This window comes from Anolis sagrei, chromosome 3 (genome assembly GCF_037176765.1).
Source record: "Anolis sagrei isolate rAnoSag1 chromosome 3, rAnoSag1.mat, whole genome shotgun sequence".
NCBI lineage: Eukaryota > Metazoa > Chordata > Lepidosauria > Squamata > Dactyloidae > Anolis > Anolis sagrei.
This window is the reverse complement of record NC_090023.1, coordinates 139,950,647-140,022,735: the sequence shown is the minus strand read 5'-3', so window position 1 is coordinate 140,022,735 and position 72,089 is coordinate 139,950,647.

Genomic DNA, 72,089 nt, shown 5'->3' with positions numbered 1-72,089 from the left:
AAAGTCTTTGAAAACTACACAGTTATCAAAACGTATTTATAACCTCATATAGACTCATATAAATCGGTTCCAAGCAGATAATGTGTATTATTCACATTGATAACCTGGATTATATGGTAGTGCAGAAGATGCCTCAGGAAACAGCTGAAACAATTTGGGTGTGATGAAGAAAAAACTCTGTTACTGTACTGCCATACCTGCAGTAGAATTAGCAGGCAACAACCACCCAGAGTCCCCTTTGGGAGATAGGTGTGGGAAATAAATGTTTTATTATTATATATAACAAAAATGCAGATGTAATCAGTAGGCCTGGGTAACAACGGAAAAATTTGTTTCTAAAATCGATTTGTATTTGGGGTTTTTTTTGTTTCGATATTTAAAATAATTACAAAATTTTCCCTTAAAAAAGTTCGATATTTACGAAATTTCGTAAATGGTAAAAAATTAACGAATCGATTTCCGAAACAATAACGAATAGATTCGTTAATGGCGGACGCGACCGCGAAATACGTTAAAAAACCTCCAAAAACTTCTGAAGCTTCCCTCTCCCTCTGTTGTTGACTGTTGGTGTGATATTATAATTTTTTTTCACTAATTAAACCATAAAACTGGCCCAGACATGCAGAAATAATAACGAAACGACCTCAAAACAATAACAAAACAAACACAATAACGAAATACGAAGCATTTACAAAACACATTTAAAAATTCGTTTTTTTTAATAATTGCTCCAGAATGGTTCGTTATCGTTTTGTAAATGGAAAAATTAACGAATTATTAACGAATTACGAATTAACAAAACGAAACCACCCAGGCCTAGTAATCAGCCCTCCACATTTGATGGCAATAGGAGTGCAAGACCTCCACGAAAGCAAAATACAGCTAACAAAAGAAATATTTTGTGTTTTTTTCTCTTGGTATTATATTAATTTCAACACACACACACACTTTTAAAATGTACTCTTATTTACCTGATAGAAATTTCTAGGTCCTTCAGCTTGACTTCCATTGGAAAGTGAGCATTGAATTGCACTGGAAGACCTAGGAATTCCAAGAAGGAACATTTTAATCAAATCTGTGGATAATCAGATCTGCATAAGTCAAAACTTTAAATGTATATAGAGACAATGATTCTTGTATGAAATGATCAAGGGTGACAGAAAAACAGCAGAACTATGGGGAATATTCTGAGGGGGGGGGGGAACTAATGCCAGAGAAGCAAAGAATCATGATGCAAGTGCTGGAAAAATTGCTTCCAGATTGAGTTGAATTTGGGAAGACAAGCCACCATGCTGTAGTTCAAGAAAAAAAATGAATAAAAAAATTGAAGTAATAGTTTCCAGCTGCTAAAAAGGTGAATGTATCATCTTCCAATAATTCAGGCTTTGGGCTATGATGGTTCCTTATGGGAATCTGTATTTAAAATGTGTTTAAAATGTGTAAAAATTAAGGCTTTTGGAGTCAGGGAGAAATCATCTTCAGAGCTCTCAATTCACATGGAAATGGCTAAAGGTGGTTATTTTATGATGGGGACTGTCAGATTCCCCAATTTTAGATCATTGTTATGACATTAAAGAGTGGGTGTTCTCAAAATCTGCCTCAATGCTCATTTTCTCACTATTAATCCTCTTGCATGAAACTTTTACGGTAATTTTAAAAATATTTTATTCTTCAAAAATTGCGCATTTTGATATATAACCTGTTTTCTGTAGCTGTATTTCCTCCCCACCCCCTTTAAAACAGAGATTTCCCAATTTTGACATAGCATGTTAATTATGCTTTTGTCCTTTTATATTAAAAAAAATAGAAGTCCCAGGAAGGGTCTTCCTCAAAGTCCTTTAGGGATTAATACACATTTAATTGGACTTTAATTTTTAGATTACTCAATTAAGTTTGCATATTGAATATCTGTGAAGTTCTCTTTATTTATATAAAAACTAAAAGAATGCTGAATAGGTGGAGAATACACTTGCCTGTGTGATAGCTCAGAAAGTGGAGGATTTGTGTAGAAACGGACAAAATACATCATGTGTAATGGAGGTGAGTAAATTATCTGTTTTTCTTTAAACCATAAAGGCACAAAAGACCACAGCAAGAAGACAATTCCCTCCACGTTATGCCCTAAATGTCATGTGGTCCTGTGTTAAGACATTACTTGGGATTCTTGAACCAAAAGTTATTTGTATGAAAATTAGTTGGGAAAAGGTTGTGTGGCAGAACTCACTTTCTTACCAAAAAGATGGTTTTGAAGTACCAGTGGAGGTTAAGAGAAGAAGATCACATGCTACCTGAAATCATTTTGTACTTCCCTAATTGTCTAAAGTGGAAATAACTAGATATGTGTATGTGTGTTCATGGTTGTGTTTGTTCCTGTAGTTCTGCATTTAAAACTGTCCATATTTTATCTTTGGATTTTCACCAGGATTTACATTGGAATCCTATGCATTTGGAAGTCAGTATCTCAGTATCATAGGAGCCTCCGGTGGCGCAGTGGGTTAAAGCACTGAGCTGCTGAGCTTGTTGATCGAAAGGTCGCAGGTTCGATTCCGGGGAGCGGCGTGAGCTTCCGCTGTCAGCCCTAGCTTCTGCCAACCTAGCAGTTCGAAAAAATGCAAATGTGAGTAGATCAATAGGTACCGCTCCAGTGGGAAGGTAACGGCGCTCCATGCAGTCATGCCGGCCACATGACCTTGGAGGTGTCTATGGACAACGCTGGCTCTTTGGCTTAGAAATAGAGATGAGCACCACACCCCAGTGTCAGACATGACTGGACTTAATGTCAGAGGACTACCTTTACCTTTATCTCAGGAGAATAACATCTCCTAATACTTAAGCCACTTGAATCAGGGTGATGTCTTATTGAAGCTAAATGCAACACTTGATATAATGGTTTAACATTTTTTTTAAAAAAAATCTTGTTCCATATGGAGAGATCATGAAGACATGGATAGAATAAATTCCATTTAAATGATGCCAATAATATTTACTAATATTATTCATATCTAACGTAAAAGCATATATTGAGATACACTATCTGAACTTAGGAACCAGAATAAGATTTACACTCCACACCCCTCCCTGGTATAACAGTAGGAAGACAAATGATTGCCCTACACCAATGCCTCTGCAATTTGTGAAAAAAAATTCTCGGCAGAAAACCACTCTACCCCTTTTGGTAAACAAAGCACACATACAGTTGGGAAGAACAGCAGGATAAGCGTATTGATTTTAGAATGCAGACAATCCATCCAGTGTTTCTACTTTGTTGGGCTACTGCTGTAACAAAGTAGCAGCATAGTTGGCACACTCACACCTAAGAAAATCACTGTTTGCACTGAAATCCTTTGTGCAATGTGCACAAGCCTTGTCAATATGACTCACACTCCTTCTCACTCTGACAGGAGAAAATTCTCTCATAATGATAGAAGGTGAGATGCACATCCCTGTTCCTTACCCCCTTCAATCTATCAAACAATAAAAGTAGAGGAAAAAGAGAGGGGTGATTCCAACAAGAAATTCTCTACAGAGAGCAGACCGTATAAAAAAGCAAACAAGCAAATACAAACTACAGTAGAAATTTGAAATTGCTGTAGGCAGGTGTGCATGCTTCCACATCCTCAAAGGATTTATTGAAGTGCCTCTGGCTTGTTCACTATGAAGGCAATTCTTTAACCAATTTCCAAAATACATGGTTTCACCCTGTCCCTTTACACATGGCTTCCATAATTGCAACAAGCATGGCTATCCGGGTTAGGAATTTTTTTTCATCTTAGTTTACTTGTTATGTTTTTTATATATATATATATATATATATATATATATATATATGAAAATCTGGCGAGGAAAACAATTTTCTTTAAACTCATCAGAATCAGGCAGATCTAAGTCAAGACATGACAAGAGCATCCGCTATTGAAACTAAACAGCTGCCAGGCCTCTTTATATGCAAGTCATTTAACATGATATGAAAAACGGAGAAACTATAATAGTGATACCAATATTTCTTGCAGAGCTAAAGCCCAGGTGGAATCTTTTGCAATACCAACGTTGTATCTTAGCAAAAACAAGAAGCAGTAAAGCATCATACTCATTAGGACCCAATTTGCCATAGCAGCAGCCAAGTGCTTCTGTTTTCTCCCAGTGGCAATGGGGAGGGCAGACTAGGGAATAAAGGAACTTAAATTAAATCCAGAGTACCATACAGATTTGGAATTCAATCCTGACAGCTTTAATTACACACCTCTTTTCATTGCACATTCATTAAGTAAAAGCAAGAGAGGCCAGCAACAGCAGGAGCAAAGCAAAAGCAAATGCAATATCACACAGCGGCTGACCTTTATTTGCCGTGTGTTGCATTCCATATCCCCTTATATATTTGTAATGAAATAAAAGAAATGCTGTGGATTTTTAATACTTTATAATCTGCACATTACTAGAGGTTAATATTAAAAAGAAAAAGGAAAAGGCATAGAATTGGTAGAAAATTGTCCTCCAAGAGATTGCCCATTAAAATCTGCATATAGTTCAATAATCACCGATTTAAGTCCTCAGTAGGAATGTGCAGCTAAATACCTTTTCTTTTTTCCCCATTTGTTTTTCTTATTCAAACATTAATACATTCAGGTTTTTATACAGTAGAAGGGCATTTAATGTTATTTTGAGATTTTGTCCTTTCGTCCATCTAGTTGAAGACTGGAGGGCTTCATTATCAATAATTTCCAACTCATTCTTTCTCCTCTCTGCTCTTTGTAACCCAGTCATTGTACCTAAAGAAAGTACTGTGGTGAAGTGGATGAAAAAGGTCAAATATATGATTTCTCATTTCAGAAATGTTTGCATTTTTGGTGTTTTGCATAATGGAACAAAACAGACTTATTTGTCTGTTTTCATGTGTTCACCCTGAAATTAATGCATATTGTAGGTTTTCAGAGTTCTTGTGTGAGAGCAAACCAACATTTGCATGTATCTTTAGTGAGTCTAACCTTTGCAAGGAAGTTATCTGACCATGACAAATACAGATTTCCTAAATGATACAGAAGACTAACTCCAAAGTGTGGCCTGATATATGAGTTTGATCAGGTACCGGTTGGGAGAGACACATCATTGTCATGAAAAACAGCAACTCTTGAGCCAATATGAATGGGGTTTCCTCAGCAACAAGAAAACACCACCTGCAAGAACAATTTGGCTAGCTAAGGAAGGGAGACTGTTGTGCAATTACGTGGATGATACACAAATACAGCTCTTAATTCGTTTCATACTCTAATCAGCAAATATATACAGCCATCAGATTGAGGGATGGAAATGTGTTAAGGATGACGAATACACTACAGACTACTATAAGGTCAACTCCCTCTCTCTCTTCATGTATGGAGATCTCTATAATGCAGTACATGTTGGAATTCATCCAGGATGGAGTATTATTGTTTTAACAGTCATTAACTCCACCAGCTCACAGAAAAAGTGTGGGTGACTGAGAAAACCCCAGCAGATTTCAAGGATGCCACCATCATTACCCTCTTCAAAAAAGGGGAAAGAACAAACTGCTGAAACTATCAAGGTATCTCCTTTCTAACTTCAGCTGGAAAAATCCTCGCAAGAATCTTAGCAAACTGCCTTCTACCCCTCTCAGAAGACATCCTCCCAGAATCCTAGAATGGCTTCCGCCCCTCCAAAGGAACAGTGGACATGATCTTCACTGCATGACAGCTCCAAGAAAAATGCAGGGAACAAAATCAACCTGTGTACATGGCATTTATTGACCTTGCAAAGGCATTCAACACAGTCAATTGCAGTGCCCTCTGGACCATCCTCCAAAAAATCAGGTGCCCTAACAAATTTGTGAACATCCTGCAGCTCCTCCATGATGACATGATCGCAACAGTCTTGGACAGCAATAGCTCCCAAAGTGACCCATTTAAGGTAGAATCAGGCGTCAAACAGGGATGTGTTATTGCCCCAAATTTATTCTCCATCTTCATCGCTATGATACTTCACCTTGTTGATGGGAAGCTTCCCACCGGAGTGGAAGTCATCTATCAGACAGATGGCAAGCTGTTTAACCTCAGCAGACTCAAAGCCAAAACCAAAGTTACAACAACATCTGTTATAGAACTCCAGTATGCTGATGACAATGTTGTCTGTGCGCATTCAGAAGAAGATCTACAAGCCACTCTAAACACCTTCGCAAAAGCATACGAGAAGCTCAGCCTGTCATTGAACATCGAGAAAATCAAAGTGCTGTTCCAACAGTCACCAGCCAACCCCTCTCCAATGCCAGAGATATAGCTTAATGGTATAACATTAGAAAATGTTGACCATTTCCGCTACCTTGGCAGCCACCTCTCCACCAAAGTCAACATCGACACCGAAATACAACACTGCCTGAGCTCTGCGAGTGCAGCATTTTTCCGAATGAAGCAGAGAGTGTTTGAGGACCGGGACATCCGTAGGGATGCCAAGGTGCTTATCTATAAAGCTATTGTCCTCCCGACCCTGCTACACGCCTGCAAGACGTAGACTGTCTACAGACATCACATGCAACTCCTGGAACGATTCCATCAGTGCTGGCTCTGAAAAATCCTGCAAATCTCTTGGGAAGACAAGTGGACAAACGTCAGCATGCTGGAAGAAGCAAAGACCACCAGCATTGAAGCGATGGTCTCCGCCATCAACTCCGCTGGACCGGTCACGTTGTCCGGATGCCCGACCACTGTCTCCCAAAGCAGTTGCTCTACTCCAAACTCAAGAATGGAAAACAGAATGTTGGTGGACAGGAAAAGAGATTTAAAAATGGGCTCAAAGCCAACCTTAAAATCTCTGGCATAGACACTGAGAACTGGGAAGCCCTGGCCTTTGAGCTCTCCAGCTGGAGGTCAGCTGAGACCAGCAGTGCTGCAGAATTTGAAGAGGCACAAATGGAGGGTGAAAGAGAGAAACATGCCAGGAGGAAGGCGCATCAAGCCAACCCCGACCGAGACCGCCTTCCACCTGGAAACCAATGCGCTCACTGTGGGAGAAGATGCAGGTCAAGAATATGGCTCCACAGCCACCTATGGATCCACAAGAATACAGATCATGGAAGACTATCCTACTCGTCCAGTGAGGGATCGCCTAAGTGAGTAAGTAAAGTAATGCAGGACATGTTGGAATTCATCCAGGACGGAGTATTATTGTTTTAACAGTCATTAATATTGCCTTCTCCAACATGACTCCACATTTCCATTTTCTCTCTATGGATGATCAGCCTAACTATGTTGGAAATATATCAGTCTACCTATAGACATGAAAACCATCAATAGTGCCTCTGCTGTTAAATATTAAACCAGCCCAAAGGTGAACAACAGAAATGGTTTCCCTCATTTTTCTATTATTTTCTTGTGAATGAAGGTTTTTCTTCAGAGGTCTGGAGATCAAGCTTTTTTATTATAGGGAGCCAGTGGTTTGAGTGTCTGATTAGGACACCATGAGACCAGCATTTGAACTGGGCATAGAAACCCAGTTTGTGACATTTGGTAAGTCATGCTCCCTAAGCCACAAGTAAGTCAAAATCAAATTAGCTCTAAACAAATTCTGCCAAGAAAATCTCATGATAGTTTTGCCTAAGGGTCAACATAAATCAGAAAACTCAGAAAAATCTTTTCTAGGGTGGGGATAACATTTAACACTGTCATCCACCATAACTGCATGGTGACCAGCACTACTGAAGATTTTATACCCGGTCTTTATTGAGTAAATGCATTAACATAGAGATGTGTGTTGTAAAAATGAATTAAAAAGTGAAAGGCCACTCTAGCCAATGCAGTTTCACGTGGAACATGATGGTTACTGTCCCTTGTTTAGTTGGTTGCTATGTGTCCAGCCAAAAAACAGGAAGGGTTAAAAATAATATAACTAAAATAACTAAAAAAAGAGATAGTGACTTTTTTGAAATATTTGAAACACTACAAAAAACGGCTGGCAGCCCAAATAGGAGATTGACTAATTTAAATTATCATTTTGAGAAGGGGTGTGTGTGTAAAATTTATTTTGGATTGATTGGAAAATTTGTTTTGTATTTTAATGACTTTATGCATTGAGTTATTTTTACATGTGCACAGCTTTAAAATAATTATATATACACTATCTTGGGATCAACTTTGGTGATAGAGAAACAGTACAAAATACATACATATATGTATGTTTGTATGTATGTATGTAGAAAACAAATATAAACTGGACAAAGAATTAAACATGGTTTTCTTTAGGAAAAGACAGTAATTTTTCATTTTCTTTCTATATAATGTATGTAAATGTATAATGTATATAATAGATAATGTAGCTAATGTAGATAATTTAGGGCTTTTAAGGACTGTGTAGTAGGAGTGGTAAATTCAACGCTTTATGAATGTCAAGAATAATTATATATCCCTTTCATTGTATACATGGAATTTGCTTTAGTGGACACCCCAATTGTCCCCCCCCCCCCCCCAATGTGAGAATATGTTTGCCAGCCAACCAGGAGAGACATGTTTTCTAAAGTACAGTCTCTGTCTGAGTCTATGTGAAACATGTGGAAAATGTGGGTTTCCAAATGGATGAGCATCCATTTTCCTGACCAGTTGATATTGATCTATGATTAACAATGAGTAATGATTTTCCCAGCAACGTTGGGAACTAAAGCTAGTGTCAAATGTATTAAAAATAAGTACAAGACAATTACTTCAATACTTCCCCATTGTATTGAAAATGAAATAAAACAAGTGTTCTTGAACAGAATAAAATGAAATATTTACACATACATTATAGCTTGGAAACTCTGAAGAACTTTTGACTACCTTGGGTGCACATAGCTCCCAGCTGTATAACCCAGAATATCAAGGCAGATGATCCACAATATCTGCTTTGAACTAGGTTCTCTGAGTGCATGCTGCCATATAATCCAGTTCAATGTGGATTTTATATCTAAGGCCCCTTCCACACAGCTGCATACAATCTGCATTGAACTGGATTGTATGGCAGTGTGCACTCAGATAACACAGTTCAAATCTCCAGTGAAAGTTCATAGTAAAATGCACACATTCAACAACTGATATTGGAGAAATCAGGTGCCACTGCTGGTTGAATTCATACAGATCACACTTCCAAAGATTTTTGTGTTTTAACCTCTCATCCCCACTTCTACCCCATTCCATGCATCCCATGCCTTTTTGTGTTGTTTAAAAATTGAGCATTTAGTTTCCATCATTCATGATAGATTCCTATGTCTCAACAGCAGTCAACTGCTTCAGTTCCTTTCCTTTCTTTTTTTTTTTAAAGGTAAACTATTCAAAAGTGGAAGTGGAAAATATTGCAATCCCAGAAAAACAAGACCTAGCAAGTTCACGTGGCTTCCCCCCCCCCCCCCCAGGATTGTATGGTTTATGATTTTCGCCATTGCTTTGACTTACCACTGTGAACTTTTAATAATAGGAATGGTTTTATTTGTATTGGTGGCCACCAAGGGTCCATCTTCATGGAGTAAAGGTGAGAAGAGTAGAATGGATGAACACATAAGATCACCCACTTGAATGCCCACAAGTTAACATCATAAAACAAGACTACATAGAGAAATCCAACCATTGCCATCACACTTTAAAGTATGGATCTATTCCTGCTTCTAAGCACATAGAGACATCTGGAGTCAATAGCTACCCAGTTCCAAAAATGCCCAGTTTCTAAACATTTAGAAAAGGAGTCCCACAGGCAACCCCCAGAAATAGTCTTGTGTTATTTGATGGCCTCGGTGAGACTCTGATTTTAAAATGCTTAGAAATGGGGAAAGTCTGTGTATGATGTAGTCCTAGGATACTGTATTAGGTCAGGTGTTACTGCACGCAAACACATCCATGTGTATTGAGTACAATGGAGTCTCCAACTACAGAACTCAGCAAGACAATGGCCACCAGACTGGCTCTCTCTGTTTAGTAGATTTTATTGTATTAACTTAATGTTTTTAACTATTTGTAATTATTGATTTTGATGAGTATTTTATTGTGTTTACTTGTAGGTATCGAATATGTGCCAGCTGGAAGCCACACTGAGTCTCCCCCCCCCCCCCGGGGGGGTTGAGAAGGGTGGGGTATAAATACCCGAAAGAAGGAGGAGGAGGAGGAGGAGGAGGAGGAGGAGGAGGAGGAGAAGAAAATGAAGAAGGAGAAGAAGAAGAAGAAAGTTATCAATACCTATTCCAGTGCAAAGCCTTGCAGATGTTGTTGTTGTTCATTCGTTCAGTCGTCTCCGACTCTTCGAGACCTCATGGACCAGCCCATGCCAGAGCTCCCTGTTGGCCGTCACCACCCCCCAGCTCCTTCAAGGTCAGTCCAGTCACTTCAAGGATGCCATCCATCCATCTTGCCCTTGGTCGGCCCCTCTTCCTTTTGCCTTCCACTTTCCCCAGCATAATTGTCTTCTCTAGGCTTTGCTGTCTCCTCATGATGTATTCTGATCCAAAGTTAGCTTCTCACACATCTTCAGAGTGCCTCCTCCCCACTCCCACACGCACACACACACACAACCACACACACACACACACACACACATCATTACTACATTACATTGTAGTAATGCCACAAGGTTCTTTCTAGGATATGAAAAACTTAAGGCTGAGCGATCTTTACCTAGAAATGAAAGGTGTCATATGAAACAAAGGTGGTGGAAGGTATTTTGTGCTACAGAAGCCATTTCACCTGCAATAGCATCCAGTGAGTCCAGGAATATCCCTAAACCGAGAACCTCTCTCTTCAGTTGGAATGCAGTCCTAACTGGGAAATTTTGAATTTTTCAGGCTACACAAATGAACCATTTTAAAAACACCTTCATCTTTTCAGGACTAAGTTTCAAGTCACTGTTTCCCATTAATTCCATTAACATACTCAAGCACTGGGTTAGCACTTCCACTGCTTCCCTTGAATCATTAATAATGACCTTACCCATTCAAAGGCACACTTTGAAACACTAGACTATGTTGCAGCAAGACATCAAGTAGTCCCTTTATTTTCCTGTCCCATTTGGAATCATTCTGTGTTTTTATTGCATACCTCTTGCAGTTAATGTCATGTGCTGAAATGTCTTTTTTTCTAGCAAAGGCTTGACCTTCTCTTAACCCAAGTCTCTTTTTTCCATTGCATGAATTTATCTTGGGATTGTGGCAGGTCATATGGCTCTTTCTAAAGATATAGTTCTTATTGATCCATAGATCATCTGTCAAGGCAATGCAATACGAATAGAACAAATCAAGCTCTTTGTTCCTGTTCCCAGTAGACCAAGGTCAACACCTCTGGAAGGAAGTCCCTGCATTTCCCCATCAGTCTTCCTCATGATGCGGCCTTCAAATCATTTATGCTTGCAGAAAATTCTAATATGTTTTCTGGGTACACTTTTCTCTGCTCTCTTTTATCAATGTGCTTAACACAGAAGGACCCCATATTTTTTATATTTAACTGAACACATTTCGTCCCAAATTTGCAATGTAAGATTTTTCAATCTCTCTCTTTCTCTCTCCTCTCGCTAAAGGCAAACCCAACTCAATTTAAAGAAATAAAGCAACATTGATTACAGATTGTAGTCATGGTTCAAGGAAAAGGAGGTGACATCCATTTATGTCATTGTACTTCCTCCCCCCTCCTCATTTTAAGTGCATACTTTCAGAAGCTAAATTGGGCATGATGTGCCCCTTTTCACAATAATATTCCCAGGTGCAAATTAAGATAAAGGTAACTAATTAGGTATGTGTCTATTTTCATGAAAGTAATTAGCCATCATTATGTGTTTTCCTAATAACAGCCAAGTGAGTGCTTTCATGTGGCATTTGTATAGAACTTAATCATTGTAAAAATATTTTTGATGTAAAATGTAAAAGAAAAAAAGCAACTTTGAATTAGAAAGTGAGTTTCAGACAATGGACACCTGGGGGGTGGATTGGAGGATTTTTCAGTGCATTAGACTATTTGCCCATTCAACCCAAGCTGGGCAAATAATCTAATGACCACAGCAATCTGATGTCTGAGTCACAGGCCTTCTACATAATTTTTTGCATTATATTTTCACTGGAGATTGGGCTTCTCATATCACAGGGCCTAATGGCCCTCGCTTGTATTCTCCCTCTTTCCTTTCTTTCTTTATTTTAACATTCCCTCTGCAGCACCCAATGTGACTTACAGAATAGATTAAGAGAAAATACACCTAATATCCATCATAAATATTAAAGCAGATTTCAAAAGCAATTAAATTATCATTATAATAGCACAACATTGAAAAGGTTTTAAAGCACTTAACAAATGAAGATAAAAATATACCCCTCCTGCCCCTATTACAAGATTCTTTCACAGCAACCAGTTAATGGCCAAACACTTCTTGACATAATAATAAAACATTTAAAAGGGTCACTGCCTGCCATCAAATGGAGAGCTGGGAGTGGGACAACTTAGCTGAATGTAGGAGAGAGTTTCATAGTTTTGGAGCAGGCAGGCATTGAAAACTCCCTCTCTCATGTTATCATCAAATGTGAAAGTGATAAATATATAGGCTTATATAGGGATGTACAAGGAGCTAGTCTGGATCCAAACTTTAGAGGGCTTGATACATCATCACCAGAAGTTTGCAAATTTCTCAGAAACAAACTGATAGCAAAACTGGGTTGTTGTGAGTTTTACGGGATGTATGTATGTTTTCCGGGCTGTGTGTGAGTTTTCTGTGCTGTATGCATGATAGCAAAACATTTGTAATAATTGTTAATTTCCCTTTCTCCAATATTTATGCTCCCTTCCTTCTAGTTCAGTTCTGTTTGACTTATAATACATTTAGCATACAATTTAAACAGATAGGGTGATAAAAATGTAGCATTGCCTTAGTCCCTTGTCAATTCAAAATTGTTTTCCAAATTCTGTTCTGATGATAATCTCTTGTCCAGAGTACAAGATTTGCAACAGGTTAATCGGTTCTGTAGCATACCTATTTATTAGTATGCAATTCATACATAATTATATACATTATATGATTTACATAATTAAAGGCTTTACTTTGTTTTATATAGCAGAGGCCGATTTTCTTCTGCATTTGTTTTTGTTGTACACCATTACTTAATGTATGTTTGCCATATGATAGCCAGTGCCAATTTCTTGCTCCATTATATGGTAAAATTTTGGTGGTAAAAATTTGAGCATTACTTTGGTTTCATGGGAAACTAATGGTGTGCACATTTTAGGAGACTACAGTATAAATCAAGTATTTCCAATCTGTGTGCCATAATTTTGTTTTCCATATTTTTTGACAGATGTTAGTGAGAACTAGAGTACATTTTGTTTATGTAACTTGAAGTAGCTGCATTGGCAACCTTTTCTCAGAGATTTATTTTTCCCAAATACTCTTAGTGTAGCTTCTGTTTAACTCCTTAAAATTTTAGGTTTATCCAAATGGTTTATCCTTATCTGTCATCCTTTTTATTCCTTTTAAATAGCTATTCAGTGTATTGTTTCCATCCTGTTTTTATTTTGAATGGTCATGTAATGCATTCCCCTACTAGCGCAGAGCATCCCCATTCTTTGTTTAAATTTTCCTTTGAATTCTTGGATCTTGCAGAAAAGCTATGTTGTTCTTCCTTTATTGTTGTCATTTTCAATTTCAGTGCATTTGTTATTATTGTAGTTTTTTTTCCTGCACACAAGTGTTTGAACAGTTACATCCAGGATTCTGACTTTTTCTGTTATCTTTTACTTTTACTTCTCATCTGTACTTAACTGCTTGAAGAGTTTCATCTGTCATCAATGAGGAGGTTATCTGTCTTTTTGAATACAGATAATATCTTTTTGCATATCCCCCTAATAATATCCCTGGCTTCAGACAAGAGTTCTTCTCACTGTCAGTATAACTGTATTTTCTGTTGGGATTTCCTTTAGGTTATATTTTGGTATGATGATTGGTTCATCTTTGGCTTAACTCTAATTTGAAATGGATATTTTGATATTAACAGCACATGGATTGTGCCCAAATTCATTTTTAGTCTTGATTTTGAAAAGAGAATGAAGTTCCTCTGCCTTTGTCTTCCAGTTACATAATCTATTTGATTTCTGATTTGTCAGACTTTGTATTATATCATTTGACTGTTTTTGCTACACCTCTCCTTGCTATGATTGCCATGAAGCCCCCAGTGGTGTAATGGGTTAAACCCTTGTGCCAGCAGGACTGCTGACTGAAAGGTTGGGGGTTCAAATCCAGGGAGTGGGGTGAGCTCCTGTCTGTCAGCTCCAGCTTCTCATGTGGGAACATGAGAGAAGCCTCCCACAGGATGGTAAAACATCTAGGCATCCCCTAGGCAATGTCTTTGCAGACAGCAAATTTTCTCACACCAGAAGCAACTTCGCTTTTGAGATGAAAACGAATTATTGCAATTCAATTTCTTCTTAGATTTTCATTTTCTTAATTAACCTCTGTCTAAAAATTACCCAATTTTTCCTGGATGGCTACAGTTCTCTGATGTCTCTATAATTTCTATCCTTTTCATTTTAGCTCATTTACCCCTATGATTGCAATACTTATATGTTCCATTTCTCTTTCTTTTCTAACAATGTTGTGCTTTTCCTTTTTTCCACTCCTCACCTTCCATTTTCCTATATATTGTGCAGTTTTCACTTTTTCACTCCTGACCATATCAACAGCTTAATGCCCTTTCAGCTTGAGTCCAGTTGTGTTATTAGCCATGGAGCTACTCATGACTGCCTTCTGCTATGTTGAGGGCCATCTGACCATAGGAGTTTCCTCTTCTGGGGTTGACTGTTGTTTATTTTGAATGCTCTCATTTGGGGATTTTCATAATAACATATATTCAAAAGGGTTTTATCACACTGCCTTCTGCACAGTAGTAACAAGTGTTCACTATGATGCTACTGACATAATTTCTGAGAGTTTTGTCACTACTGTCATCATACACTGCCCAGTAGCTGTTTGGCATAATGAGTCCTGTGCCTCATCAAAAGCTTGTCTGATCTTGGATAGCACTGCATGCTCTCTTACCTCCCAGCACAATGTAATCCCACCACTGTAGAAATGCAGTACCATTGGTGTTTTGGGATTTAGTCTGTGCAAAACATATGCATGGGGCTTTATCTTTGTTTCTTGTTTTCACAGAGAAAATATGCACAGGTAACAACATTCTGCACTTAGAATAATTTAACTGCTATATATTATCCTTTGTGATCATGGCAGTATTGTCAGAATTCGACATAATATGGCTATTACTACATTAAAACCCAGTCAGCCATCTAGAGCTGATGGTAGGCAGAGTGTCTCAAGATAATATGGCTATTTCTTGTCATCAAACACAGTTATAAGAAGAAGTGGGAACCTTAGAACACAGCCAATGAAAAATGCAGTGTCAACAAGAGAACTGGCACAGGAAAATACTATGCTTGATGGTGTCAATGGTGTCAAAAGCTACCAAAGTCTTCACTGAAAACAATAAATATTCCAGGAATTTAGCTTCTGGTATGGGTCATCCACTCATGCTATATTGGCCCATTAATTAGACCATAAACCTGACAAAATAATTTAATTAATCTATCTTGTCAAACAAGCAATGAAACATAAAGACTACCATATGCTCCTAAGAATAGGATGATTGAGACTGAGTGGTAGTTATTGAATACAGTGAATCTCACTTGTTTGTGTGTGAAAATAGATTCCTGGTTTACTAAAACAAGGTTTTTGCCACTCTCTGTATCCAGTCAGCTCCCTTCCTCAACATGGCTGCTTTTCTGTGATAAAGGGGCAAGAATCTCACCATATGTAATGACACTTTTTTCTTCAAAGTTCTTGTCCACATCTGCTTATTATCACAAACCGAAACATATGTGGAGTTTCCCCCCAAAAAATACCAAATCCATCTGAACAATTTTTACAGAAATCGAAAAAAAAATGTGCTAAGGATATGTATATTTTTGATATAAAATGCAATTTTCAAAGCCCTGTACCAAGGTGATTTCAGGCATTTTGATAGTTTTGATCTGTACAAAATAGTCTATTCCTAGCTAACAGTGTGCTCATATAACTCATTTTTTCTTTTTAAAAAAGATTTGCTACCTTATAGAAAAAAACTCCACATATCAAATAATGAGGGACAAACTTGAGGCAGCATTAATTCCACAGGGCACAGATTAATGACATCATGGTTGATCCAAGCAATTTTACTTGAAAAGTGCAATGCAATTTTTTTTTACATAAAGTTCATATTCTTCTCATGGACTAAATCATATTAGGCTCTTGACTACATGAAACAACTCATATGGACAATTTTGAGAAACAATAGGCCTGGGTAACAACGGAAAAATTTGTTTCTAAAATCGATTCGTTTTTTGGGGGTTTTTGCGTTTCGATATTTAAAAGAATTCCGAAATTTTTCTTTTAAAAAGTTCGATATTTACAAAATTTCGTAAATGTAAAAAAAATTACGAAACATTAACAAAACAATTACGAAACAATAATGAATCGATTCGTTAATGGCAGACGCGGCCGCGCAATACGCTAAAAAACCTCCAAATGAGACAGGGGGAACTTCTGAAGCTTCCCTCTCCCTCTGTTGTTGACTGTTGGTGTGATATTATAATTTTTTTTTCACTAATTAAACAAAAAACAACTATAAAACTTGCCCCAGACATGCGGAAATAATAACGAAACGACCTCAAACCGATAACGAAACGAATACATAACGAATCCGAAGCATTTACGAAATGAATTTAAAAATTTGTTTTGTTTTTAAGTTGCTCCAGAATGGTTCGTTATCGCTTCGTTATAAAAAATAACGAATTTTTAACGAATTACGAATTAATGAAATGAAACCGCCCAGCCCTAAGAAACAATGGTGGCAGAAGAAATGCTACCACCACAGTCACCACAATAAATATGACCTTCCACTGATCTGATTGAGTCAGACCTTCAACACCAACATCTGTTTAAATTGTTTCATTGCCATCTGCTTCTTAGGCCCCATCTACACTGTGGTATAATCCATTTTTTTATTCCAGATTATCTGTTTTGAAATGGATTATATGACAGTGTAGATCCAGACTTAGAAGCCAGAAGTAATTCCAAATCAATGTCCTGCCAATTTTTACACTCAGGAAGTCTACTATATCTAGCCAGGGTGACAAGAAACTCTCCAAGAGTAATCAAGAGCTATCAGCCTCCTAAGGTGGGTCATCTTAACTGCCAGTGTCCCATGCTGATGAGAGTCAGATTCAAGTGAATCTGAACTTCGCCATATAATAAAAACTCTTCCACATCATAATCACTGGGATTTGATCCTGTACAGAAGTATGACTTAAGAGTATGGCTTGACGCATAAGTGGGATGAGGCACTATTTTGAGATGGACACATGGTTGTCATGAAGGTCATTAGATGTTGGTGCTTCTAATGGAGTATCCTCAGTATGGATATTGACAGCTCAACAAGCTAAAAGACTTTAGTAGCAATTGACACAGGGCTGAGCAATAGAATGAACATTAAATGAACAGAATTCCTGTACTTTCACATGTAGCTGAGTAATACAAGCTAGTAACACATATGTGTCCACAGGCAAGTTGTAGGTTGTTCTCATATTTCTATCCCACAACTTGCCATTCAGCAACAGTATATTCAACCTGGGATGTGTCACTAATGCAGATCAACACACTGGGATATATAGAACAATTTAACACATACCCATGATAATCACCTCCTATTTTATTTTTAAATAAAGGATTGCTCTGCCTTGTCACTAAGACCTTTTTAATGTTATATTTAATGCAAAATATGAACTAGTAACGTCAGTCCTTTAGTGTTTGGCTATGGAATTAGTAGAGTTTCCCATCAATGGAGATCATATGGTATTATGTGACAGCCTTTTCTTTGAAAATAGAGGTCAGTGCAAATGTTAATAGGTACATTTGAATATAAATTTGAAAAATAATGGTGTAATTTATTTATTGTTGTCACTGCTTTATGGTGTCCCTGCCATAGGGTTTTCTTGCTAAAATTTGTTAGGATGGTACCATTGCGTTCATCTGAGATTGAGAAAGAATGACATGACCAAAGTCACCCAGCTATGGCTGATTCAAAACCTGGTCTACAAAATCATAATCTAATGCTCAGACCACTATCCCAGACAGATTTCTAAATCATAAACATATATATCAGAAGATATTACATCCTGAATCATAGGCTAAGTGGGGGTGTGCTCGTACTTGTATCAACCCTCGCATAAGACCACTTCAAAAATCATTTTAAGCAATATCTCAGATAAGGCGCTGGACTGTCTCTTCAACATTATCAATTTTCCTCTTCTGCATGACTTTAAGATTGCTTCTAAGGAAGACATCACTAGCTTTGAAAGCTGGCATATTTTGCATCTTTTTATTGGCCTACTAAATAGTCACTGTGTTGTAGATTTTGAATTATGTTGCATTTTTCTGAATTATATGGACTCTCTCCCAGCCCACGATATACTCATAAACAACAAAATCTAGGAGCAAATCATCTGTATTTAAGTATATTTAATTCCTGGGTAGTCAATACAATTAAACTTGCATTGAAATATTTCAGATGAATTGAAGTCTGGATTTCACTCTGAAGTTTTGCCAAGTTTTCTATATAATGCTTTCTTTAAATGGTGAGAAAATGCAGTCCTCCAAATGAAAACCCAGGATATCAATTAAGTTCCAATAACATCTGTGATTTCTTTAGGGAGAATGTAAATCATTTTCTTCTGACATGACACTGGGAGTTCAATTCCAATTGATCAACGCTGCTTCAAAATTAGCCAGCGGGGAACTTGAGCAAATTATTTGAATAGTGACTCTGAGCCTTGTAACTTCCTACGCTCACCATGGGTCTCTTGAAGCCAGCAGGTATATCTTTTGGCAAGGGGAAGAGTTTCCAACAGTGAATGGGAAGGACTTCAAAGATTACTTAAAAGAAAACTATGAATGGTGAGATTTTTTGGACACAAACGATTCTTAAATGTTGCGAATCCAATAAAAAAGAAGAATGTACTGGGTGTACTGTATGAGAATTACTGCTAACACAATATTATTGACCGTATTCCACAACGGTTTTCAGAGGTGTTAGCAATTTTTTTCAGTGTTCTTAAGCACCCCTAAAATACACTAGTTATTTATTTGCATTGCCTTAGCCTGTCTTTACCTGTCCATTTCAACATTATCAATCAACACACAAGATTGGGTAGCATTACTGAGAAATCATCCTATCTGTGGCATATTCCTTAACTGGGAGGGATCAGCCATTTGATCAATACCCATAGATGTGAGAAGAAATAGCATTCATGTGGGGAACAATGCTGAACCAGTAGCAATCAGGTAAAACAATGACACTGCCCTGATACTTAAAAATTCAAAGTAGTGAATATATAATACAATGTCATCAACTTTGCCTTAAAAATGACTTTTTTTTTAAATGGAAATTTTAAAAATATTTTTGCTGAAATTCTACATACACCTAAAATAAAATCAAACATAATTAACTGCATTGCATCAAAATACTGAAAAACCAGCAACATAAACAATATAAACTGCAGTACTAAAATATATACTAAAAGAAAGAATGCATAAAAATGACTTCCAATTACCCTCCCTGTGATTGTTTGATCCCTAAACTTCCACTTCCACCATCTTATACATCACATAAATTAAGTGATCTATAAATGTAACTCACATAAATCATCATAACCAATAATAATCTTATTACTTTCATTCTTTCACAAAAAAAAAAACAATTAAGGGTTTCCATTCATCCAAAATGATTACCAACAATGTATATCTGATCAAAGCAGACAACTTTTTCATCTCAGTCAACACATTCTTTTTTAACCAGTGGCCTTCCTTAAAGGTAATACATTGCTTTTCCATTTCTGAGCATATAGGAATCTTGCTGTCATGGTCATATACAGGCAGTCCCTGAGTTATAAACATAAAACTTACAAATGACTTATAGTTAAGAAAGGACGGGGGGGGGGGAACAGGAAGTGAGAGAAAGCTATCCCTCAGAATGGACATTCACTCCTGAAAAAGTTGTCATGGAGAAAAAGTGTCTCCACTGAAGCTTTCTCACCAATCCTTGTTTCCCAGGCAAGCCATTTTTTTTCAAAATCCAATTATCACAGCGACAACAAGTGAAGTGAAATCTTTTGAACAGGGGCACAAACATCAAAACAAACACCATGTGGGTGTTAACCTTTCCCTATGCTGTATATATATATATATATATATATATATATATATATCTGGCTGGAATTACAAATTACACTTACAAAATGTCCCTGTTCCAACTTTCATACAAATTCAATTTAAGAACAATCTTAGAGAAACTAAGTTGTTCATAACTTGGGGACTGCCTGTTTTGAAGAATTTTCCCATGGTTTTCCACAGTAATCTAATGATTATCCATCAATTCCAGAAGAAAAAGTCCAGACTTTAATTGCATATTAAGCTTTAGATTTTTCTGCACAAAAGTGTGTATTTATACCTGCTACCTTTTAATCCTTTATTATTTTCCACACTTCCAAGAACCATTAGTAGTTCCCTTGTGTAGCTTCTCAAGTGATATATTCCATCAGTACATCATTTAATGAAAACATTCTCTAGTGGTTCTCAACCTATGGGTCCCCAGGTGTTTCCGTCTACAATGCCAAGAAATTCCAGTCAGTTTACCAGTTGTTAGGATTTCTGGGAGTTGAAGGCCAAAACATCTGAGAGCCCACAAGTTGAGAACCACTGCTCTAGGATCAAAACAAAAAATAAATATCAACTGTTTTGACCAGACCTTTCTCAATTGTTCTATTTGTATATGGGTGTAACCAAAATTCTATTGAAAAAACTTGCATTTTCCAGTGGCTGTCTAGCTGTGAATACAGTTATAGGGTTCAGTTTCAATCTGCAGTTGGGGCAATTGGTGGATATTGTGGCCACCATCTCAGCCTTGACCTAGTTCCTGGGAGTTTTGTATGGGCACTGCTCAGCAAAACCAATTTGTTTCAATCCACTTCTAAACCGATTATAGTGTTTGTATAGAAACATCCTTTAGATCCCTATGGAAATATCTACACTAACCACTTAAGTCAGCTTCAAACATGTATCGAAGAAAGTTGACTCATTATGTACCTGATTATACATGAAATTCTGGAAGCACTTTGAAATCTGGATGACAATTACACAAACCACAGGATACTGGTGCTCATGGAGGGATTTCTTTTCAACATTTTTGAGGTCATTCATTGTCTAGCTGCCATAGTTTGAATGGTCAGTGCAGATGGGAACAATGGTCTGACATATTTCAATTTGATGCAATTTAATCAAAAAATAAAGAACCACTGATGCAGTAGACCTCAGAAAATTTAGTGTGCAAAATGATTTTGCTCCAAGTGTTAATTTTAGTTGAGTATGTTGAGGAGAACATTTTAGATGGCTGTACTTTTGGGGTTTTTTCAGTATTTCCACTGCCATCCAGCTGCTGGAAGCAATATAAGAAAGTATGAATAAGCACTAACTTATTTAAATTCTTCAATAAGCATTATTTATTTTTTTCACTGGAATACTCAAACAAGATTTGACTATTTTCTGAAAGTTGCCAACATAACATTCTTAAGTACAGTTTATTGTTTCTTATAGAGTTTATTTGTTCTTTCCTGGAGGTAGTTATTCCTACCTGTTATAGTTCTTTCCATCAGTATCTCAATTGACAAAACAGCAGGTATGACTAAAAAGAAAAGCTAACTTTCTTGCCAGATGTTGTATTTTTCTCTAAGGCTGTGTCTCGGTTTGAGCAAACATGGACTTACAGCCTGAGTGGGTTTCTGCTGCTTTATCAGAGCCTTTGGTGTGTTTAATCTCTCTGTGTTTTTTTCTAAAGCAAAACTCAATATATTGTTTGGTAAATCTTAGTATTTTATTCTCACCATGAAAAAAATGAAGTCTTTAAGTAAAAGCAAAAAAGCAAACTTCATAAAATGGTCCAGAGATTTCCTTGTTTAGACTCCATCTGAATGCCTCTGGCTATGAAGCTGGTATGTCAATAGGGCTCAGATTTGCCAACCGTTGTTTCAATTTTCTTCTGTAGATAGTACAAAAAAATGTACAACCTTATCTCTGCTGACGTGTAGAGCCTTGCTCAAACTCCTCTAGCAAGAGACAGCTATGAGTTTCAGGTTTTGCTTGTGTGTCAAAATAGACTTTTGGCTGTTTTGTGCAAAGCTCTTAAGGAGTAATTGTCATACAAAGAGCTATAAAGCCATGAAAATTATGGTGTAACTAACTAAATGAAAGTGTGTCTCTGTGAACATGAATAGGATAACCTGACTCAGATTTCTGAGGACATCGAACCTATAGCTTCTTGGTAGGTGTATAGAAACTAGAAAGGAAAATAACAGATTCAGAAATCCGTAATTGTTCCTATATTTTCACTATATTGTTAGGCTTAACTTCGCTCATACATTTACATAAACTTAGATCTGCACACTTGTCTCAAGACCAAACCAAACCAGGAAAAAATAGAAATTTAGGTATCTCAAATAGGTAATAACCTTGGGAAGAGCAAGTGTGTTTGACAGATCATGTTGATGTGACACTGTGTTTAATTAAGGAATCACTTCCTCCTTAATGTAGATAGTGATTGACATACTACATCCATTACTTCATTAGGCAGATTTAACCATGTCATTCTTCCTGTTGCTTATCCTCACACCAGATGGAAACATTTTACCCACATGTTCCAGTCAATGGCAGAATGGACGTCCTTCTCCCTGTGCAGTTCATGCCTAATAATGTAGGTTGGGGGCGGGGGGAGAGATATGACTGCAGTAAGATTGTCTCATTCATGCCTAAATTGACTGTTATTAATGAATAGATCTAGATAATATTCATTTGCAATTTAGTCACCATTGAGATGCTATTTACACAATTATATCATTCTATCACAGTCTACATTACTAGGCATCAGCTGTGTGGAAGAAGGAACTCTATGTAAAATAGATCAGAGCATAGCTGAATTGCATTTACATTAGGATTGAAGTAATCTGGTCAGGAAAGGACATTAAGTTATACCTTGTGCCTTAAGTATAGTGTAAGTACAGCTGATATAAAATACTGGCGAGTACACTTTGCTCAGCAGAATTTTCTAAAGAGTAGTTATTAGGGCTACTGCCTTCTTGTTTAAACCATGCACATTGTGAGTAACATCTCCGTCGCTCTTTTCCTTCAAACTTCACCTCCCTAAGGTAATTGCAAATATATTCTTACATGCTTATATTTTTACATATATCTTTCAGTGGTTTCTAACCAACAATGTTTATTTGGTGTTTGGAAATTGTATTCCACAATAGATACTTATATTTTACAATTGGTCTTTTGTGATCTCTTAGCTACATTACCGGTTTCTGGAGCTTGGCACACAGGACAAGAGAAACAGGAGCAACAACAGGGGTGTTTGTGTGGGTGAAGTGGAAGAGACAGCAGAACATTAGTTTGAAACTCTTGGGGCAAAAAACTGCAGTTCCAGAGAGTCATTGGTTGAATTTGTTGAGATATGCCACTTCATCACATTCACTAAATTCCACTAAATTCCACTAAACTTAAAATTCAGGAAGCCACTCTTGTCATCACATTAGTTTGGCTTCAAGTGTAGGATAGAGCATTCTTTGTGTGTTTTAAGCGTAAGGGCCAGCATTCTTTTGAAACATTTCATGAGGTGGTGGGGAAGTGGATTTTTCAAAATCATCTAGATGTTTGGCCATTTCTGTAATGTGATGGCATTAGTTGCTCCCAGGTTTACAATGAAAAGTTCCTCCAATTTGTGGGAGGGAAAATTGTGGGAGAAGCCAAAAGCACCCTTATTAGGGAAAGCATTATTTTTTGCTCACCGAGTTTTTACTTTGCCAGAGCAATTTCTTTTTTAAAAATAGTCTTTCTGGGTCCTTTCCTTCCCTTCTCTTCCTTCCGTGATATTTCTGTGCCTTGTGTTGCATGAGAAAGCTGGGAGGGGAGGATTATTATTATTATTATTATTATTATTATTATTATTATTATTATTATTATGCCATGTCTCCATGCTGTGCAGTCCTGGGAGTTGTAGTTTCCCAAGGTTCATATCCTTCTCTTGGTGCAATTACACTATGGAATGAATGCTCTTGGACCCCTCTTTAAACATCATTGTTCCATATAATGAGGTCCTGGGAGTTATAGTTTCCCAAGGTCCATACCTTTCTCTGGTTGTATCTGCACTGGAGAATAAATGCAGTCGGGACCCATTTTAAATGCCATTATTATTATTATTATTATTATTATTATTATTATTATTCATGCCATATCTCCATGCTGTGCAGTCCTGAGAGTCATCATTTTCCAAGATCCATTCCCTTCTCTTGGTGCATTTACAGTATGGAATGAATGCCCTTGCAACCCACTTGAAATGCCATGGCTCCATGTGATGGAGTCCTCCTGGGAGTTCTAGTTTCCCAAGGTTCATACTCTTCACTTGATGCATTTACACTATGGAATGAATGCTCTTGGACCTCACTTCAAATGCCGTAGCTCCATGCTATGCAGTCCTGGAAGTTACAGTTTTCCAATGTCAACCCCCTTCTGTGGGGCAGCTGAGAGAGGGGGGGGAGGGAGGGAGGGAGAGACAGAGAGAGAGTGAGCATTGCTGCTTTTCCTTCCCCCCTCCCAGTTTTCAACAATGAGCAGGGAGAGGGATGGTGGGTGGGGCCACATCTGCAGCATGAAAGAATACTGAAAGAAAACTGAGAGACATTTAAGTGTGATAGAAGGTAGGGAAAACATCTATTTCATTAAAAAACTGAGTAAGACTGAGCTTTTCTCTGCTCTCCTCTGCCACACACTTTCCTGCCAAATGTGATGAAGTGGATGGTGTGATATGTTTTGAGCTGAAAGCAAATTGTTTGTGTGCATTAGGTAAAGGCTTGATTGCTTACTCATTAGAGTCATATTGGTCTGATGTGGATAGTCTCAGGTAAGCCTCAGATTATGTGCTTGAGCAACAGGTTTCAGGAGTGAGGAGTATCTGCCTTCAGAAAGTAGGTCACAGGAAGAAGACCAAAGGCTACTTGAAAGAGGAGATAACTGCCTCTTTATGTAGCTACAGCACCAGTTCCTGGAGCTCAGCATACTGGAGCTAAATGCATAGGATGAAATGAACAGGAAAGACAAACAGGGATATTTAATGGGTATTTGATTTGGAAGTTGGCGAGGGAGGCCCAGACTTTGGTTCCATTCTCTATTTAATTCTCTACTCCATTCTGCTCAAATGGAAATATCCTGCAAAATATAATCTCCTGTAACAACTGTTCAATGTTGTGTTCCTGTCACAGGATGTTGAAAGCTATACTTGCAGCAAATGTAAGTTAGTGGCCCTTTTTGGTCCAGTGCCTCAAGACCCAGCTATCCATGCTACAAGATATTGAGGTGTGGGAGAGGAGAAAAGAGGAGAGTTCCAGGATGTGACTAAGGAAAAGAGATAATAGAAGTGAATAAGTGGCTTTGCAGATGGTGCCATCAGGTATGATTGGACTTCCTGGACCATGGTCTGAAATTTAATGAAGTTGGGTTTCTGGCAACAGATGGCTTGCTCACAGAGGTTGGCAGAAACACTTTTGGTAAGAGACTCACAAACCTGAACAGGGGAGCTTTACATTGAATTATCTGGGGGCGGAAACAGTATTCAGGTAGGCAGGAGTTTATCAGGAGAGAATACCTCAACTGGGCAAGAAGTATAAGGACTCAACAAAGATAAAGGGAAAACATTTAAATAAGCAGCCAGAGGAAATGGCCCATGATCTTTGTTGACTCTATGCTAATGCACAAAGCATGGAAAATAAACAAGATGATTGAACTCTTAATACAACAAAACAAATTCAATATAATTGGCATCATTGAAACCTGGTGGGATGAGTTCCATGATTGAAGAGTACAACTTATTTTGGAAACATGGACTAAAAAGAAAAAGAGGAGGGAAAGCATGCAATATTAAGGAAGTTTACACCTGTGAGGAGGTCCATGATGCAAATCCTGGAACCGAGGGCCCTACCACACAGCCCTATATCCCAGAATATCAAGGCAGAAAAATCCCACAATATCTGCTTTGAACTGGGTTATCTGAGTCCACACTCAGATAATGTGGTATTTTTTGCCTTGATATTCTGGGATATGGAGCTGTATAGTAGGGCCCCAAGTTGACAGTGTCTGGATAAAATCAAGGAGGAAAGAAACAACAGGAATGTCATTGTGGAGGTGTACTACAAATCTCCAGGCCAGATTGAGGACCTAGATTATAGCTTCCTGGAGCAGATGACTTCATATTCAGAAAAGAAAGGTGCCAAAGCAATAGGAGATTTTAACACTCCTGTTTTTTGTTGGAAGACAAACTCTGCCAAGAATGTCAGGTCCAACAAGTTCCTGGGGTTAATGTGGTAGGAATGAGGGAGAATTGTTTCAGTTTGTATTTGGAGAGAAGTTATCAAAATTGGCAAAATCTGAATGTGGACAAAAGCCTAACTGTCAAATTGACTCACTTTGGGAGTAAATAAATTGAAAGAAGTTATACTTGTTATTAACAATGAACATAGCACAGTCCCTCCCTTTCTTCCTTGCTTCCTCCCTCTCTTCATTATATATCTTGAGTCACAGTGGCAGAAAACATAGTGACAGTCTAGTCATTATTTTGCATCTTTCATAATTTTCCAGTGATTCCACATCATTAGGGAGAGCCCCCAAAAAATATCTAGGAAAGGTGCAGGGGAGGAATCTCCAAATTCATGTTTTTTTCTCTAGATCAGGGGATGAAGTGAAACAAAAAGAGACAAACTTAGAATTCTCCTCAGAAAAAAATGACTTCTGAAGAACTTCAGTACAATCATAACATGCCTGACATATGAGAAAAGAACCCTACCAATGACCAAAGATGTGCTATACATTTCTGATACCAAAATCCAATTCTATTTGGGAGCAGAATGGGATTCTTCAGTCACACATCGGCAATGTCTCCTTGGCTTCCTTTGAAGGCATGCAGGCATTGGATGACACACATCAGTGGGTTGCATTATGACCTCTTGCAGGTAGGGTGCAGTTATCCATTAGGGACTTATCTGAATTCTTTTAGCTGATAAAGTTGTTGTGGCTCTTGTTTTATTTATTTTTTTCTTTTCTTCATTTGGGATACTGAGCAAAGAATACTTTCTGATTCAGAGAAAGACAGCTACACATAGATGTTAATTTTCAAATATACACATAAATGTTTCATTTAGCATCATCTTGCCTTTGTATACAAGAATCTACTATTAATACAGACAGTTGTTTCATTTATGAAGATCTTCAGGGGGAAAATAATAAGTATTCTGAATAGCATGTTGCTCATTAATGCACACTCCTCCTCCAATGTCTCGTATAATTTGCACTACACAAACGCTTTCTTGCAGCTTGCTTTCCCTTATTCAAGAAATGACCTTTGCTAGCACAAAGGAGGAGATGGAGGAGGAGAAAACTTACCGATTATAATTCAGGAGCTCCATCATCGTCTTCACTATCATCTTTTAATAACAGGGACAATATTTTTCTCTAGATAATTCAAATAGTCCCAGATTTTAATTTTATGTTAGTATGCATTACTTCCCATGGCTCAGAGGTAGAGCACATGCTTTGCATGTATGCATGAGATTTTAAAGATGAGCAGACCTATCAATTTTGGTTTCTATCAATTTCTTAGCTTTTCAGTTTTAAATTCATTTCATCCGTTTCATCCACTTGGAGTCTACTTCAAGTGAGCTACTGCGGAGTATAAATAAACATAATAATAAACATAATAACAACAAAGTATGTATTTTCAGTGTTGCTATCCCAGGTGACAGCAGGATTGAAGAGAAACAACAGGAAAAGCTGACATCATATTAGGATTTAAAGATTGAACTGCAAAGACTGTGGCACAAGCCAGTAAAGGTGGTCCCAGTGGTGATCGGCACACTGGGTGCAGTGCCTAAAGACCTTGGCCTGCACTTAAACACAATCGGTACTGACAAGATTACCATCTGCCAGCTGCAGAAAGCCACATTACTGGGATCTGCAGACATTATTCGCCGATACATCACACAGTCCTAGACACTTGGGAAGTGTCCAAGGTGTGATCCAATACAACAGCCAGCAGAATGGTCTTGTTTGCTGTGGACTCATCTTGTTGTGTTTCAAACAACAACAACAATTCAATTTCTGTATCAGTTTGTAATTTTTGTAAAAAAAAAAGCCACCATGAAAAATGGTGTGCACTTTAGCAGACATTTTTTCCTAAAACACACAAGTTTAGAGAAAGTTTTGTCCAGTATATGTAAGGCAAGCAATTTCTTCTAATATCCATACAAGGTATCCCTTCAATTTATGTATTCTTCATTTTACATTTTGTTTCACTATAATGTATGGAGGGGAATAATACTGCTATCAGTTGGTGCACTTTTCTATTACTACAGATGGTTTGTTAAGTGAATCCAAAATTTACCAAGTGGTAAATCTTCCTCCCTCTCCATGCCCCATATGATGTGATGATCATATCGAGTGGTGTTGGGATTGCCCCAAACTCTGGGGCCCAGTAGCCAGAATTATGGCTCACAGTTCTCTTGTTTACTCAGTTTCTGACATTCTTATCATTGTTGTATCAAAATCATAGTAGTATCTGTAGCTTTTGTTTTCAAAGTCAGACAGAGGGGTTTTTTTGGGGGGAGGAGGGTCAGGTGTTGTGGGACACTTTGAACAGTTACTATGCAATCTTTTTTTCATTTTAATAGATATTTGAGTACTAATTGTTTTTCCAAGGTCAAAAAACAGTTCAGGATTTAGCTTACTTATTTTAGAGATGGCAAAGTATGTGTGTGCCAGTGTCCTATTTTTGACTGTACACTCATATCTCTAATGATCCTTTGTTTTCCATATTTAGGCCACAAGGAAATAACAGAAACCCAGGTAGGCTGCAGTGTGATTGGGAAACATATAACATAAAGAGAATATATAAACTGGAAAACACCATAAAAATAATTCCAAATAACCTCTAAAATGTTCTGAAGAAAAAAACAAACAAAAACCAAATGCTAAACTTATTCCATACAGGGGAAAATACTGGGAATTTGTAGGAAAACACTTTTTTAAAAATTATCATGACAGTGTGTTTTCTTCCCAGTGTTTGACTGGAGGTCAAACTGGATGCAACTCACTAGAGATGTGAATTACCATCTCACAAAGAAGCTCTGAAGATCAAGCAATCAGCCTTGTGAGCTGACCATAGAGAAATGAAAAGAACTTGTTCTTCATCTCATTTTTCTCTTAAGCTATTTGCATTCTGATTGCTGGTTGTATCTTTTGATACGAGTAGACTTTAATTCCTGAAACTTGTATGCATGTCCCCCTATGCATTTTCCATAATGTGGACATTGTTTATACACTTTTCTTCATGCATTTTTGTATACATTTCCCCTATGTATGTGCACATTTCCTATGCATTCAACTTATTCACATTTTAAAAATGTATGAATGCTTCCAAGCAGGTGAAATATACAGCAAACTTTGCAAATCTATAGATTTCTAAGGCAAGGTGTCCTTTGTTTCAAAAGACTCAGGACAAATACCATGTGCATTTTTGACAAGAATATAACATCCACAGAAATCCTTACCTGCCATACATTGTGTGAAGTGTGATAGCTCAAGCAGAGATTCACTATGTCACTGAGAAATAAATGGGTTTAAAATATATCATTTCAGCTGGATCAGCTAACTCCTTTCAGTCTTTTTTTTTTTGCAATTCCCACTGTCTTTTTTAACCTCAGTTCCACTCTTCAGTTTCTTCAACTCCTGCTGATTTATTCCAAGGTATTCTAACAGCTACTCTCTTGACACAAGAAGGATTCCTTTCACCCTTTCTGAAGAGTACACAAAATCTCCAGGCCCTGCATGTATAGCTATATCTTCTTCCTTTCACTGGCTTTTGGGAATGTCGACTGAGAAAATGAAATGAATCTATGCAAACAGCAGAGTAGTTTGTTCCATAGGTTAACATCTCCTGCGGTTCATAGTAATTTCAGTGTCTCAGCTGTTTTCTACATGTTGTATAGTTTCTATCTTTTTTAAAAAAAATCCTGGGGAATTCAATGGCAAAACCACTGTGCTTATTGTGACCTATATCCGTGGTCTACTAGTCATTTCCTAACTTCTGGAACTACGTTTCTTTTCTGGAAACCCCACTATAGAAGGAAATCTATCTTTTGGAGATTTAAACAATTTCATGAATTGTTGTTTTGCATTGGCACAAGAATTTGATGAACATTTCATATCAAATGAAGCATTAGATTTTCAGGTTAAACTCTTAAAATTGAGTCAATTGATCTCTTGGAACAAATGTACATGGGTAGTTTAAATTGGGGCAGGTGAGAAGCAGTTGTATGACTTCCACATGACACATAAGCCCTTCTCGTCCCAAACATGGGACCAGACTGCTTGACATGGTTTTGCACCACATTAAGCAAAGTCAGGGAATGGTCCAGAATTATTCAGAGAAGCATGAAAGTATCCCCACATTTCAGGGTATGATAAATAGTTGGGCCGTTTCTGATTTGGAACTTGTTCCATTATTCAAATGGCCATTCTTCTTTCACAGGGTCTGTGGTATAAGGATGGTGATAGCAGATCCCTTACTCATCTTGTGGCCCCTCCTTTTCTCCATCCTTTCTTTGAGGGATATAGGCTAATGTCAGCAATGGCTCCCAGGACAGCCAAGTGCTCAATAGCCACCACTAAGATGGTGACATGATGACTACGGAAAGAGTGCAGTCCAACTACATTCAACTCTGTTCTGAAACTACAGCAGAATGGAGGCAAGCAGTGAAATGCCCCCAGGTCTGGCGTGGACAGGTCTGGACCAGTCCTATATTTTTCTGACAATGTAGACACATTACACACACACATATACAACCAACACACATATTTGGAAAAAAGTTGTTAGTCATGCTAAACAGTTATATGCTTTCTCAGTCCTTTATGTGGATATGGCTTTTTGCACTCCTTCGGGATTTAACAAATAAGCATTAGAAGTCATCACTTTTATTAGATAAAGGGCAGAATGTTGGCCCATTCATTATTGGGGGGCGGGGGCAACAAATGAAGCAAAACCCCTTTCTCTCAGCTGTTGCAAAATTTATTGAGCAATGTATGCAATGTCTGGTATGTATTGAAATTGCAGCCACCATCAATATCTTTAATGGAACTTACAAAAGACAGTCCTACAAAAACAGGACTGTGAAATGCCTGGGTAGGAAGGGCTCACCCATATTGATCAGTGTGGCATTTTAAGGCATTGTAGTATCAGGTAATTCATTCCATTTGGATATCATGAGCATCAATAAATAAATAAATAATACTACAGGATTTGAGGGGTTGGCAGAACAGATCTATATTGGGTTGTATGCATTCCCTTGGTTGGTACAGACTTCCCATGTAGGAAAACATCCTTCACCCACTACACATAGATTTACATGACCATCCCCAAACACAAAATATTTGAAGCAGATAACAGCAATTTCTGCAAACAGGAACTATATGTCCAGAGGAATATTATTTCTGTTAATAAAAAAGCTGTTTATCGGGAGAAAACATTAAAATCTGAGTATTTCTGAAGACCTTTTTGTCACCGGAACAAATTTCACTCCAATAGGATATGATCCTGTCATTCAGACAAGTTTCATATGAGTTCTGTGCAAGGATAAATATTCAGGCATAGCTCTTAATTTCTGTTTTGTGCATTTCTGCCATTGTTGGAGAAGTACCTGATCTGAAATACCAGGTATGTAAAAACATGCCCTATCCATTGGACTGAAAAGCAATTGATTCATTGAAACATGGATTTCTTCTCTAAATGCCAGTGGTTTCTCTCACAATAGTAGAGTGTAAGAAAAATAATTGTAAGATAAAACCAGTTTTTAGTTCTATATCAGGTCTTGCAAGGATTTCTTAAAATATGATACAAGTTCTATTTTATCCTTACATAAGACAGGATTAGATTCAAAGTCTGTGACAGGGCTAAACCTGAGATGTACACTAGGCTTGGTTGATCAAGAAAAAAATTGGTTCTAAACTCGTTTCGTTTTTTGGGGGTGCCAGCGTTTCGAATTTTAAAGGCCTTCCGAAATTTCCAATTTCAAAATTTTGAAATTTACAAAATTTTGTTAATTACGAATTGATTTGTTAATGAGGTGGGCGTGGCCTTGCCCGGCTCTTCCTGAAGGCCACGCCCACCTCATTCCCCTGTCATCCATCGCTCTTTGCAGGCATCCAGGACGGGGAAACTGTAAGATTGCTTTTAAAATCAAGAAGAGCCTGGCGTAGCCACGTCCACCTCATTCCCCAGCCATCCATCGCCCTTTGCAGGCACCCAGGGCAGGGAAAATGCAAGATTACAGGAAGAGCTGGGCGTGGCCACACCCACCTTGCAAAGTCGGCCTCGCAAAGCCGCAGATGCAAAGAGGGAGGAGGTGGGGGTGGGTAACAGCTGTTCCTGAAGGCCACGCCCCCAGCATTCACTGGCAGATCGTAAGGAAGATGGCGGACGCGGCTTCGATATGGCAAAAACACTTCCGGGTTGCCAAAACATGTCAATATCACTTCTAAAGGTATTAAAATAACGAATAAATAATGAATAAAGAAATTAACGAACTGGATCAACCAAGCCTGATGTACACATTGTGTCCCTGTGTCCAGTTCTGTCATTTTCCCCTAATGAAATAAGATATGTTGCTGCCTTCGATTATGATTTTTTTTCATGTGTATCCTTGTTCAAATGGTTTAAATTTTACAAAGCTTCAATACTAATATTAATGAAGTTTAATACTGTTTTAATATTTATGTATTTTAAATTGTATTGTAAATATTTTAATATTAATCATTTTGCGTCTCCTTATGGAGAGAAAAAGCAGGATATAAATAAACATAACAACAACAACAATAAATGCACATTCAAGGATTCTTTTATATATATTTGAAATAGAGATTGGAAAGGATATTTTTGAAGCATCAAGCTTACAGAATCCTCCAAGCATCATGGTCACTTTTTCTATGTGAACTTTTCAAATGTGTTAGTTTTTCTTACCATGTCTCTTACATGCTGATAAATTTGAGGAATCAGAAATTCAAACCATTTCTGCCCTATACACAGTTTGGCTGTGTAAAGTAAAGCCCACTGAACATCACAGAGTAATTATATTCCTTGAACATCCCTATTCCCCAAGCAAACTTTCTGTGTGTGTGTGTGTGTGTGAGAGAGAGAGAGAGAGAGTGTGCTCTTTGGGGATTTGAACCCTGGTTTTCAGTTACTATTGCCACTGCATCAGTTTTGCTTAAGATTTGGGAACTTTTTAATGGAAGGCAATCCTTCCCTCCCTGCCCTGCTTCATTTTGGAAGGGTGTTCTGCATTTTGAATGAACTGACAGATTGGATACATTTGATCAGACTTTAACACACATCCTTCTTATCTGAAATAATGTGAAAAATGTTATTTGGATTATAATCAAAGCTTTCATTTGTACAGCCTGTGGCTGTCTGTGTCATAAATATGCACATATCACTGCTGCAGCAAGGCTTTTTTGAGTGGATTTCACGGTACGTTTCATTCATAGGAACTGGATTGGATTTGTTTTAGGGCATAATATAAATTCTTTGCTATGATAGAAGATTAAAAAATATGCTTTTAAGAAACCTGGGCTAGTTACCAAGCTATCCTCATCTCACGAAGCTTCAAGTTTTATTAACTGTCCAAATAACCTGTTATCATTATTGTTTATGAACTGAGCAATGCATTGAATTTGGACTACTGTATCTTCTTCGCTATATCTCCCAGCCCATGCATTTGCCCTCAGTTACTATTGTGAATTTTTCTAGCCGATAATGATAGTATTTCGCATTCGTAGCCATGAGCCACACTACACCCCACAGAATACAAATGTGTAAGAGGTGGTGATTTCACTATCTTAGGGTCAGAAGAATTCAAGAGCTCTGAAATTACCTCTCTCCGCCATGCAAGTGTCAACTTAGTCTTAATAAATCTTTCGAAACAGCCACAAGTTACTTCTAGGACATCTTCTTTCTGGAAATACATCATTCAGCTGCCAAAACTCGCTATCAGTTGGTAGCAAATAGAATTTCATCTATTAAATGCAAAGCCCCACTTCGGCTTCAGCACGACATCCCACTGTGATAGCTAGAAGTGTGATTAACTTGGGTGTTTAGCTGATATCAATCCCAATGTATGCTATTTCACTTAAATTGAAGCAAGGTTTTGGGAAATTGGCTGTTCCACAGAATATGTAGAGAATATACTGCATTTGCCACTCCTATGATTAACTTTGGCATTTGAACTTTAGATGCCATTAATGTTGTGAAAATAGTATTTCAAGAGGAGGAGGACAGAGAGAATCATTTGCACACAGAAGACATAGATGCCTAATATTAGTAAGTTCTGTAGTCAAATCCTGGATTTTGGTTTCTAACACTCTGATCATACATACATTACTAGAGAGTTAATCCTATTACAAACAATAATATTTGATTCCAAGTACATTTGTTTAGAGTACATGAGTGCAGAAATGCTGGTAAAATTAAGCATGAAGAATGCAAACGTTTTATGTCACAAACAGTTGTTCTCTATCAAGTTCTTTTCCCTGCCCAACACAACTTAGAATCAATCTGGAGTAAATTAGGCATCATTGCATTATTTTGTTTTCCCCTCCATTGACAGTCAAGAGTGTGGAGCATGAGAGTATCAACATTTTAGACACAGAAGTCTCTCTACATCAACTGCATAGAATAAAAAGAAGGGAGGGGAATCAAAATCTGACCTTTCCATTTTCGCAATCTGATTGAAATCTGCACACCTCCCTTCAAAATTTTTGCAAGCAATTGCAAGAGAATCATTTCTCTCATTGCTCCTGCAGTCATGTTCAGTGGATGTGAGCGTCTACGAAATTAATGGGGTCATCCTAAATTGATCGGTGATGACCTCATTAATTTCTTTACAGACACAGGTAAAGAAAATACCTTAATACTATAAAATTCTCTCTCTCTCTCTCTCTCTCTCTCTCTCGGAGTAATTTTCATGGGGAAATATTAAAAATCTACCTTCCTTACAAGGCGTGTGATGTGAACTACAGCAAGCCAGAAACAGACTGGTAGGAAATGAGGAACAGCAACAAGCAGGTATCCAGAAACCTCATGGGACACTTTTATTTTTCACTGAGAAGATGGTTGCTAGCTGAAGTAATATGAAAATGCCTCATTCCAAATCAGACTCCCCCACCTCTCAAATTTTGTCTATTGCACTTTCCTACTCTTATTTTGTCACCATGCCTTTGTGTACATGCACCTTTGACAAGGCAATACACCAGACAATTTCCTCTTTCTTCCCTCTTGTTCTTGGGTTGGATCTACATATGATGCAGTTTGAATCTGTATGATATGGTCAGTATACAATCCAATCCAATGCAGTTCAATGACATTATATGCCAGTGTAGATCCAGCTTTGTTGATGTCCACATTCCTTTGCTCCATTCCAAACCTGCCACCACATGCCATGGAGTGGAAAACTCCACAGAAGACAGAGCAAAAGGCAATAAAATGTGGGAACCATACAGAAAATGAAAACCCATGACCTATTTCACTTCCAACAAAATGTCTTAAAACTACATGAAATGTTATTGATGGGGCTAAAACCAATCTCTTAACATAGTTGGTTTTTATCTCTTGATAATTCTGCATCAAGATTAAAGCACTCAAAGAATATGACATGCACTATCTACCTTTAAAAATTTATATGTTATTCAGTTCATGTAAATTATTTTCTTCTTCCTGTCTTTTTGAAAATTCTTCTATTCTTTAGTAAGAGAAACTGAAAGCTATTACGGGACTTGGATGTCAGGTATGAGTCCAAAGACTTCAAATCTTCCAGTTTTTGGGTCATCCCCTTTCATTCATTTTTAATAATCTGCTAATGAAACAGTACAATACAGATTTTTTTCTTCCAGTATAATTTGGTTTTTCCATTAGGACTAAAAAGATTTGAAGGCATCTAAGATGTTGTTCTAAAGGAACAATGTATTTCTTTGTATTTCTTTGTATCCTGATATATTTAGCAGTAAATCACACTTACTTGCAAGTACGGATAGGACTGTTGCAGTGTTTTGTATGTGAATTAATACTGATTGTCTGCCCTTGCAATGTGACTGGCAGAATGCTGCTGAAACACTGTAATTCGCATGCACTACAGGAGGTCTGGTCTTATCCAAATCCCAATGGTACTTGACCAAATTGATGAAATGACCAGGAAAGCCTAATTAAAGCTGTTCAGCTCAAATGTATTGATGTATTACATCTATTATGGCTCGGTTCAATAGGTCCACCCTACGAGTGCTGCAACAGCCTGTAAAGCAAACTAAACAGCCTGAATAAATAATGTTGAATGGAAAAGCGCTACCTGAGAAATGAGAGTTGCAGAACACAACTGTGTAGCAGTGTGTTCTACAAACTTGGCATTCACAAAATCCTATATAAATGTTTACAGTGTACCCACCAAGATTTTGTTCCAAGATCCTCCCCGGATTCAAAAATGCATGGTTTTATTTTTAAAATATTTTTTTCATGTCATGAATGACTGTGAGTGAAAAATCCCAGGATCTTGAGGGGCTATTGTATATTGGATACTAGTTTATCAGGAATATGGTTACAAATTACAAAGTCTCTCTCACTCTTTCTTTCTCTCTTTTGTGTGTGGCACAACCTAGGGATCACAACCAGATACAGTGAAGACATCTGCCTTTGTGCTTTGCTACTATTACTGCTGATTACGCATGCCCAGTGTGGAACACATCTCACCATGCTAAAACGATGGATGTGGCTTTTAATGAGACATGCCACATTATCACAGGATATCTATGCCCCACACCACTGGAGAAATTATACTGTTTAGCTGGTATTGCACCACCTGACATCAGAAAGTAGCAACCAATAGTGAAAGGACCAAGGCAGTGACATATCTGCCCCATCCCCTGTTTGGATATCAGCCAGCATTCCAGTGCCTTAAATAAGGAAACACCTTCCTAAGATTTGCAGAGATACTCGAAGGAAAACTTCAGCAAGCAAGAGTCCAAAAGTGGTAGGCTAAACACCAGAACCTTAATCAATGGTTAATACCAAAAGAGAGACTTCCCCCTGGGCACACAGAAGACTGGGCATCTTCGAAAGTGCTGAACAGACTGTGCTCTGGCACCACGAGATGCATAGCCAACCTTAAGAAATGGGGCCAAAAAGTGGAGTCCACGACATGCGAGTGTGGAGAAGAGCAAACCACTGACCACCTGCTGCAATGCAACCTGAGCCCTGCTATATGCACAATGTAGGAGCTTCTTATAGCAACACCAGAGGTACTCCAAGTGGCCAGCTACTGCTCAAAAGGCATTTAGTATAATGCCAAGTTTTTAAAACTCTGTTTAAAAAATGCATTACAACTGTACCCTTGGTTCGCTTCTGATACAATAAATAAATATGTGTGTGTGTTTTCTAATGACTCAAGAGAGACATTGTGTTTGATTATAGGTTTATGTTGTTGTTTCTTACCAGCTAAAAGAAAACCAGGTTAAAAATACAAAAATGATCTACCTTTGAAGTTAGTTCCAATATCTGGAAGGAATCATTGTCTGATCCCTCTCTTGTGTTTGCAAGAGATGTGCCACCAAAGGTGGCAAAATTGAGGGAATAGTACCCCACAAATATCAGAGGCCAGACACGTTTGTATGGAAGAATAAACTTTTTCAGATATGTAGCTAGGGCCCAAGTCACTTAGGGTTTTATAGATTATGGTCTTTTTAAAACTATGCTAGCCACAGGGGTCCAACAGGTTCCACTGCATGGAAAGAATGGGACAATAAAACAAATGTAAAACTAATTGATAAGTTTTGGTCCTAAATAGGCAATCTGACAAATTAATGCCATGCCAACTTCTTGTGACATTGTGCCTTGCTGTGAAATTCACAGACTCATTTATTATAATATGTACTCTTGTGGGATGGAGTCACATTTCACTGGTAATGACACACAGTGTGAAAGACAAGTACATTGGCTAACCACAGTTATTGCTCTTTCTTTCAAGCTGCAAATGATTGTTATGGTAAATCTTAGTGCATATATTTATCATGAAAAAGTCCAAAGTGTCCATATATATAGTACGGAAGAATAGAAAGTTGAGTGGTTTGCTGTGAGTTTTCTGGGCTATATTGCCATGTTCCAGGAGCATTATCTCCTGACATTTAACCCACATCTATGCCAGGCATTCTCAGAGGTTGAGAGATCTGTTGGAAACTTGGCAAGTGAGTTTTATATATCTGTGGAATGTCCAGGGTGAAAGAGTCTGTTTGAAGCAAGTTTGAATGTTGCAATTGGCCACCTATATTAGCATTTGATGGTTTTGCAGCTTTAAAGCCTGGCTGGTTGCTGCCTGGGGGAATCCTTTATTGGAAGGTGTTAACTGCCCCTGATTGATCCTTGTCTGGAATTCCCCTGCTTTTTGAATGTTGCTCTTTATTTACTGTTCTGATTTTAAAAGTTTTTAAATACTGGTAGCCAGATTTTGTTCATGTTCATGGTTTCTTCCTTTCTGTTGAAATTGTCCACATGCTTGTGGATTTCAATAGCTTCTCTGTGTAATCTGACATGGTGGTGGTTAGAGTGGTCCAGCATTTCTGTGTTCTCAAATAATATAATGTGTCCATATTGGTTCATCAGGTGCTCTGCTATGGCTAATTTTTCTGGTTGAATTAGTCTGCAGTGCCTTTCGTGTTCCTTGATTTGTGTTTGGGCACTGCATTTGGTGGTCCCTATGTAGACTTGTCCACAGCTGCATGGTATACGGTAGACTCCTGCAGAGGTGAAAAGATTCCTTTTGTCCTTTGCTAAATGGAGCATTTGTTGGATTTTCTTAGTGAGTCTGTAGATTGTTTGTAGGTTGTGTTTCTTCTCTATGCAGTCAGTGGTTCCTTTGATGTATGGTAAGAACACTTTTCCTCTGGGTGGCTCTTTGTTTTTACTCTTGTGGCTTGTTCTTGGTCTTGCAGCTCTTCTGATGTCTGTGGTGGAGTATCCATTGGCCTGTAGAGCCTAGTTTAGGTGGTTCAGTTCACCTTGGAGGAGGTGGGGTTCACAGATCCTTTTTGCACTGCCTGCTAGGGCTTTAATTGTGTTTCTTTTTTACTTGGGTGATGGTTGGAGTTTTTATGTAGGTATCTATTAATGAGTGTAGGTTTTCTGTAAAATAGAAAGTTAGTGTATACTGCATCAGATGACTGCCCATTTTTAGCTCAGTCATATTGTCCTTGATTACTAACAGTTTTCCTGAGTTCCAGGCAGAAAATTCTTCCAGTAGTATCTGACACAGAAGACCGAAACTTAATTCTTCTGTATGTAAACCAGGAACAGTACCAGTAAGTTAGAGTTGGAAACAATCTCCTTCAGACTCAACAGACTCAATAAAAATTGCATTTTAGACACACCTGAAGCTTGTTAAAAAAACAAACAAACAAAAAAACCCAAAAATGCACCTAAGATTTGCAGCATGCATGTATTTACCATAAACATATATTTGAATATATTCCTGAAATATGCCATTAAATCAGTAGGGAAAAATTGTACAAATTAGGTAAGTGCATAAGTGAAGGGAAATGGTTTTACAGTTGTGGCAAATCCAGTGCTAATTCCAGTCTTGCAATCAGATGCAACTTGTGTATATTTCTTCATTCTCACAACATATTACAAAATAACGACAGGAATAACATGGAGATAGAAGTTTAAGAAACACTCAAAATTGATGTTTTTCACATCTCTAACAATAGTCTGCCCTGCATAAAATGGTTCTCATAGATGAAAGTGAATTGAGAATGGCCCTTCCCCTGTATTTCTTACACTATAACTCAGACTTTGTATAAACAATGTACGACAATTGACTATTCACATATTTTCGTAGGCAATTCTCACAGCTAATATCAAGTTTAACAAGTGTTTACCTCTAATGCAAGCTATGTCCATGGAGTGTTGATACCTCAAAGTGGCATATTTTGGTCAGGTTTATTTGATCAGATGTTTGTTTACTCCATGAAAGCCCACAAGAATCAACTTTGAAATGAGGTTATTCTGAATGCACTTTTGATCACTTCCTCTGCATGACTTTGTCTAGAGCTTCTCTGAAAAATTGACACAGAAACCTTCTCTTGCCAATAAAACCTGTAATTTAAATCGCTTTACTGAACTAATTTGTAGTTGTAACCATAAGCGAGCCACTTTCTTTGCTGCAATTATGCTTCTTTCCTAACTTTATTTTAAATTCTTCAATAAAAGTACTTAAATTACAACTATGGAAGTGACTGAGTGGTTTGCAAACTCAGGATCTGTCTTACCTAATTCCCTTTCTAATCATCCATGGTCTAAGCTATTAAGGAAAATTAAAAGCAACCCACTATTTCCTTTCCCATTAGCTGTCTCCTCTTTCCCCTCTTCAGATCTGACTTTCATATATTCCAATTTAGGAAAAGTATACTATGTGTTGGAGCAGTGATAGATTGCACAGCATCATCTCCCTTGTTTTAACTTTCAGAAATGGTATAAGTGTCTTTTGTCTGAAGAATCTCCATGATAAAATCTGTTTTATAAACACACCATTCAGTGAAGACATACCTAATATATATTTCAAATTCCACGTTATGGAAATAAAATATTATTCAGTACATGGAAAAAATATTCAATTTTTTAGGGGGGGTTACAAATGGAAAAGGATCTACTCATTAAATAAACAGTAGTAAACTTCAATTTATGCTTACAGTAAGGATAAGTGTTAGTTTAAATTTAGCCTAACAACAGCATTAATTATCTAGCAATAGCTGTAAAAAGCAAGTTAATGGGACAATGAAATGCACAGGTGTCATTACATTCAGAAAGAGCTGTAAACATCAGTCAGGCGGGTCAGAGCAGTAAAAAATGAAGACACGCAGAGGTCATTGTTAAAAGTTACTCTGTGAAGTCCTCCCAATGGTTGAAGGCAGAGATAGGCTAGGCATTCTTAAAACATAAGTTTTATTAATATTTTAAGTAAATATGCCTCCATTCCAGCTACCATTGCTCTAGCCTTTGAAGTAGAGAAGAGCAGTTAGGCACAGTTCCATTTTGGCTTGCACCTGGGGTTAGTGAAAAGGTCTCCCTTCTTAAATGCCACTGCTGTAACCTCTGAGAGAGAAAAAATCAACAGTTTACAGTGTCCACTGTACCTTGGACCAGAAGCTGGTCCATTACTCCACTGTACCTTGGACCAGAAGCTGGTGAGAGCCATCATGACTTGGTTCAATGATTGGTGAAAATACCTTCCTCTACTGTGGTTCCTGAGGAGGGAAGAGCAGCCAACACGTGATAGGCTTACTCTCTTCCACGAATGCCTCTGCTTTTTTTCTTATGATTTTTTTTTTGGGGGGGGGGTCTTATTTAGTATTGATTGAGAAGGTGCCTTAGGCACCTTTTGAACAGAAGTGTGTATAAATACTCTAAATAATACATTTAAATGTGAACTTCAGTATGCCTTTTTCCTAAACTTCCATCCAGAAAATAATCTTGTAACATTTATAGATTTTAGAAAATAAGAAATAGGGTTGTGATTGGTCAGTAAGCCTGCCAACCTGGATTTGTTTCAGTTGTAATGTCAGTTGCCTGAGTAGAGACAAGCAGCTATTCAACTGGCTTAGGATTCACAACTACAATCATATTTGGGACTGGAGGAGCAAGAATGAAAAATGAAAAGGAATTTAACAAATCCAGGTGCCCAGAGTAAACAAATCTTACTCACATGCATCATATAACAGGCATGTATATATCTTAATAAAGCTCAATATTAAAGTAATTTCCAACTTATGGAGACCCTTAGGCAAACTTATAATGACATTCGCTTTGCAAGAGTTGGACCCTGGTCTCCAAACTACTACATCATGTTATCTCTGTCTTTAATCATCATCATAATTATCATCATCATCGTTGTCATCATCATCATCATCATCATCATCATCATCACACATACATATACTAGGCATGAGCAAGTTCATTCAGAAGTTGCGGGCGTCGGAACTAAAGTTGGAAGTTTCACACTTCTGAACTGCATTCCGAAGCATACTTGCAAGTCGGGAGTCCCCTGTAGTTTCGAAGTGACCTGGACCATTGATTTCAATGGCTCAGAAGTCAATTTGGAAGATGAGAAAGCTTTTTTGATTAAAGTAAGCCTGCTGGGAGGCACAGTCTAAAGTGCTTGCCTCCCAGCCAATTAGGGCTTACGTTTTGTAAAGGGGAGGGGTTATCCAGCGTCCAGCAGCCATTGCTGCTTATCAGCCCAAGCACATGGCTGGAAGGCTCATTCCAGCCAAGGAAGAAGAAGAAGAAGAACTTTATTTTTCTACTCCACCTCCATTTCCCTGAAGGTACTTGGGGCGGCTTACATGGGGCCAAGCCCAGGCAAAATACAATTAAAAACAGAATAACAAATTAAAATGCCATAAAACAGCATAACAATAATAAACAAACATCAAACAACAACAGACTAATTTTGGAGGCGGGGGGAAGGAGGTCACTATGCGAACTGGTTAAATGATAAAGTGGTTTAATAAGGTGGGTAGAAGGGGTGAAGGTGATTGGGATCTATTTTGCTGCTGCTGGGTGGGAAGAAGGGTAGGCAGGCAAAGGCGTTGGAGCCAAAGGAGGTTTGGAGAAAGGAGGACAGAAGAAGGGAGAAGAAAGAAAAGATTTTGGGAGAGGGAGGGAGGGAGAGAGAAGAGAAGAGAAAGAAAGAAAGAAGGAAGGAAAAGTTTGGGAGGGAGGGAGAAAGAGAAATTAATAAAGTGACTGTGAAACCTGAGAGGAAAAAGTTTTTATCTATTCTCTCAAAAAACTCCTATCCTGAACCTCAACCCTCAGGTGCCTTTCCGAAGACAGGGGAAAGGCACTACGGTTATTTTTTTCTTGGGATTCAACTGCCTCCCTTTTGTTTTGAATTGTGTTTTCAACATTATAACACTATTGCTCTATAATATTTCCTAAATCTCCTGGACCCCAACACCCAGGTGTCTTCCCTAAGTCAGGGAAAGGCACCAACATTATTTGGGGGGGGGGGGGTCAACTGCCTTCCTTCTGTTTGAAGGGAGAGAGAAGCCTCTGAAGTTTCCCCAGTACTGTTTTCCCCTATTGTGCATTCACGTCTGCCATTAACGAATCAATTCAGAAGTTTCAGAAGTTTCTGAAAGCTTCCAAAAAAAAAAAATTGGGAATAATTCAGAAGTGACTTTAGAATCAAATCACCAGCGCCCCCTAATTTTGAACACAGTTTAGAATCTTTTTTTTAAATCGCCCATGCCTAAAATATACATATATAAACACACAACACGAGGCAGCTGACAATCACAGTTCTGGATCAGTTTAAAAGGTTAGTTTGAAGAGATGCATATTCATACACCATCAGTGGCTGAGGAAAAAAGGAATATCGGTGAGAAGGAAAATTCACAGTTAAGATCAATGTCTTATTGTCATATATAGTGAAGAATGAATTGAAAAACAGTATGTGATGCAATAACAGTGAGAAGATAATATATTCCCAAGGAATAAAATCACATGTGGCCTAAAACAAGTGGCCTTTCCTCCTTCCAGCTCCATAAATGTCATTTCTGCTTCTCTTCTTCCTTGCATGGAGTGAGCATAATTTTAAAAATTGGCTTATGGCAAAAAAAAAAAATCAAACCACACATTTATTTAAATGAACCGATTTAAAATATTTATATACCATCCAACTAGCAATGCTGCTAGGGCAATTTACAAATGACTAAATCAAGATTAACATGGGAGCTGGGGTCTTAAGGTAATCCATATCAGCAATCAATTCCTTTAAAATCCTGGTCATTACTTACCAAGAACACAAAACACAGGCAATTTGGCTACAGTGAGACATAGTTAACCTAGAGCTTTCTAATTATCTTTAACTGACTATAATGTATTTTACTTGATTTACCAAGCAAATATACTGTTTAAGTTTACTAGGCAGGATTCTTCAGAGCAGGATGCTTCTAGTCTAAAACAAAAATAATTCTAAGTATTATAACAAATAAAATCATGTTTGCTTCTGCAACACAATTTTTGGGGGAGACTTTGCATTGATGAGTATCAGTGGGACAACACAAAATACTTACATACAAGAACAATCTCTTAGAATGGAGCTACCTGATATGAGATATTACATGTCAGAAGTCGGCAGGCATAGAGACAAAAACACTTTAGATTGTGTAATGTTTCTCAGGATGGATTTGAAAATTCCAGCCCATGACTTTCTGGTCAATAACAGTCTTGGATATTCATGATTGCCTATTCCTTAGTCCAGTAATGGACAACTATTATCCTTCAGATAGTTTATTCAAGTTTTATGATTCCATCCTCACTATTGGCTATAACAGCTCAGACTTGAAGAAACTGCAATGCAATAATGGCTGGATGGCACCAGTTACCAATCACTGTCCTTGTGGCTACCAAAAATCTTCTGATCACTCTGCATAGAATTATGCATAGAATTATGGGGAAAAAATAGACCCATGTCTGATTCCACAGCAAACTGGCTTCAGGCAAGGCAAAAGCTACACATCACAAGTGCTGAACCTGACTCAGCACATAGAAGACGGCTTTGGAAGGCAGCAGATCACAGGAGCTGTCTTCATAGACCTGTCAGCAGCTTATGATACTGTAAACCACCGCCTCCTCCTGAGAAAAATGTATAATATCACAAAGGATTCCACATCACCTACCTCATAGGAAATCAGCTACAAAACAGGAGCATTTTTCTTGAGTTCCAGGGTCAAAGAAGCAGATGGTGAAAACAGAAGAACAGCCTGCCTCAGGGGAGCATGATTATTCCATCAATGTTCAACATTTATACAAATGACCAGCCACTGCCAGCTGGGATGAGTTTCATCTATGCGGATGATGATGCCATCCCTGAGCTTTGAGATGGTTGAACAGAAGCTCTCCAAAGCTCTAGGTGCTCTTACTGCCTATTACAAGGAAAACCAGCCATTTCCTAATCCATCTAAAACACAGACATGTGCATTTCATCTTAAGAATAGACAAGTATCTCAAGCTCTGAGGATTACCTGGGAAGGAACACCACTGGAGCATTGTAGCACACCCAAATAACTGGGAGTTACCCTGGACCTTTCTCTGATCTACAAGAAGCACTGCCTGAATATCAAGCAAAAAGTGGTCTCTAGAAACAACATCATACAAAAGCTAACTGACACAACCTGGGGATCACAACCAGATACAGTGAAGACATTTGCCCTTGCACTTTGCTACTCTGCTGCTGAGTATGCATGCCCAGTGTGGAACACATCTCACCATGCTAAAACAGTGGACGTGGCTCTTAATGAGACATGCCGCATTATCACGGGGTACCTGGACCCTACACCACTGGAGAAATTACACTGTTTACCTGGTATTGCACCACCTGACATCCACCGGGAAGTAGCAACCAATAGTGAAAGGACCAAGGCAGTGACATCTCCAGCCCATCGCATTTGAATATCAGCCAGCACACTAATGACTAAATCAAGAAATAATTTTCTAAGATCTACAGAGACACTCGCTGAAACACCTCAGCAAGTGAGAGTCCAAAACTGGCAGGCTAAAACCCAGAACCTAAACCTATGGCTGATACCAAATAAGAGCCTTCTCCTGGGCACACAGAAAACTGGGCAAGTTGGAACGCTATGTGCTATGACACCACAAGATGCAGAGCCAACCTTAAGAAATGGGGTCACAAAGTGGAATCCATGACATGTGAGTTTGGAGAAGAGCAAACCACATGCCACCTATTACAATGCAACCTGAGCCCTGCCACATGCACAATGGAGGAGCTTCTTATAGCAACACCACAGGTACTCCAAGTAGCCAGCTACTGGTCAAAGGACATTTAGTAAAATGCCAAGTTTGCAAACTTTGTGGCTGTTTTTTATGGGGGGGGGTTGCTTTTAAATATAATACAACTGTTTGGTTAGCTCCCAATACAATAAATAAATAAATAAACCAAAAATCTAATCTTGACATTAGAGTCTATTAGATCAGTCATCATGGCAGGCTATCTGAGGCTATTAGGACCTGTTATGAATCCTTCTGGAAAAATTAGTGCCAAATTTTGCTCCCAATATGTTGTTAAACTATAGCTCCCAGAATCCCCAATCACTGGCCATGTTGTAGTGTCTTTGAAGCTGAGTTCCAACAATGTCTGAAGATCTGAGATAGGAAACTACTGTCCTATGGAGTCCTCCATTGGTGGCAGCCTGTTTAATGTTAGTAATGTAGTAGTGCCACTTTTTCTGAAAGTCTGCCTTAGCCGTTCCATCCTGCATGTTCTGAAATCTGGAAAGGTTCTGGTTTTGTCTTTCCTGATAATTAAAATTCTCAGACTGAAATTCAGAGCACATACATAAGGACAATCAGTTCCTAAACAGGTGCACAATTCTGGATGGGCTCGCTGTCTATCCTTGCAAGGGTATCAAGAGATATTGGGGTGAAGCAGAGCACCTGATCCATAAGCTGTAGCCATTAGGACAAAATATGTCTAGACCTGATATTGAGAATATGTCAAATGCAATTTTGGGTGTTCAAGGTTTTTTCGGGCTATATGGCCATGTTCTAGAGGCATTTCTCCTGACGTTTCGCCTGCATCTATGGCGTGCATCCTCAGAGGTAGTGATCCTCAAGCATCCTCAGAGGTAAATGCAATTTTAGTCATTCACTCATCATGAATTTTGTTGTCTAGCACTGAATGGAGTGTTAAAGATCAGTAATATATGAAGAACTGTATAGGATCATGTTTTCAACCTTGATGTACGAGTAGATTTGTTTTCAACCTTGATGTACATTTACCGATACTTGTGGGTTGTCTGAGCAATGTACAGCATCCATCTTAGGTCAGAATAAGTTCAAAATTGCATCTATATGTATTCCATCAATGCCGCAATATGGATGCAAGTTAACATGCAGAAAAAGAGAGGGAAAATGGTTTCGCACATCCTAATAGACACTTAAGTCAGATTTTGTGGGGTCTGCATTTTTATCCTATCTGTTTGAATGATAACAGAACAGCAGGCCTTCTATTCTCTGCTTTTGACTTTTGTGGATTTGATTATTCATGGATTTGATTCAAATGTTATTTCTAGGAATCTCTAGTTCCTCTGGTATCAACCTCTTCCTGTCATGTTAGAGGACCAAGAAATTGCTAGAGAGAACACCTTTCTAGCAATCTCTAAGTCTTTAAGTGTTATTCTATGGTAAGCTTCCAGTGGAAGTAAACCATACAGTCATAATGAAAGACCTAGAAATTCCTAGAGAGGTATTATCACAGGTAAAAAATGTATAATTTATGTATTTGTGGTTTTTCAGTTTTACAAGGGTCCTCAGTGAATTTGGGGGGTGGGGGGGGGGTGCAGTTTCTAACATTACTATCAAAATGTAGGAATTTCTTGCCATAAAGATAATGTGAATCAGCCATGAATTCAAAAGCCGTAAAAGTGAACTGCTATTTCTTAAAAATAAAATTGATACAAATACATGGTTGGTAATTGTTAGAATATTTAAACAAAAAGTATTTTCACATGTACCTGTTTGTCATTCTCCCAATACTTGTTTATTGTTCATTAGCACCATAACATAATAATGTACCATTATATTCCAAACAATAAATCTGTCCCGAAAGTAGTTTTTATAGCAATGGCAATTTGGTACTGATTTCATAACACGACACAATGTTGTTTTGAAATCTTTTTTCCATTCTTTCTCTTTTTTTGGGGAGAATTACTTAATGGGTCAACAACTGAATGATATCTGTCAAAGCAGATCTGCTCACATCAAGGGAAACAATGATTGCCTCTTTCAGGCTGTGCTTGACACTAATTTCATCAAAGAAGCACTGGCAGAAAATGACCCATTAACTGCTTCCACCCACACTGTTTTTGAATAATTAGTTATCTCCGTGTTTCTGGAAGACAAAAGCCATAGTGGTCAGTTCTGGGTTACAAGTTTCATATTGTTCTGGTTTAAGGTAGTTTGGAGCATATCTGATCAGAAATGTGTACTGTAGTGGACAGTGAATGCTTTGACCCTTTATGACATTCATTGGGTTCAGTGGGATAAAGAATATGGGCACAATAGTGAAAAATGGGAAAATAGATTTAATCCTCACTCCAAGATTTCACCAGCGAATCTGTTTTAAAGCCTGGGATATACATGAAGCAGAATAAGTTGAGAATAAGATGGCAGAAAGGTAAGATGGAGCCATTTGTTTCTTTAATTTGTAATCTATCTGTCTGCCAAAAAATGTAATTGAAGCCAATGAACAACAGCAGAATTCATATAAAAATCTAAATACAGTTGAAACATAACAGATTAAAAAGGCAATTAAAAAGAACTCAATAAAACAAACCAAGAGTCCTCTCCAGTAATAGCTGTCCAAATAGAAAAGTTATTTGCCTGTTTAGGAAAGGACACCAATGAGAGAGCCAGCCTAATCTGCCTTTCACAATCTTGAATTGCCACAATGCAGACTGTGGGTCCCATATTGAAAAAGAGGCAAGATATTCATTCATTCATTACATACAAATATCTCTGAGGTGTATATGAGCATACAGCAAGTGGTTATGCTATAGTACTCCCTTCTAGTGGCTTATTTTACTTGCATAGATTTATTTTTGAAATTGATATCAATCAGAAATGGAATGTGTCTTGTCTGCTGGGGTTAGAGTAATACAATGTGTTATATCCCTTCAAAAATCTTACCACTATCCCCTCTTCCATCTAGGACAAGGGTCCTCAAACTTTTTAAACAGAAGGCTGTTGGGGAGGGGGGCAGACTATAGTTTGAAAAAATAATGAAAAAAATGCCTATGCACATATTTTATTTGTATTGCAAAAAAATATATGAAAGACCAATACAACATTTAAAATGAAGAACTATTTTAACCAACATAAACTTTCCAGTATTTCAATGGGAAGTGGGAAGTTTGGGCTGATGAGATAGGCAAATTAATTAGGATTGTTGTTGTGATGTGCTTACAAATCAATTCAGAGTTTGGGTGACCCTAAGTTTAAAGTTTAGGGTGATGGGCCTCAGTTTGGGGACTCCTGATCTAGGGAAATATTTCTAATTGCTGCAATCTTAAGTGATCAGCACCCACAGATCATTATGACAGGAGTCATTTAAGTGTAGGGAATTGTAGTACGTTGTTGTTGTTGTTGTTGTTGTTGTTGTTGTTGTTATAATTTACTTTATTTATACCCCACCTTTCTCCCTGTTGGGATTCAAGGCAACTAATAATCACATACTTTGGTAACAGTATAAAACAAAGTAAATACAAAAATTAAAGTATAATAATTAAATAGGATATATGGTTTTGGTTAAAATACAGTTAAAGTAGAAAAACAAATACACTTAAAATAGTATTTAAAATTCTCTCTCTCGCACACTCGCCCATCCTAAGCTCAGCACAATCAGCTCTGGAATGAAGAGAATTGTAGTCCTAAACAGGATGATGAGGAATTTTACATTGAAATATGATTGCCTCTTTATATTTAGAACAAATTTGTCTAATAATATTTTAAGGAAGGAATGCTATGCTCCATAATCTGTGCATCCATTTAGTTCTACTGGTTGTAAATTTGTGACCTGTTATTTACCTTATTTACCATGGTATTATTAATATCTTCTTGGCAGTGAGAAACGCTGTAATGCATTTGGTGGTGGAGTGGGTTTCATTACAAAAGGTTTAGGAGAAAAATGTAACAATCAAATTTAATGTAACAAGGACAAATGTAAAATGGTACACTCAGCTAGGAGTTGGGGAGAAGCAGAATAAAATAAACAATGACATATAAGATGGTAAATAGAACTGGCTTGGCAGCATTATTTAAGAAACATTTGGAAGTTATATGTACCTGTACAACAAAATCAGAGCCTTTTATTGTCAGGAAGCATTAATACTGAAATGACATATTACACGGGGTTTCAAAATTCCAGTCTCTTGAGGTTTTCTTTGTTTGCTCATTTTTAAATGCACCTTGGGTCATGCTGTACAAGAAGAGGAAGTGGTGCTGGAAGACACGGTTAAAAGTAAAATACAATTTCAGGTTAAAATATTCATTTCTAGTGTATGTTTCCAACACTTGGTGGGGTATAAATCAATAATAATAATAATAATAATAATAATAATAATAATAATAATAAGGTGTTTATCCTCTCATCTACACCATTTAAATTCTGTGAATGGGGTGGGTTTCTTCAAATGTAATTGCTAGTTCTCATTAGAATAAATTATTTAAATCGCATGATTTATTATCCTATTATTATCCCATTATTTTAATGGGCATCCTCTATGTGCTTTCCTTCGGCTCTGGGTGTATTATGTTGCTCTCCAAATTGTTAATAAAGATTTACAATATTCTTTGTTTAAGCAGCCCCATGATATTTGGAATGCTTATTATGCAGATATATAAATCACATGGGTTCTTTATCCAAGTATTATTTCAACATATGGAATAATGTTGATAGCAATGGAGCCAAGTGATAGGAATGCAAGATAATGGACCAAGCAACTCTGTTTTCACTCTGGTAGGGATAGGGAAGTTCAGTATTTTTGCTGAAATGACTATTTCACACCTTCAAGACTAATATCAAAACAAAGCACACCATGTCATGGAACCTATATCATGTTTGTATGCATAAAATCATGTTGACATTCTAAAAATGGCCATGGCTAAAATTAGAAATTATCCACAGACATAATTTTTCCATGTGGATATTCTGTCCAATTATGTGTACATGCAAGGAAATGTGGGAACAGCATACCTAACAGATAATGTGTAAAGCTTTTCATGCAGGAATTAGAAATAAAGCCTTGTAAACTGATGGTTACAGAAAATCTTATCTTATGCAGGTGGAATTTTTAAAAAAACCCAAAAATCAAACAGGCCCTTCACATAGTTAAAATCACATACATTAAAGTGTGAATGATTGTATGAATAGTACAATGAAGGCCTCACCCTATCCTTGCATATCAACTGGAAAAGCTTCTAGAGGAAGATAGGAGGATTTGGGGGGGGGGGTTGTTCTTCACCAATTTATTTTTCAAAAGATAAAATAACTAATTTTAGTTATACTCTTCATGTGATGTGAAAGTCACCAAAACTGGGAATTTTCAAAGACAATCCACAGTTGAGGATTTATTCTACACAAAATTCACATGTGAAATTCTTGTAGAGAAAACAGCATTTTCAACACACACACACACACACACAAATTCTGCTCAGAAAATGTTGCATTTGAAAACTGAATCTGCACAAAAGTACATATGTTTTCTGCAAAGAAAATTCAGATTGCTACACAGAAAATGCTGTTTTATAAAAAAAAATCATCTGTGAATTTTGTGTACAGTAGATCTTGAACTGGAAAAATGTCATCATTTCAGGATTCTCTTAGAGTTGCTTGACTCTCAAGAAACACATTTTTAACCATTACCAATGATTTTTATTTCCATTTCCACTTTTGAATTGAAAAAAGACCATCCATCTTTTATACACATCAACTCAGAAGTGAACGGCTGATTCTACTTCTCTATTTTTCTAAACTAATAATAATAATACTAACAGCAACAACAACAACAACAACAACTCCTTCACCACTCCCAATTAAAGGGGCACTTGCCTACTTGGCCTTTATTATAAAAACACTTAAACTACATATTAAACTTAAAATTACACAGTGTACAACCAATAAGCACTGCTAATTATGATGTGAACATTAAGTACATCAATATCTCTCTCACACTAAAATCAAATAGAATTAAAAGTTCTTAACATGAACTGATGTGTTCCTTATATTTTATCACAATTTCAATGTACAATGTACAATTCAATACTGGGAAAAAATCAAAATTAACTCAACACTACAGCAATAAATGTAAGTTAGATATTTTGTTATATGTCTTGGCTCATCCGCACTACTGCATGTATATTATAAGCTTAGTAGGTAAATTGGACAGGTATGCACTGATTCCCAGCCAATTGTTCTTTTCTACCAAGAAATTATTTAGAATATGAATTTTGATATGGAATTCTCTGTGGCAGAGTGTAACATCAAGTAGCTATCTATGTCGGGTTTAGTTGCCAAAGACCTTGTGGAGAGAATATCACTAATAGAAAAAGCAGTCTGGATTTCATTTTCAAAAAGCCTCAGGTATGCTTCACTCTTAATTATTATGAGTGGCAGAAAGCCCCTGGCTCCCTTTGCCTGCTCTTCTTTTTAAAACAAATGGTCAGAAATGAATTGCTTGTACTTGGAGTCCTGACCAGCAGCAATAGCAGAATTGGCCTTTCCTTTTTGCGTGGTTCTGTTTTTACTGGCAAAGCTAGATTGGGTAGTATTCAGCTGTCAAACAATACAAAGCCCTTTTGGCTCTATCACAATACAATGTGGTTGGCAAGAGATCAGCTGACAGAAGGTGGAATCATCTGTCGAAATAACGAGGTCACTCTAAGTTACTTCTGCTTAATTACTTTGGAAGGAGAGGGACAGAGGTTATTTTCTTCATGGATCCTTTAGGCTTTACTGACAAACAATCCACCATTAATGGCAAGCTGCTATCTACTTATGACAGTTTTCTTCCAGAAAAAAACAACAGACTTTTGCTACTCTCTAATGACCTTATAAAGACCCTTCTGGATCATACCAAAGTTCCTCTAGCCCAGCCTTCTGCTTCTAGTAGTGTCCAACCAGCTGCCTCTGGGAAGCTTTCAAACCAGATTGAAAGACTCTTTTCCTGTCATTAGACTCCAGAGTCAGAGGTATCCTGACTCTGAATATGTATGCCCTGTTTATTTACTATCACTGAACATGTTTATAGATTTCTCCTTCATGAAAATTTAAAAAGAAAACATCTGAGGTAATGACCATCACCAATTCTCATAGAGATAGTGAATTCATGGCTATCTGATCTTTTGGGTCTGTGCCTATGTCCAATATAGTGGACTCATCTCTCCCTTGTTGCAGGGAGTCTAGTTGTTGATGTGTCCCAAGGAGAAACAAGATTTCCTGGAAGCTCCAGAATGATCCTTTAAATTTTATGGATGTGGACAGCTGGATTGGACTGTGTCACCAGCCTCAAGCAGCTCCCTGACACAGGCAAGCTGATGAGGTCACTTCCATTGAGGTCACACCAGGGTGCCCAGCCACGTGTGTAAAAATGTGATTTTACCAGCAAGTCTCTTTCAGAGAACTGCTGATGGCAGGCAGGCCCGTAGTCAGGATTTTGATTCGGGAGGGGCTGAATTTGATTCGGGGGGGGGGGGGGGGAGTCTGAATGAAAGAGCGTCTACCCTAGCAAACCTTTTGTATCATTACCCCAATACCCCCATACATATGGGATATATTGGGTATGGTGATCTGATCATGATATGAATAAACATAGCAGTTTAAATAATGCACCAGTAAGGCCTTCTCGTGGACCACCATGAGAATTTCGGGGGGGGGGGCTGAAGCCCCTCAAGTCTATTTGAGCAACATAGTTTAGCTTATGGCAGTCTATTTGAGCAACATAGTTTAGCTTATGGGCATGCTACAATGCATACAAAGCTTATTTCAGACTTTTCCCCAACTTAACCTGATGAAGTTTAAGCTTCCAACAACATGCTGCACTGCACTTTGGTGGCATGCATTGTATAGCTGCTACAGTTTGAAGCTGGCTTCAAACTGCATTTTATGATCAGTGTAGGTGTGCCTAGGAAGGGCAGTAATCTTTATTCATGCCAGTAGTGGCACATGTTTTCGTAAAAATGGAAGAATCATCATTCACATAATTCTACCAAAACAAGGTATGAATTGCATTTAATTTCTTTAGGAGAGAGATCTTCTCCCAAGGTTCACATTTAACTCATTTAAATAAATTGCACAACTCAAGTGAGGATTACATGCTAGAATTAAAATATCTGATCAATAGCTACCTGAAACATTTATTTCTCTCTCATTATACAGAATCCTTGTTGTATTCGAAGCAGAACTGGGAAAACTACTTTTTTTCAAATCTACAAATCAATGAAGTCTACCATTGATTTAATTGCAAAAATTCTCTGATACTCACTTCTGCCTTGAGAATGATTCAACTGAAAACAATTTTAGCTCACCCATCTCGTAAGACGTTCAAAGTGTCATATATTCTCTCTCTTTTTTTAGAAACTCTGAGGTAAGCAGTCAGGTTTAATTTCTAAAGCATATGTTATAATGCAATAGTTGTTTTGGGTCTACTTCCGTCTTAATGTATTGATTCATGAAAAATTAAAAATGCAATTGCTAACTTGGATGGAATGGGTCCTCAGGAGCCTAAGAAATTGATACATTTGAAAACTTCTCAGAAGCTTCAAAGTGAGACTGTCTCTTCAAATGATCATCTGAATGCATGTCCTGAGTCACCTTTGGGCTGATATGGGCGGGATAGAAATAGCGTAAATAAATAAATAAATAAATAAATATCCATTACAACAAAAGGAGGGCATGTGCAAGCAGGGATAAAGCACATTGTATCTGCATTCAGATTCACGGGCACTGGATTATGTCCCTGATTCCTAAGAAGAAAATGCTTTACAAAATCCCTTTCGATACAAAAGCTTGCAAAGATTTTGTATCTAATGGATGGACTCTGAGAGGCTAGTCTGAAGGAGTTTTCCCTAAGGCTATTTTAAGTTTTATGGCTGTTCAACTTGGCTGGGTTATATCCAGTTCAAGGCTGGATCTACATGCCATAAAATTCAGTTTCAAACTGCATTATATGGCAGTGTAGATGTGGCCCCAGTTCTTTAATTAATACTCTATAGCACATACTCTGCAATCCCTTCAATTTTTTAACCAAGTCACAACTTTAGTGATCTCTCTCTCTCTCTCTCTCTCTCTCACACACACACACACACACACACACGTTGTCTAACCATACCTACTTGGGAAGAAATCTCATTTAATACAGGATAATTGATCTATATCTGAGTAAATCAGCATGAGTATTCAAACTAAAATATTTTTAAATTGTTGTTTTGGGGCCATTCAAGAAAACCACAGGTTTAAGAAGCAAGGGTGTGTTCCAGTAACACTGAGACACTGCATACGTTTAAGTTACTTTTCTGTTTATTTCCCTAGCCAAACTGCAAAGCAGAAATGTTATGTATGAATGCACTTGTGACAACAATCCACATTAATATTGTGAAACAAGTTTTTTTGGTGTGTGTGAAAATGCTCTGGAATAAAATTAATTTCCCTTTCTTTAAAAACATGCACAATCATTTTGACTACTTAGTTGCTTATTTTATTTTGGTTTTTTTGCCTGAGGCTGAATAGGGGCAGTAGCTGAAGCAAAGAAATGCTGCTGCCAAGGGAAACTGGCCTAACAAGGCAACCATTTTTGACAAAGATGCAGAAGCTCTCTGATACAGAAGAAATCATATGCAGTACATTTTTATGTGGGTTCAATTGCATGTTTAGGACTAGAAAGCGACTCGCTCAGGTCCAATGGTATCAGTGACACTGGAGATAAAGCTATGACCCTGCTTACAGTATTATGAGCTGAAGTCAGAACCACTCTGATTAGGGAGCCATAGGGTACTTCTACATTATAAAGTGAATGCAGTTTGACACCACTTTAACTGCCCTGACTCCATGCTATGGAATTCGGAGAACTGAACTTTAGTCATTCTTTGGTAGAGAGGCTAAAGAGCTGGTAATACTACAAAGACTTTGTCTCTTGAAGTGGAGCCATGGTGGTGCAATGGGTTGAACTTCTGACCTGAAGACCTGAAGGTTGGCAGTTTGAATCCATGAGATTGGGTGAGCTCTTATCTCTCAGCCCCAGCTTTCCATGTGGGGACATGAGGGAAGCCTCTCACAGGATGGTAATACATCTGGGCATCCCCGGGCAATGTCTCTATAGACGGCCAATTCTCTCACACCAGAAGTGACTTGCTGTATACTCTCAAGTCACTTCTGACACAATAAAAAAATCTCTTTAAGCTATTCTTGTTAGGATAGACCACAGGAAAGAGTCAATCCATGAGATTTTTATCTGTGTGGAACACATCTTTCTATGGGAAATGTCACCACCAAGGTTAGTTTTATTTCTTTCAGAATATCTGAGAAAGGCTTCTTACAATCTATCCTGTCAAAGAAGATGCAAATGTCAACCTGGATGGAATGGGTCCCTCAGGAGCCTAAGAATACCAAAACTCCCTTGGCAGGTGCTACAACGTATATTTCATTAGCTTTTATATGAGATGATCACACAGACATGCAATGTTTCCTAGTTAGAATCATAGCAGCTGCTGACATATTGCTACTGTGGAAGATAAGGGTTGTAGACTCAACTCAGAGTCTCGCTATCTTAAATTAAATGCCATGGATTTTTGTATTTTGCTGGGAATATTTTGCTTTCCTTCCTGTACAGGGAATAACTATCAATAGTATGGCAAATCTGCCTCTTGAACAGCAGTTAGCCCTTCATTTATCATGGTTTCTTCTTGGATCATAAACAGCTTCTGATACATAGGCTTGCCTACTTACTGGTGCCCTGTGGTCACAAAGCTGTAAAAATTCACTTCGCTCTGCAATAAGGAATGTCTTTCAAATAGTCTGTGGTATTTAATGGAATCCACCTTACAGAGCAACAAATCTCAGTAGGCCATTGGATTTTGGTTCCAGGTCAGCAGTCCTTTATTTCAAAAGGGCTCTTGGTCGATGAGGCACCATAAACAGAACTCTTCATGCATGGAAACCTTACATAAACTCCCTCAACTGTTTCAGCGGCTTTCTAGCACATGCTCATTCTACCATGCTGTGCCCTCAGTATTTCCTTTTAAACCCCCTGCCAATTGCTAGTATTCCCAAGCTGCCTATCTTTATTTCATGCTTATGAAAATTATTTTATCCAACTAAATTACCATAATGAGGATAGAGGGCCATGTACCGTTATATCCATACTTATGTATTTAATATCTCAAATGTGAAACATATATGCATGTATGTGTGTGTACGTGTGTATGCATGTGTGCATATGGGTGTCTGTCATATGGATGAAATTGATTTATTCCCAAACCACAGAGGTATGGTGTTTATTCAGAAAAGATTTGTACTGTGCTATCTGTTTATGATTATAGTCACACAATATCTTTATTCAAATTATTTTAAAGACATTTCTGCATAGTTTGCATTATATTTCTTTACATTTCTGCATACCTACTACTATACATACATTGCAGATGTATAGGACAAGAAATACATAGCACATGGATATATTTTTCTACCACCAGATGTAGTCAGGTTTGCTAGCTCAGATGGGTTGTAAGGGTAAATCGCAAATTAATTATGATGCATATACATCCTCTCCAATACCTAAAGCAGAATACTTCTGTATTATCATTTGCAGAGCAGCACTGACATCCTGGTTTTCTTATAGGTCATTAAGACTAGAAAACCTAAGACTTGGCAGTGCAGACTCATATAATTCAGTTCAGAACCGAAAATCTGAATTTTATATGGCAGTGTAGACAAGCATATAGCCGGTGGGGGGGGGGCTTGAGGGGCTTCAGCCCCCCCCCCCCAATTCTCATGGTGGTTCACGAAAAGGCCTTACTGGTGCATTATTTAAACTGTTATGTTTATTCATATCATGATCTGATCACCATACTCAATATATCCCATATGCAGGGGGGTATTGGGGTAATGATACAAAAGGTTTGCTAGGCTAGACCCTCTTTCACTCAGACTCAGCCCCCCCCCCCCGAAACTCAGCCCCCCTGAACCCCCCCTGAAAAAATTTAGCCCCCCCCCCAAAAAAAACCGAAATCCTGGCTACGGGCCTGAGTGTAGATGAAGCCAAACTTATTGGCCACTGTGTGGCCAGAAGGTTGGGTTAGATAAACCTCTGGTTTGATCTACCAGGTTTGAATATAAAAAAGAACACCATTGATGCATGTCCTCTCTATTAGAAGTGACTAAAGTTAAGATGAATAATTTTGCTTTCATGAGAAATAAAAAATATATAATTTAGTGACAGTTACTTCTATTCTGAAGAACATTTTACACAGAGACTGGGTTATTCTTAGAGGTGCTGCCGGTATTCCTTCAACTTTGAAAGTAAACTAAAATATATCTGTTGACTTTTTGAGCTATCAATAGAAATTTCAATAAGATTTGTTATTCAAGCCCTAACTTCATTGGCAAAGAGGGAAAACATCTGAATATGTTCTTCAAAATATGTTGGAAATATTTCCAAGTAAAACAAAAATGTGGGAACAAAGACAAACAAACCAGCAGAGAGAGAGAGAGGTCCCTAAACTATTCTTTCATTTGTTACTCTTGGTTTAATATATATGTTAAGTGTGTATGTTGGTGTATTGGTGTGTTTTATTTTTATGTGTGCATATGCACTTTGTGTTGTCATGTGTCAATCCTGTTTGTATTTGTTAGAAAGTAGTTTAGCAGGACTTTTAAAAAAGTATAATGTTATAATATGATTGCTCACTTTATTATAATTGTATAATTTTTCTTTTCTTTCAGTAAAATAAGTAGAAAAGAAAAAAATAGTCCAGAAATCTTGACTGCATATGGACAAACCTTTTTTAGTGCAAGGATCAGGAGAGAGATTTCAAGAGATAGAGAGCAAAGCTGCAGGAATCTACCCACCTTCCTAGCACAGCTTCATGGAAACATCCTGACTTTTCATCACATGACATACAAAGCATTGAAAGCTCCTCCACGTTAAAAAAAACTGGTGAAACTGCGAATCAGAAGCAGGCAACAAGGTGGGAGGTTCTCTGTCCTTGGCATCCCTCCAGACCTCTACATTGAATCCTTCAAATCAAATAAATCTAATTACTCTCATTTCAGTGTGCATTTTCCTTTATCTGTATAAATAACATATGTCTTTAATTAGCACACATATTGTGTTAAATAAAACAATTTAGACAGATTTGTCAAGCAATATCTGACCAGTAGAATTTACTTTGGAAAATTAAGAGCTTGCTAAACATTTAAATATACATCTGACAAAGTTTAGGGAAATTTAGTCTGGGTTTACTAGATTTAGACTTGTCCGAGGCTGGATCTACACTGCCTTATAATCCAGTTTCAGAACGTGGATTAATTGCATTGATCTCTATCATAGGGAAGTAGACTGATATAAACCAGTTCAATGTAGTTAATCTAAAGTTTGCACTGTTGTGTTGGAGGAAATTTTTGAGAGTGCCTTGGACCACAAGAAGATCAAACCAGCCCATTCCCCTGAAAATAATGCCCGACTGTTCATTAGCAGGAAGGATATTAGAGGCAAAGATGAAGTACTTTGGCCACATAATGAGAAGATAGGAAAGCTTGGAGAAGATAATGATACTGGGGAAAATGGAAGGAAAAAGGAAGATGGGCTGACCAAGGTCAAGATGGATGGATGTTATCCTTAGTGACTGGCTTGACCTTGAAGGAGCTGGGAGTGGCGATGGCCAACAGGGAGCTCTGGTGTAGGCTGGTCTATGAGGTCACAAAGAGTCGGAAGCAACTGAACAAATAAATAACAACAATCTAAATTCTGTAACTGGATTATAGGGCAGTATAGATCCAGCCTTATTTGGCTAATAGGCAGTAAGTTGACATTCTCCACTCCTTATAAAGGAATACAGATCTTTTTCTGTCTATTTCCTTGTCCCTCAAATGAAGTGGTAATCATGCAGTCTTCAGGTGTTTTCCGAATTGCATATTTGGTAGCATAAACCTTTGTAGACTAAGACTGGATTCTTATTGAAGAATAATATCCATTTGACACCACATTTACTGCCATTGTTCAATCAGTTGAAAATTAGTTCAAAGGAGTTTTCTCTTTGTCTTCCTCTGAGAGTGTGTAACTTGCTGATGGTAACTCAGTGGGTTTAATTAGCTACTTGGTTACCAGTCATCACCCAATGCTTAAACCATTACACCATGTTGGCTCTCTATAAAACTACATCATTTTTCTATTTTCTTTCCTAGCCTTGTTACTGAAAACTTCTTGACTTTGAAGTATCATCTTGCTAAAACTTTGATTTATAGGAAACTAAAGATTTATTCAACAACCTTTGCCCTTATCACGGTCTGGAGCTGTCTGCAAAGAGCTTGCAAATGTTAACTTATTTATTATTCACTCTTTAAACTTTCAAATATAACTGCTAGGGAATAATATTTCATCTGTCAATTGACTATAAGAAGTCCACTGTTAATCAAAATTCAAGATGGAAGTGATGTCCAGCCCATGCAGTGTTTCTTCTTCTTGTTAGCAAAGCCAGCCTTAACGCATGATTCATCTAATGATTATTATATATCTTGATTCAGAAGGGGGAGTAAACACAGTTGCCAAATGTGAGGTTTTCAGATCAATTTCAGGCATATAATTAAAACTCAAGCATCTGGAGCTGGGATAATTATTCTTTAGGAAACACAAGCATTCCCACTGTAGGTCTTAAGGACCTTGATGCACCTTCAGCTTCTACATGTCTCCCACCTCTAGATGATTTATCAGTTGGCAGGGAAGGTTTGTAGCATAACAAGAGCATGGCTTCATCAGCATGTCCTACCCTTATCCTGCCCTGACTCAGATAAGACTTTCCAGTTTACTTAAAAGTCGTATCACATGGTCAATTCCATGCTTCAAACTCAAATGCACAGTGATCAACACAGATATCAATGGAGATTTTTCCAGGATTCTTGGAGCTTCTGTAATCATTGTGTGAATGTGTAGGATTTCATAGGGTTTTCTTAGACAAGAAACCTTCAGAAGTGGTTTTGCTTGTTTCTTCCTTTGAAATGTAGCCTACAGCATCTGGTATTCCCATCCAAGCACTACTCAGGACTGACCCTGCTTAGATGAGGGTCCAAGATTAGGCAGAATCTGGTGCCTTTAGGATATTTAAGTGAGATGTGTCCAGATGTCCCTACCTGAATTCTGTTCAATGTGTCCAAGATGAGATACAATCCAAATTAAACCTAAATAATTCTAATCTGGGTTAAGGATGTTATCCCATCCCTTCATTATTCCATATCCTTCATTATAGGCATACTGTTGCAGGTACAAGACACAATAAATTTTAGCTAGACAATATATATGCAAGTTTGCCAATTATTTTAGAAACATACAAAACTATCACTAAGTGGTAAGACAAATTTATCTGGCTTCCCTTCAACAATATGGGAATGAATAAGAGAGAATAAATTTTCTTGTACTTACCTCTGCTGGTTACTAATGAAACTATTTCCTGACAAAGAGGTTGACTAATCTGAACTTAATATGTGGTTGTTACAGGGTTATTTGTCTTGTGTTCCATTAGGTTGGGGGGAAATTGCCAGAACTTAGTATAACTTTGTTAATGGTACAAAAATTATAAAATAAAGATATAAAGCAGTGCACAATGGAAGCTATACTTTTAAAAGCAGAAAAACTGATAATCCTCCATAAAATTGTCTCTATTGTGATGTATTCTATATTTAACCATCTCCAAGTGTTCTCCTTCTCAATCTCTCAGTCTCCTAATTTAAACTGCTGGATTTTTCCAGGTTGTTTCTCAGTTCTGTTTCTCTTAGTTACTCAAGATATGACAAGCATTATACTGACAAAACTGTAGAGAGAAATACCAAGAAATATTTGTATTATTTTTGTGAATTTCCTGTTGTGAGAAGGTCCAGCATCCCCCATAGGCAGGGGAACATAAGCACATTCATCCATTCTGTTGGTTTCCTTACATTAAACAAGTCTCAAGCAGCCGTTTAAAGTTCTCTCAGCAACTCCTTTATTTCAAGCATGCCAGCAACTCAAGTCCAATGGAGCCTCCTGTTCCTCTTCCACTCTCCCTCTTTTATTTATTTATTTATTTATTTACTTTATTTCTATACCGCTTTTCTCAGCCCTTAGGCAACTCAAAGAGGTTTACACAACAATGCAAAATATCACAAAACAGTATAATGCAATTAAAACAGATTATAACATCAACAATTAACAACAGTATAACAATCATAATGCCTCAACAATAAAATCAGAATCCACTCTCATTATCCATTGTTCCGTACTCCTATGTTCAATTTCACTGTTTAGTCAAACGCTTGTTCGAATAGCCACGTCTTCACCTTCCTCTGAAACGCCAACAGCGAGGGGGCCGATGTGATGTCTGCAAGTAGGGCATTCCACAGCCGAGGGGCTACCACTGAGAAGGCCCTGTCTCTCATCCCCGCCAGGCGCACCTAAGATGCAGGCGGGACTGAGAGCAGGGCCTCCCCAGACGATCTTAGTGTCCTGGTTGGTTCATAGGAGGAGATGCGTTCGGAGAGGTAAGTAGGGCCAGAACTGTTTAGGGCTTTATAGGCTAACGCCAGCACTTTGAATTGTGCCCGGTAGCAAACTGGCAGCCAGTGGAGCTGGCACAACAGAGGAGTTGTATGCTCCCTGAGTGCCGCTCCTATTAGCAACCTGGCTGCCAAGCGCTAGACCATTTGAAGCTTCTGAGCAGTCTTCAAAGGCAACCCCACATAGAGAGCATTGCAGTAGTCTAAGCGGGATGTAACCAGAGCGTGGACCACCGTGGCCAAGTCAGACTTCCCAAGGTACGGGCGCAGTTGGCGCACTAGTTTTAACTGTGCGAATGCTCCCCTGGTTACCGCTGAAACCTGGGGTTCCAGGCTCAGCGACGAGTCCAAGATCACACCCAAGCTGTGAACCTGCGTCTTCAGGGAGAGTGTGACCCCGTCCAACACAGGCTATAACCATATGCCCTGTTTGGCCTTACGACTGACCAGAAGTACCTCTGTCTTGTCTGGATTCAATTTCATTTTGTTCGCCCTCATCCAGACCGTTACAGCGGCCAAGCACCGGTTCAGGACCTGAACAGCCTCCTTAGTAGCAGGTAGGAAGGAGTGACAGAGGAGTTATATCCAGTCCACCATTCCCTCCTCCCTCCTTCCAATTAGTCCACCTGTGTCTCCTTGTTTGCTTTGATTCAGCGTCCTTGCATCATGCAGGTGTTTTAAAGGAACAGCCTCTTTCCAACTCTAGGGAGGGATCCTCCACTGTCTCCCCTTTACACCTGTTTACTTATTTACATCAATCAAGATTGCTCAGTTTACATGACATTACCCTTTTGTTCCGGCTTCTGGTTGCAAAACAGCTATAGGTGCTCCAAAGATGTTCAGTGTGAGCAGCAAAACAGGACGTGTATGAGGATATGTATTTCATCTATATTTCCAAATGGTCAGCTCCATATATACTAGCCATTAATGATATGACAGTATTATTAGCTACTATGATTGACTCATTTGAAATTCGAACTAGAATAGAAATGTAAATAGTACAGAGGGATGGATTTGAATTGTGTTGGTTCATTTTTAAAAATTAAGAATTTATTAAATTTTTGCATGGAAAGTTGAGGTTTCAGGGGATACAAAAAAGGCTGGGAGTCAAAGTGAAATGAATAACAAATACTTGAAAAGGTCTGGGTTTGAATCCTTGTGTATTCAAGCATGTTAATGGAGCTTCATTGCAATCCCAACCCCTTCATATTGACTTGATGTATGTTGTATGTTGTGTTTGCTTACATACATCCTACCTTTGATCACACCCAGTGTTCATTTTAAAATTTTAATCTATTACATCTGGCCCAGCGATAGGTTTTAAATTTTTGTGTGTTATTGCCTATATGTGAGTTATATTAATTGTATTGTTTTATTTGCTTGCTGTTTTGTTGTTTTACTGATGTGTTGCTGGGCTTGGCCTCATGTAAGCTGCCTCGAATCCCCTTGGGGAGATGGTGGCGGGGTATAAATAAAGTATTATTATTATTATTATTATTATTATTATTATTAATTTGCACTGTTTGTTTTGATAATGCCAACTGGCTAATCAATAAAATCATTTGAATTGTTTGAGACAAGCTCCCCAGTTTATGAAGTTGTAAAGGACATTATTTTCATTTGTATAATTGCACTGTACATTTGATTTACACATGAAGCTGCAAAAAGATACAATGTCTGAGATGTTCTCCCAAGTTTCTTTATCTATCACGAAGAGACAAAACAAAAAAAAACTTGTTGAAAATAAAGGATCAGAATTTGCATATCCCTCTCTGAATGTTTCATTCAATTATTCTGTACCTTTGACTAGTAGATTCTATATAATCTTTCAGATGGCCAGTTGGCGGTATTTGATTGTTATGCACTGTTGTTGTGACCATTTCAGCTCCTAGAACATGAATGTGAAATAAAACACAAGAGGGTGCAAAAGGTACTTGAAGAAATTCCAGTGTTTATTTGAGTGCGTATTTGTATTTAAAAAAACCTTTTGAAATGTTTATTTCGTTCCAGTGAAAAATGCTACCTTTGTAGCAGTTTAAGTAAATTATATTGCTTATGTAACCATTTGATGTGATTTACGGTGAGGTTATACATCCTGCTTTGTATGTATTATTTGTTACCTGGAAAGAAATTGGGCTGTCTGAAGTTGCAAGGCAAAAGAAATACAGCAAGAAATCAACCGTCAAGAGAAGGGTGGATGTAAGGAGAGAGAGGAAGAGAGGAAGAGAAGAGGGAGGAAGGGTAAGAGAGGTGTGTGTGTGTGTGTGAGAGAGAGATCCAAGTAAATTATGCTTCAAGAAATGCGATGTTGAGGATCAGGCAAATTTTCCATAGAAGAAACAAGTGTGGGCTGGTGAATGCATACAAATTGTTTTCTGAAATCCATATAAAACTTTACAATGAAATAAATGAAACATTGACATATTTTAAATTCAAGCTGTGCAAAACAGAATAAGAAGAGGAGAAAGTTCCATGGGAATCTGTGGGAAAGCAGAAAGACCTAGCCTAGAACTTGGATTTTACTTCATTTTGAGCAATGGACTGTTCATATATCATACATAAGAGGTATGCATACATAAGGGTTGCCAGGCATTTCTGGTTTTTTTTTTAAGGTGATTCCTCGTTGTCTGAGAATGATGGTCTTCCAAGTGTAGTGTCTTGGCGGTGGATACATAGGTGACTGCGGAGCCCTAGTCTTGATCCACATGTTCTTCCACATGAGGGCATCGGTTTCCGGGTAGAAGGCGGTTCTGGTCAGCGTTGACTTGACGTGGCTTCCTCTTGACACATTTCTCCCTTTCACTCTCCATTTGTGCCTTTTCAAATTCTGCATCACTGCTGGTCACACCTGACCTCCAGTTAGAACGCTCAAGGGCCAGGGCTTCCCAGTTCTCATTATCTATGCCACAATTTTTAAGGTTATCTTTAAGTCCATCTTTATATTTCTTTTCCTTTCCACCAACATTCTGTTTTCCATTATTGAGTTGGGAGTAAAGTAACTGCTTTGGGAGACAATGATCGGGCATTCATACAAAGCAGGCAGTCCAGCAGAGTTGATGACATAGGAGCATCGCTTCAATGTTGGTGGGTTTTGCTTCTTCCAGCATGCTGATATTTGTCTGCCTGTCTTCCCAAGAGATTTGCAAGATTTCTGGAGACAATGTTCATGGAATCAATCCAGGAGTTGAATGTGACATCAATATGACATTGTATAACTCTAAATTTATTCCAGTACATTCAGTCCAGTTTTTCCAGAGGTTTATATTATTTGAAGAATACCAAATCTGTGATTTTATTATCTGAGGGATCATTATCTCCTACCAAAAGTATGGGTCTCCCAAGTGTTTTATCTTCGCCTTTCATAGAATCATAGAATCAAAGAGTTGGAAGAGACCTCATGGGCCATCCAGTCCAACCCCCTGCCAAGAAGCAGGAATATTGCATTCAAACCACCCCTGACAAATGGCCATCCAGCCTCTGCTTAAAAGCTTCCAAAGAAGGAGCCTCCACCACACTCCGGGGCAGAGAGTTCCACTGCTGAACGGCTCTCACAGTCAGGAAGTTCTTCCTAATGTTCAGATGGAATCTCCTCTCTTGTAGTTTGAAGCCATTGTTCCGTGTCCTAGTCTCCAAGGAAGCAGAAAACAAGCTTGCTCCCTCCTCCCTGTGGCTTCCTCTCACATATTTATACATGGCTATCATATCTCCTCTCAGCCTTCTCTTCTTCAGGCTAAACATGCCCAGTTCCCTAAGCCGCTCCTCATAGGGCTTGTTCTCCAGACCCTTGATCATTTTAGTCGCCCTCCTCTGGACACATTCCAGCTTGTCAATATCTCTCTTGAATTGTGGTGCCCAGAATTGGACACAGTATTCCAGATGTGGTCTAACCAAAGCAGAATAGAGGGGTAGCATTACTTCCTTAGATCTAGACACTATGCTCCTATTGATGCAGGCCAAAATCCCATTGGCTTTTTTTGCTGCCACATCACATTGTTGGCTCATGTTTAACTTGTTGTCCACGAGGACTCCAAGATCTTTTTCACACGTACTGCTCTCGAGCCAGGCATCCCCCATTCTATATCTTTGCATTTCGTTTTTCCTGCCAAAGTGGAGTATCTTGCATTTGTCACTGTTGAACTTCATTTTGTTAGTTTTGGCCCATCTCTCTACTTAAATTCATCTCCAGTTCTGACAATTTAAGGGCTATTTGGGAATTTCACAGCTCTCTTCCAACAAAGCAGACTGTAAATTATACTTTGGGCAGAGACAAATTTTAGTTTTTTGGGGCAGGGGGTTGGGGGGGTATTTGCATTGTATCTGTTTATACTTTTTTCTTTCCCAGAATGCTCAATACTTTGAGAGTGATGCCAGATGAACTGGATATGAGAGCCCGTTAAATTTCTTTCCCTGACTGTGTGAAGACAAAATGGAGACTACTATAGGACTGTATATAGTGCATTATTTTGCCTTAACAAGCAGCCTTTTAAAAATGGACAATACCATTTCTTTACCTTCTTTGTTTACTAACTGGGCATGTGAATTGCACACCTAATGTCTTTTGTAGCTTGAGTCATTCATTTGAGTCTGGACCGCATTAGTGTGGGTTGCTATAGATCAATCTGATTCATTCTAAACTATGGAAATATATTCAGAGGTCGCTTTGTTGGCCATGAAGCAAACTACAGAAGATTCAAAATTCACTAAAGAACAATACTTTCATTGAGTTAACAAAAATGTGAAAATATATGATGCAAGCTTTGAAGCTTCAAAGCTTGCATGATATATTTTCTACATTTTGATTGGCAAAGAAAGGGAGTGGCCTCTACATGCATTGATATCCCTCTAGAGCAGTGTTTCTCAAACTCTGCTCCTCCAGTTGTTTTAGACTTCAGGTTCCAGAAATTCCAGTCAGCTTACTGGCTGTTAGGGATTGTGGAAGCTGAAGTCCAAAACAGCTGAAGAAGCACAGTTTTAGAAAGTCTACTCTACAGCATTTTAACTGTCAATTGAAATAACATAGACATCATTACTTTTGTTCTCTTGTATGATTTTAAGAACTTTGCCTAATCAAGAAGCCAATGAAGTTATGAATGATTGTATTATGTAATTTTGGTGTTTTGGTTGGCCAATAAAGGTATAACTATTTTGTATATTTTGTATTTTGTTGCATTTTAACCTAGACTCTGAAATCTCAACCAAGGTTTGGAAATTTGGATCACAGTTTTTCTATATTGACTTGCATTGGAAAACCAAAATAGCTGGGTTTTTTTAAATAAACATATGCAAAGTTGGTAGCCATTTAAGAAGGAAGGGGCACTGCTTTAAACTATTACTGGACAGATGAATCAGCGGTGCTCCAGTGTCTATGCATTAAAAAGAACATTGCTGCTCTACCAGCCAGAAGCAGCTTTGCAGTAGAGCCTTGCTGGGGACATCATTTTGGTGATCAAATGGCTGTGTGCCCTGCTGCGATCTCACTAGAAGCAATGTCTCCAGAAAGGCTCTGTTGGGAAGTTGCTTTTGGACAAAGAAACAGCAGTAGCAGTGGCAACCCCAGGGCACTGTTGTCCCATCTGGCCATCTGGACTCCAAAAGGCACTGTAGTGCTGTATCCAGGGCAGTTCCAGAGAAGAGGATGCCACAGTATATGGACTGGTGTAGACACAGTCAATGAGAACTTGTAAACCAATATTGCCTGCCAAACCCAGAAATAATGAGACCACACAATAATTTTTGGTTAAATTATGGGCAACTTTTATTGAACATTACCTATTTAACTTTGTAACTAAACCTAATCTAATGGGTGTCTTGAACTTGGTATGTCAAAGCCGAGGTAGTGTCCCTGCCTGGCCTACCCCTTGGCTAGTTAGGGCAAAACACCTGAGTCCCCTGGTGACCTAACCCAGGCAACCTCTAAGGGAAACATGTGGAGAAGTCTCTCTCAAACTTGTTGAGACCAGACTTTCCCCATTTCTGGGCCATTGGATTTCACCTCACCCATTAAATTGACTTCCAGGTTAGTGTTTTAGTTAATGGCACTCACCCCAAAGATGGATGCCTTGGGTGTACACCAATTTTTGGATTTCCCCTAGATAGTTATTGCTAAGGCCTATTTATAAGACCACACCATCTCAGCTAGCCCCTAAAACAGTACAGGGTAGGTGAAAAACCCTCCTAGAACATAGGAGGGGAAAAAATCCTACCAAGATTCAAAGGGCAACAATAATTATACTGTTAATGGGCGGGCGTGGTGGGTTGACATCTGTAAAGGATGTCAACCCACCACGCAAACCTAAAAATCTTCAGGCAGGCCACCAAAATGTAAAATAAACTGTTAATTTAATTAGAGGCTGACTCAAAACATCTTCTGGCAGGAGGGAACCTTTATTCAATCAGCCCACCACTGCACACCAAAAATATAATGGATTATGCTTAATAAGGCTTAATTAGGGCTGAACAGACAAATCCTCAATAGGCACAGAGGATTGAATTAGGCTACCAAAATTATAAGGATTATTTGAGATATAACTGGATTATGCTGAAGTTGACTGGATTCAAACTCAGGGCACAGAGGGTATAACACACAAGTCTTCACTGTAATTTCCTGCCGCCATATATTAGAATACTCTTTCCCAGTCTTGTGTATGGGGATATGTTGTAAGAGAGGCACACTGAGGCTTTGGGTTAATTCAACAAAGAAAGATGTTTATTTGTTTACATTGAATTTTAATAGTTGCAGTTTGTTACAGAGCTTAATGGTTTCATCAAATGGTTCAGTACTTCAAAACTTCAGGTTTCAAATAATCTTTCAAAATACTCAGAAACTATTAGTCTTCTACTAACTAGTTCCTATACTCCAAACAACCTTTCAAAATACTCGGGAAACTGTTAGCCTTCTACTAACTAGTTCCTATACTCCAAACAACCTTTCAAAATACCCAGGAAACTATTAGTCTTCCACTAACTTGTTCCTTATCTCCTCAACAGTTCACTGACTTTCCCTAACTGACTCTAGGCTTCAGCTATTCCAGCTCCCTCCTTCTACTCCCTCTCACCAACACCAGCTGACTTTTCCCAACTGTCAGATTTCAAAAAGCCACTCTGGCTCTTTTTTTTCTTCACTAGACCAAGCTCCGCCCACTTTCCCTTTAGGACTCCCAGCCAATCCACATTTCCACATTTCCTCCAGGCTGCCTTCTGGCTCCGCCCCCTACTGGAAATGTTTTACCTAAAATGGCTGCCTCCCAGCACCAATACAAAATGGATGCCAAGCTACTGGGCCTATATTGAGCTAACACTGGTCTTGTAAGGTAGGACAGTTTGTTACAACGTCCATGAACGGGATGAGCAGCAGGGGGCTGGCAAATTACCCCCTCCCCCAAGCTGTGCAGGGTGAGAAGGTTCCTTCATGGAAGTTCCATCAATTCAATCCATTTTCTCTAGTTGGAATTAGATTTCACAAAAAATAATAAAACTGCCCATTAGGAGATCATAGAATCATAGAATCAAAGAGTTGGAAGAGACCTCATGGGCCATCCAGTCCAACCTCCTGCCAAGAAGCAGGAATATTGCATTCAAATCACTCCTGACAGATGGCCATCCAGCCTCTGTTTAACAGCTTCCAAAGTAGGAGCCTCCACCACACTCCGGGGCAGAGAGTTCCACTGCTGAATGGCTCTCACAGTCAGGAAGTTCTTCCTCATGTTCAGATGGAATCTCCTTTCTTGTAGTTTGAAGCCATTGTTTCACATCCTAGTCTCCAGGGAAGCAGAAAACAAGCTTGCTCCCTCCTCCCTGTGGCTTCCTTTCACATATTTATACATGGCTATCATATCTCCTCTCAGTCTTCTCTTCTTCAGGCTAAACATGCCCAGCTCCTTAAGCCACTCCTCATAGGGCTTGTTCTTCAGATCCTTGATCATTTTAGTCGCACCTCTGGACACATTCCAGCTTGTCAATATTTCTCCTGCCACCATATATTAGAATATATTAGATCAACAGGTATACAACAGCAATTATTGAGTTTTTAATTAAATAAACCCATCTTCTTGGCAGGTGTCTGACTATCATTGTAATGCTACAATATTTTGTGTAACTGCTTGAAAAAATAAAGAATCAGGAAATTATTGTTTTATTGCAATATTTTAAAATGATTTTGTTCAGAAACGATCAAGGTACTTAACCTTACTAGAATGGCTGGGTTATGGCTGTACAATTTAATTCAGTAGGCAAGTGTAATGAAGAAAACATTTTCCTATAAAAATATTGTCTTATTGTTATTGGTATAAAACTTTGCTTTTGATTCTCCTTGGGTAAAAAGGTGGAACAGAAGAAAAGTAGTCCCATATGATGTGCAGTGTTGCTGGGTGGTATTGTTTCTGAATGGCAGTGTGCTCAATGTTACAAGATTCTACGTTAGAACCAAACATTACCAGTTTTTGCAAACACAAAGCAAAGCAAAACAACACCTCTTTGCGTATTTTATCACTCATATCACACCTGTCAGCAGCAATTTTCATTCAGAGTGGCTTCTGTTTTTAAAAGTGTGTGTATGTGTGTGTGTGTGCATGTGTGCATTTTGTCCTGATTGCCTCAGCAGTAGACACCCCCCAATTCCTTCTTCTTTTTGGCATCTAAAATGTAGAAATGTTATTCTTTATACTGTGGTTCCCCAAATGCCCCAACCAGCAAGGAGAATTTCTGTGCAGAATGATGTTTGAGAAGTAATAATCCATAGACTAATTGTCCTAAGTTTTTATTACAGTTTTTTAAAATAAAAAATGGTTCCAAATGGGATAGTACCAATTTTGAAGTTTTAACTTATGTGGGACATGCAATTTTCATTTCAGATGCTGGAAAGAATATTCAATATACAGATAATGACTCTTCTTCCTGCATTCAGCACACCCTCCACATGCAAAACCTGTAACCTAAGTAGATGGTTGTAAAGCTAGACAGTTGCAGCTTCCAGCTGAGTTTTATATTCTGTGACAAGGCTATATTTTCTACTATATAATGTGTGGAACAGCCCTGAGTAATGGGACCCACAGGGAACCCATCCTTTTGATAAAAGTATTTAGTTTCCAAACACTGGACTGTGCCAACTGTTTTCCTTGTGCCTATTTTTAACATGTTTTCAAATATGGGTTATACTTCTCAACAACGAAGAATGCGAGAGCTTGGTGGGGAATAAGAAGGTGAGAGGAACCTGGCAGCAGGGGCCAAATATGTATATTTCTGTTTCATGCTTTGCAGCCTATATACTCATTAGCCCTCTTTCCAATGTATGCTGCATAGAGAGCAGTGGGAGAGCTGAAACCTGACACCCTAATTGAACTTTCCAAGCTATATTGGAGTGAGCTGTATCTAATCCTACACAAACAGCATTCTGCCTCACAATGGGGAGCTCTTGGAATGAGTGGAAACACAGCACAGTTTGGAAGGAAACCTGGAGAGAGAAATACGGAATGTTTAAAATACTCGATTAAGTGCTAGTGCTCGGCTAAGTCAATT